The sequence below is a fragment of the Armigeres subalbatus genome, unplaced genomic scaffold (genome assembly GCF_024139115.2).
Source record: "Armigeres subalbatus isolate Guangzhou_Male unplaced genomic scaffold, GZ_Asu_2 Contig700, whole genome shotgun sequence".
NCBI classification, from domain to species: Eukaryota; Metazoa; Arthropoda; class Insecta; order Diptera; family Culicidae; genus Armigeres; species Armigeres subalbatus.
In genome coordinates this window covers 31,219-102,479 of record NW_026943480.1, presented here as the reverse complement: position 1 = coordinate 102,479, position 71,261 = coordinate 31,219, and the positions used below count along the sequence as shown (strand labels likewise).

The window sequence follows — 71,261 nt, the reverse complement described above, 5'->3', positions numbered from 1 at the left end:
TTGTTTTTTTTTCGGCAAACATTTTTGTTTTGTTTATTAAAGATTGTTTACCATTGTTTACTTGCGTACGGGAAGCCATTGTGATAGTATTCGTTGACAGAAATCTAATTTGATTTATAAAGTAATAAATAATGATAAAAAAGGCAGGAATTGAAATATGTTTAATTTAGTTTTAACATTCACACGGTCCTCTTCATTAATATTTTACAACACGGGAATAAGAAACTTAATCTCATGCTCATAATCATGCTGTATGTATCTCGATGTTGATGATATTTGAGGTTTTGCTGACGGCTGTATGTCTAGTATCTGCATTTTAGTTTAGACATTTGCACCATATTCGAAACCTCGTGTTTCGATTTCGACTTAAAGTGAACTATCATTTACAAAAGAGCAATACTGGCGTAATCTGCCAAAGTAACATTTTAAAAATCATGAATTGCTATCAGACAAATTGTTAATCTAATAAATTATTACAACTAATGAAACAGTGATCATCAACTACTTCATCTTTCATATTCCTAATAGCAATGCTTGCTCCTTCACTAACCACCCGATTCTGAATCCCGCGCCACGATGATCATAATTACGACACATCAAGCTTTCCGATAACAGCCAACAACAGCAACGACGGCCTGGCCCGCCAGTCACGATGGGCGCGTGGTTGCTGTCCAGCTCGTTGCATAATCCGCATGTGTATGCCGGTGTAAACACGCTGCCAGACCATACCGAAGACAGCGACTGTTTATCGGCCAGTAACGTGATGGCGTCTCGCTCAACAAGATAAACTATTTTCACCTACTTTTTCTTTGAACGGCGGTGATGACGGAGCCCGTCAGTCACAACTGGACACGGGTGGATAGCTATGGTCGTCGTTGTCAGTGGATCACTGGAACATTGCCCTCGCGTGACTCCTCTGTAGGGGATAGGGGGTGAGAAGCCCGAGCGAGGCAAACGGGTAGAACACGTAAAAATGCCCATGTTCAATTGTTCTGACTGCATACTTTTCAAAGATCACCTAGAAATAGTTGAAATTGATTTTACTATTTTGTATTGTCTACTCTTGGACAAAAATAATTTCTGTGTTTATCAAATTCAAATTGAATACGTAAAGCTTAAACTGACAAGGTGTCTTGAGTAAACTGGTAATTCCCATGCAACTGATTTAATGATAATTTTCAAACTTATATAAACTTATATATATAGATATTCTTTTCAAGATGAGCGCCTCTACCTGATTCCCCTCTACATGTTATGTTTTTGTTTATTTTAGTTAATTTTTTTTGGGCTTGGTCAAAGATTGGAGCAGTTCATTATCTCATGTACCGCTTAAGCGAAAAGATTAACGTGCTCATGATTTCGAGACTTGGGCTTCAAGTGTGGTTCGAGCGTTCGCGGTCGCCGGTGGAATCGTGCAATCGAACATCGTGACGTACTATAATTATCAAACCACATTTGTCTGGGCTGTGCTCGAACGATGCTTTTAACATGGTATTTAATGGATGTGGATCACACATTGGTTATCCAGGTGGTTTAGTGGCCGTGTAAAGACAAAGACCTTTTCGAGGGTCTTGGTTATGTAACTTCTGGTGTTTGAGCAGGACTTCTTAAATTGTTGGTACCTGGAGGTTAGGGTTACCTAAAAGCCTCCACACGCAGCACTTTCGTGTACATATTCGCTCGAACTGCACTTACCAGTCGGGTAAGGCCTGGTTGGTTTCTGTTTTGGCGATGATGCTGAGAGAAGTGTGAGTGGAGTGCCTACTACCCGCAGTTATACCTTCCTATAAATTCCAACGTGATTGCTTAAAGAGAAAAACACTACTCTGAGGTTACGTAGTTAATCGTTACGCAAATATTGGCACCAATTTACGCGCAGGAACGAAAAGCAATCACTTGCGGTTGTCCTTCATGGTCACAAATGCTAAATGAAAACATGGTTAGTTTTACTTGAATCGAATATCGTTGCAAATAGCAGTGGAGGATGTCAAAATCCATCCCACGGGAATCGAACAAACAAAATTTTGACGTGGGATAACGTCTTTCAGGAAGATAGGGGCAGATTCAAATTTGAGACCGTCACGAAAAAAAGTCAGGAAGTATGGACTAATAAGTATCTAAGCTAATTTTCCAAGCGATTTTGAAAATTTTAGTGTGAATCTATTGAAAAATCGATTTTCGCAAGTCACTGTTAAAAATCGGTAAACCAACTAATCTCGTATGTGCATCGCAAACACATCAAAATCGTGCATCTTACCGGCTGGGTTATAATTCTCAGTACAATTAAGACTTCACAAGAGAGATGACACGAGAGCCGCACAGTACTGTCACAACGATGTCGCCGGTATTAGCAGTCCCAGCAGAAAATGAATCATCTTGAGGCCGTCGGCAACAGAAGCAGCACGTTATGTTCAGACCATCGTTTGGTTGTTGTTGTTAGTGATTACAAAAGCGCATTGTGAAAAGAAAATCGGTTCTATTGGGACCAACATTTTATGAGAATAAAGGGCTGAATAAAAAAAAATGGTGTCGGTTTCGGTTCCGGGATATCAGTGGTGGTACCAAAATGTATTCTAAATGGTCTAAGCGGAAAATCATCGAGTGACTGTTGAACAGCAGCAGCAGTCAAGTGAAACTTTTACGCAAGGTCCGGACTAACGTTTGGTTGCTGTAAGCGATTAGAAAAGCGCATTCTGGATTGAAAATCGGTTCTTTTCAGACCCTCAATTTTACACAAGAGAAGGTTGACCCGAGACAAAGCGCGAATCATAATAGACGGCAGAAATTCTCCATCGGTAGCAGCGTAGCACTCGTCAGAGACGTCAGACGCTGCAAAATCGTGTTTCAGCAGTAAATAATCGAGTGGCTGACGTTGGTGTCAGCAGATTGGATCATTTTGAAACAGGACAACGAATCACCCCTTCATTTGTTTTTCATCGACTACGAAAAAAGCTTTCGATTGTCTCAATAACGAGAAAATGTTAGGCGCTCTGAGACGCAAGGGGTTCTGAGGGAAATCATCGGCCTTAGCGATGCACAGTACGAGGCTTTCTCGTGTAGAGTGCTGCATAACGGAGGTCTTGTTCGACACCATACGGGTCGTGAACGGTGTGAAGGCAAATATGTATTCTATTACCGCTACTGTTCCTCATCAGAGTCGACAAGACTGGTAGGTGTGACGTTGCACTCCTAGCTGAACGGTTCTCTGATATGCAGAGTTAGCTCAACGATCTTGCCGAACGCGCTCCTTTTCGGCAGGTTTAGTCATCATCGTCAACAAAACCAAATCGTTGGATGTGAACACGGTGAACCCTTCCAGCTTCACAGTAGCTGATCAATCCGCGAATAATGATGAAAGCTTGCAATATTTTGACCAAATGGCGTCAAACGGCTGTACTAAGATCGACATAGGCGCACGAATCAAGAATCCAAGGGCTGCTTTTGCGAGTTTAAGGCATATCTGGAAAAACAGGTAGATAAGCGAACGCACCAAACTCCGAATCTTCAACTCTAGCGTGAAATCTGTGCTGTTATACCCTAGCGAAACATATACCATGTATCAGTGAAGAACACTCATCAGCTGCATGTGTTCATTAAAAGATGCCTGTAGAATAAAGTTCGTTCCTGGTGGCCTTACAACTGGGTCTCAAACAACGAGCTTCATCGTAGTTGTCACCAGGCAGGAACGGAAGTGGGTCTGGCTCGGTCTCTCCTTACGTGGGAAGGAAACGAAATTTGCAAACAAGCATTAGACTGGAATCCAGCTAAACATCGCAGCAGAGACAGCCCCAGAGGCTCATGGCGACGCGGTCTCAATAATCCATGAGTAAGTAGGCGGTACAAAATCCCTTCTCTTCTGTGAGCGCAGCTGGAGCCTTGAAAAGGGCCGATTTGGGTGGAGCTACGTTCTCATTCTCGTTCACTTGGTGCTGGTGTTGCTGGTGACGGCTTTGGTTTAGCCGAGTCGGCGTGCTTGGCCAGCTCGACCGACAAGCAGGAGACGGACAGCCTGACTGAATCTTGCGGCTGGAGATCATTGAGCGTTTGCTATAGTAGGCCAAACTGGAAGCCTCAGCCACGATACGCTCGAATTTGTCGTTTACAAAGCAGTTCATGATGCTGGACGCCATCAACGATGTACCTAAATGTGGATGTCATAGCATTAATTCCTCCTGGCTTTCGCTTTAGTTGCTTTTCGATCATGACGATGCTGCTTGAGCCTTTCTGCAGCTGTCTTATGCAACCATCGTCGCTGCCGCCGACTTTCGATGCCATGATCAAGGTTTGCAGAAATCACTCTCAATAAATTAAAACAAATTAAAACAAATTCATCAAATTTGTAGGATACAAGTGCAGAATCAGAATCGGATGAAAGTGATGATTCTCGTTTTGTTGCCACTCATTCGTTTTTACATTCGTTCTGGTCGTTTTACCGATTGGTCGCGAAAACCGGACCTCAGCTAGTTGCGTGGAGGCTCTCCTATCCAATGTCTGGGCGAAAGAACTCTTCCCTTCCGACATGTGCATTTGCGGTACCGATTGTGAATTTCACGTCGTGTTTTGGGCATTCTCCGTAGGTCTTATCTGGATGCTCATAGAACTCGCCGTTGGTTGGTGCGTAAGCATTGATCAAGCTGTATTTGAAGAACTTGCCCTTAATTCTCAACACGCAGATGCGAATACTTACCGGCCTGAATGATTCGACGCTGCTATTTACCAAGTACTACAGAAACCAACTCCAAGCTCCGCCTTCTCGCCGCCACTGTAGTAGATGTGATACTTGAATGAAGTGCCAGCAATTCGGTCAACTGTGCGGAATTCTAATTCTCCTATTCCTCGAAATCAGACCTTTTTCACCGTTTGCTTTGGATTTTCTGCGTTCGTTTATTTGCCTGTTTTTGTAAAGAAATATCTGGAAAACAGGCAGATAAGTGAACAATTTTCAATACAATTCGAATTTTCAACTCTAACGTGAAATCTGTGCTGTTCTACACCAAGCGAAACATGGTGTGTATCAGTGGAGAACATTCAAGGGTTGCAGGTATTCATCGACAGATGCCTGGGATATATAATTCGGGCCTTGTGGCCTTAGCTGGATCTCAATCAACGAACTTCATCGTCGTTGTCACCAGAGGCCGATAGAAACAGAAATTCGGAATGCCGGAGTGGCCTGTGCAATACATAAAAGTCTTCTCCATTCAGCTCGGTCCATGGCTACACTTCGCCAACCACGCAGTCTACGAGGGTCCGAAAATCATCCTCCACCTGATCGATCCACCTTGCCCGCTGTGCAATTTGCCTTCTTGTTCCCGTCGGATCGTTGTCCAGAACCATTTTCACCGGATTACTGTCCGACATTCTGGCTACGTGCCCGGCCCTGCAGTCTTCCGATTTTCGCGGTGTGGACGATGGATGGTTCTCCCAACAGCTGATGCAACTCCTCCGTACCGTCCGCCATCTGTACCCCACCATAGATGGTACGCAACACGAAAACTCCCAGTGCGCGTTGATCCTCCACGAGCATCGTCCAGGTCTCGTGCCCGTAGAGAACTACCGGCCTAATAAACGTTTTGTAGATTGTCAGTTTGCTACTGCGGCGAACTCTATTCGATCGGAGTGTTTTGCGGAGTCCAAAGTACGTATAATTTCCAGCCATGATAAATCTCCGAATTTATCTGCTGGTATCGTCATCGGCGGTCACGAGTGAGCCCAAGTACACGAATTCTTCAATCCCCTCGATTTCGTCACCAACGATAGAAACTCGTGGTGGGTGTCTTCCCTAGTAACATTTTGGTTTTATACCGGCTTTATAACACTCTTGCAGAGTGAATTATGGTCTTCAAAAGCGTTATAAAACTTAAAATGTTACTTGGGTTACGTTGTCCTCTCTTGAGCCTCTTCCTATCATGTACTTCGTCTTCGACGTATTGATGACTAGTCCAATCCGTTTAGCTTCGCTTTTCAGTCTGATGTAGGCTTCCTCCATCCTCACAAAGTTATGTGCCATGATATCAATGTCGTCGGCGAAACCAAATAACTGGACGGACTTCGTGAAAATCGTACCACTCGTGTCAATCCCTGTCCTTCGTATTACTCCCTCCAAAGCGATGTTGAATAGCAGACACGAAAGACCATCACCTTGCCGTAACCCTCTGCGTGTTTCGAAGGGACTCGAGAATGCCTCTGAACCTCGACCTACGCGCATCACCCGATCCATCGTCGCCTTGATCAACTGTATCTGTCTATCCGGAAATTCGTTTTCGTGCATTAGCTGCCATAGCTGGTCTCGATCGATTGTATCATATGCGGCTTTGAAGTCAATAAATAAATGATGTGTGGGCACGTTGTATTCGCGGCATTTCTGCAATACATGACCGTACGGTGAACACCTGGTCTGTGGTAGAGCGTTCACCCATAAATCCCGCCTGGTACTGCCCCACGAACTCTCTTGCAATTGGTGTTAGTCGGCGGCATAAAATTTGGGAGAGTACCTTGTAGACGGTTTTCAGCTATGTTATTGCGCTGTAGTTGCTACAATCCAGCTTATCGCCCTTTTTGTAGATGGGACACACGACACCTTCCATCCACTCCTGCAACAGAACCTCATCCTCCCAAACCTTCGTAATCACCCAGTGCAGCGCTGTAGCCAGTGCCCCACCACCGTGTTTAAACAGCTCTCCTGGTAGTTGGTCAACTCCAGGGGCTTTGTTGTTTTTCAGCCGGCCGATCTCCTCCTGGATTTCCTGGAGATTCGGAGCCGGATGTCGCATGTCCTACGCGCGTGCTTCTAGGTTCATTACCATACCGCCACCGTTGTCTGTCATATCGTCATTCAGGTGCTCTTCGTAGTGCTGCCGCCACCTTTGGATCACCTCACTCTCGTTTGTAAGAAGGTCCCCGTTAATTTCCTTACACATATCTGACCGTGGCACGTGGCCCTTACGTGAACGGTTTAACTTAGAACTCATAGAACTTTCGTGCGTTATTAGCGTGGTACAGTTCTTCCGTCTCTTCGCGGTCTCGATCTTCCTGTTTGCGCTTTTTCTTCCGAAAAATCGAATTTTGTCTGTTCCGCACCCGTTTGTATCGTGCTTCGTTCGCCCTCATGCGGTGTTGCAGCAATCTCACCCATGCTGCATTCTTCTCCTCAACTGACTGCTCACATTCGCCGTCATATCAGTCGTTTCTCTGATCCGGGGACACCGTGCCTAATGCAGCGATTGCGGTGCTTCCAATGGCGGATCAAATATCTCTCCAGTCATTTTCAAGAGATGCGAGTATGTATGGTTCTTATTTTCAATGTATGCATTTATGTATTCAGTTTAAGGAGGGAGAAGATAAAATTTCTCCTTTCTATGGGTGCATTTGCTCGGCAGAAGTCAAGAGAGGATATGATTAATTTGTTCAATAAAGGTAATTTCTCGGTTTGAGGCAAAAGAAGATATGATCCCGTTTTTCAAAGTATGCATTTGACCATCAGAAGTAAAAATGCGATATGGTTTTCTTATTCAATTCAGGCATTTACTCAATTTAAGGCAAGGGAAGATATTATTCCTTCTTTCGAAGCATGCATTTTCCCGTCAGAAGACAAAAAAAGATATGGTTCCTGCTTTGAATTCAGGCATTTTGTCGGTTAAAGGCAATGTAGAATATGATCACTTCTTTCAAAGGATGTATCTTCCCGACAGACGGCATAGTAAATATGATTGCTTCTTTCAAAGGACGCATTTGCCCGGCAAAAAAAAATGTTCAAACTCTATAGAATTAAAATAATAAAACCTGTGTAAGAACTGGGCTTTTGTGAAAATGCCAGATTCTTATACAAATATTGTGTGAAACCATGAAACCATCTTAAAATTCTTGTTTGTGTGAATCTAACAATTTCGCATATGCTTAGTTCTTATACAGGTTTTGGTAGGTTTTTATACAGAACTAGTTGACCCGGCAGACGTTGTCCTGCATAGTAGGCGAGAATGTGCATTCCGAACTGCCCATGCAAAGTTCGCATAGGAATCATAATTTTAATTTTTCATGGTTTGCTCAACTTTACTCGTAATTTTCACATCAGGAAATAATTTATAAACCCGTCGGAAACTATAACGAATGATTCTGCTGAAGAAATGAAAAAAATCCATCCAGCCGTTTTCGAGTTATGCGGATACGAACACAGACCATTTCATTTTTATATATAAGATTGTTAGAACATCTAACAGAGTCTCGTTTTGACCGTCGTCCAGTGCGTTTGGTTCTTGCGCTCTACTTTTGTGCGGTGATTCGCACGAAAAGTAGAACAATAGAACCAGAGCAATGACCGCGGTTGAAACAAAAGTGTAGTTAGTGTTATGAAAAAGTGTTGGATACACGAACATGTTCGTACAAGCAAAAGATGATCGATTCTTATCAATGCAATGACCTTGCTAATAATCCTATCAATCTAATGTTATTGCACAAACATGTTTATTGAAGGATTATTGAGGAAAAGAGGTAAGATTTTGGTAAAATATTAATAAATTAAAACAATAATACTCGCACCCACATGAAGGCACACATACAAATACAAATACACATACACATACACATACACAGGCACACATTCCCATTAACACATACATGCACATATACACGTACATAAACATATACACCCTCATACACATACACAAGAACACACAAACACATTTTATATTATCTATATTAGGTATCTATGTTATTCATGGAAGCGTTTGGTACGGGAGGTCCACGCTTTCTTCCTTCCCCCTTGATTCCAAACTATTGAGCGGCTTTAGGTATTCCTGGAGTCATTTGGTATCTAGGAGTCATCTCCGCGGTACATACTGCGTAGTTGGCCTGGCCGTATGAAAAGAAAAATGGCGGAATATAAAAACCGTCGTTTTCCAGGATGCTTTCAAGTATTGGCTACGCAAGTATGAGATTAGGTTAGATTAGATTAGAATTGTTAGAACATCTAACAGTCGCTTTCTAGAGTCAGTTCCAGTGTTCCCAAAACAGGCTATTATGCTTCCAAATGCTCAAAGGCATCGCCATAAGTTTTCTTTTTAAGACGGTAATGGAAAGAGTTTGTTTTGACGAAAAACAAGCAGAAATATCAAAAATGTCCAATGCATTCCACTGAGGCTCAAAATAATTTTCTATCCAACTGCAGTTATATGCAATTGAAGGTCTCGATCAAGACTCATTTTGTTATTCGACTGAAATCACGAACCAAGTTGTCCAACGAACTGACAAGTTCACCAGCACACTGTCCAATCGGTATGAATTTCACGCCAAAGTACTACACGCGCATGAACATTGCTTTGACGATTGACAAAACTCGAATATGGTAATTGGAAACATTGGGATGCAATGTGATTAGCACCGCACATAATTCAATTTAACAACATTGGTTGTATTTCTTCAACCTTGAGATCAAGGGACTCGTCACTCACTGAACGATGCTAATGTTTTAGCATTTAAATTTTGCATTCGTTCGTAAAGTGTGCAATGAAATAGAAGTGTGTTCAAATAACCTTTCAAACCCACCGGAGGGGTGCCGTGTTTGTTCCGAAAGATTTTTATCGGTGCGCAAAAAAAAAAACGATTCCTCGATAAATCAATGCAAATGCTTATGAAATTATTTGAACGCTTTAACCTCAGTTTAATGCAACGCGTCGTGGGAGTTAACTAATTTGTAGCAATTGAACGCCTCTAACTTGCTAAATAACAAAAAACGCCGTCAAATGAAACATTTTGATCAGTTCGTGTTCTTTACGAAGCATAATTGCTTCAGCTGTGGATAAGGGTTTTCAGGTTGGTCGACTGATGTGGCAGTATAAAGAGATTATGATTACCATTCGAATAATTTAATCGTATTAATGCAATGAAAGATCGTTTGAGAATTAAAATATTTTTAAGTTGGTCAATTAAGATGTCCATAATGAACAATTGGAAAAATAATAATTTTAGATTTTATTACATTCTGTGTAACAATCTACCAAAATCTGTACTGGCGTACAGGATTATACTGTTAAAGCGTACACACCTAAATTATTTCACAGATTTTGATGAATTTTGCTTCAATTCACCGAAATCTCAACAGCAGATTTGTTCGCTAATTACTTCACCAAAATTTCGGCGATTTTCCCTTTGTTCAACTGTCAAAACCACCGAAAATCTGTAAAAATGTTCACCGAACAGTTCTGATGTTGTGATTTCGGTGAAATTTCACAGAAATCTGCGATTTATTTTAAGTGTGTAGGATTGCGGTAGATAACGAGTTCGATTTTTGGTCCGGTCTAGAATTGTTTTTGGGTAGGAAACATTCTTGATACACTGGGCAGTGTACTTGCCCCATAAGATACATACTCACGCAATGAAGGGCATAGAAAAGTTTTCAATTAATAACTAAGGAAAAGCTAAAAAAAATACTAAGTTGAAAGGTAATATTGCATACAGGTATTATGAGAAAAATATTTATATAATGATAGCAGAAGAGTCTAACAATTTTGCATATACCGATATCTTATACAGAATTGTAAAAAGATCTAACAAACGGTTGGTTGAGCGTAGAAACAATCTATTTAGTACTCGCGTTACAACTGGTACTAAACTTCATAAAGGTATTTGAATTAATTGGCCGCGACTTTCGGATAGTAGCTCGACGTTCATTTTTTCACTCCTAGTATTTGAAATACCCAGTTAGTTTCATTTTCAAATATCCTTCTCAAAATTCTCGGATTGTAGTCGAACAGATCGATAATTTTACTAATTTACCAATGACTAAAAAACAAAAATCAAGCCTGATCTGAAAACCCCTGCTCCTAGCAGCAGTTGAAGTTGCTCCTACCAGCATAGATGCAGCGTCGGCGCTGCCTAGGATAAGTAGTGGACGGACGGCGAGCTACCCAGCTTGAAAAGTGCATCGAAAATTTCAACTTATTACTTCATCGGCAGTCCATGGGTTTGGACGCGTAAACCAGCCGTCGTGCGGTACCAAGTTGAAACGGTTCGATACTGCTGAACGCGCTGAACGCCAACTTCATCACGGCAGATAACTATCTGACAACTCTTCGCGTAATCATCGTTTCTTGTGCAATGCCATCGCACACGGCAACTTAGATCCGGTGCTTAGCCAAAACATATCTCTTCTGGTCATGCGGCGGTGGAGATTCGATTTGCGACCCCCAGTGCATTCACCTTTTAGCGTCTGGAAGTTTCCGTTGCAACTTAAAAGTGCAGTACCTATGCAACATGAGTGAGTCGCTTCTAACAAGAAACCAAATTGCGCAAACTATCTCGGTAAAGAACCAACTGTGACAAGTGCCAGAACTTAAGAATTGGCGGTTAGTTGTTGAGAGCAGTAAGAAGAAAAACTGGAAGCTGAGATCCGATGTTGATTTATATGCAAGTGCCGAACGGATATTCTGTGCAGTGTGCAGCCAGACGTTAAAGGCAAAACTTGATTGTGCAACAAACTTGGAGGTTTTTTTCATGGATATTGCCGGAAACCGGGTCAATGCGAGTGGGGTAAAATGAAAAAAAATCTAGAAGTGTGTTCATAAAGTTCTAACTGTTTCTGTTAAAAAAAAACGAATTCTCGTTACAATCGGGTTGATGATAGTTTCAACAACAAAGTGTTGATAATCATGAACGTGCTTTCTGCGATTAGCTGCACACAATCAATGGAAGTAATAATGAGGGTACAGACTACAGCAGTACTGCTGCTGCTCTTTGCAGCTGCCACCCAGGCCAAGGAGATTGCAATTAGGAATAAGGACTTCCCTCAGCTAAAAGAAAAACGTAAGTTACATATTGTTACTATTATAAAAGGCTTAGAATTCTATATTCACATGATAATAACTTACCTGAACGACCAAGTAAGAAACTCAACGAAATTATCAGATTATACATATACATGTTTCTATTATACAATGTTGAGTTCAAATTAGATAACAACAGTTTTATCATCCAATGATTAGAAAGTCAAAATAAAGTTACGCAAATTTCTCAGTAGCCCAAATGAACCAGAAAAATTTAGTAACAGCACGTGGCCCTCCTTCGCCGTGCGGTAAGATGCGCAGCTACAAAGCAAGACCATGCGAAGGGTGGCTGGGTTCGATTCCCGGTGCCGGTCTATGCCGGTTTTCGGATTGGAAATTGTCTCGACTTCCCTGGGCATAAAGTATCATCGTGTTAGCCTCATGATATACGAATGCAGAAATGGTAACTTAGCATAGAAACCTCGCAGTTAATAACTGTGGAAGTGCTTAATGAGGCTGCGAGGCGGCAATGTCCCAGTGGGGGATGTAATGCCAACGAAGAAAAAGAAGCGTGATAAAATATGTAAGATATCTTTTTGTTTTAACATTTCAGAAATACGCTCAGGGTTGAACTTGCAATTAAATGGTTGTTTAGTTTACTACGCAGGCAGCTTAGATCCGGATTAGATTCTTGGATTCTTAGATTCTTCCAATTATTTCAGGGAATTTGTTAAAAAAATCTTTTCCTACCCTAAACTAAATCAAGTTGCTTTTCTCAATGAACACATATTCAACTGATTTCATTTTTCCTTTAATATTTTTATAATCTATATATAGTCGGCATTTGTACAACGGCCATCAATCAAGAATAGACAGTCCAACTTTTGCTAATTCACATTCGTTTTCTTCTTCTATTTACGATGAAACTAGAAAAATTTCAAAATCAAAATCCAATCTCTTCGATGAAATGGTTTTTTAGTTCTTCTGAATCGTAGTTTTATAGTAGTTTTATTTCCTTTAAAGTTCCAAAAACTTTGAAACCAAATCCACAACCAACAGTAGAGGCTGGATCACAATAGCGCTTCGCGCTGCGCTGGGCATTGAATTCAGAGTTATGTATTAAAACGCAACGCCAATGAACGTGACGCATTCACTTCACGCTCAACAATGCAACGTACGCGTTGTGCGTTTATTCAACATCAATAATGATTAAAGTGATAATGGATTTGAAAATGCAAGATATATCACTCATCAGATATTTTTAAACAGAGTGAGAAAATTATTAACGAACTTAGTATTCAGAAAGAATATAAAGTCGCCTATAACAATTATAATAAAAATCCTGCATTCTTCCATAAGTTTTAGAAAACTAGAACCACACATCTGAATTTCTTAACAAATCCGCAATTCTGATTTCACTTTTTCGAAGTCGAATAACTGTTTTGCGACGAAAAGAGTTACAATAACAGAAGAGGCAATCTGTGATAAATCGCCACATTCTCGCCGCATATACCATTGGCGATAAGGCAATACCCCAGCAGTTGTGCCGTTTTCAAAGGAATTCATCGTGGAGCGTGTGTTCCCGTATCTGATCAATATTTTATTTTTCATTTGATATTCCTTGGTTTTGGATTAGTGGGAGGAAAGGAAGGGTTGCGGCCTTACAAGGTTGGTCGACATTGTCAAGCTCAGGTGTTTTGACATACCTGGGTACTCAACGGTACCTGCAACGGGGTTTGAAGGAGCTCCTCCTCGGCTCCGCTAGTGGATTGCGGACCGGGCTGACAGTGGTTGGTAGTTTGAAGCAACTATGCTTCTTCAGGTCCTCTGGATAGGTTGCCGACAAGGCTGTAGTCTTGGACACGTGGAAGGGGAGGGCTCGATGACTCGTTATGTCGTCTTTCCGGCTCCGCGAGGTAGGCAGCCGACACGGTCCTAGCCTTGGACACGTCCACGGTCCTAGCCTTAGACAGCCGGCGAGACGGTAACGTTTAGCACGTGGATGCAGCTTGAGAAATAGTCGAGGTTTTTTCCGGCTTCGCGGGACTCACGACGCACTACGGGCTTTTCTATCGGAAACAATGATCCTGCCGACGGGTAGCAGCCGTTCACCGCGCACACTCTTCAATATTCGGGACCAGGCTTGTAAAATGTCATCTGCATGTCATTTGACTAATTTGTTAATAACTTTCTTCAGAAGTAAAATTCACATCATAATTTAAGATGTACTCATAACGCTTGAGTAGGGCTATATTTTTGTTCCAGGGTACATTGCTCTAAATATAACATCTAAGGCTGGAGAGTGAAAACTCTCCAAAATGTCACGTGTCATTTGACATAATGTCATTTGAATGACATTTTGCCTCCCACGCCCCAGATTACATATTTACAGCAATGTCTTGTTGAACAAAGTTGTAGGCACATTTAAGAGCTATAAGTTCGTCATACATCAATAATCAATAGACAACTTCTGAAAAACGTTCTGGAAAAATTATACAAACGAATGCAAATGACATTTTACAACACTTTTCGGGCTCCCTTCACCAGCACACTAAGTCCTCGCTAAATCAACGCTTCACAAGGATCTTCTTTACAGCTTTTCTCCGGTCAATCGAGAGGTCTGTACCCGATCACAGTCAAAACACGACTCCTCGACTACACGCTAACTTTCACCTACTCAGTGACTGAGTAAAATTGTATTGCTCTCTCTTTCTATCCCACGGAAATTTTACTCAATTTCCGTCAAAATCAGGACAACTCAATACAAAATTTTCAAAACGACTTATCTGCTTTTGTAAACAAAGATTGAAACATCGATTTGTCGAATCTGAGAGCACTCCCACGCAAACCAACACTATCAACAGGTAGCCGATGACTTCACCTATGTGTTTATGGTGTTGGTTTGCGTGGGAGTGCTTTCAGATTCGACAAATCGACGTTTGAATCTTTGTTCACAAAAGCAGGTACCGTAATCCGGGGTATCATTGATCAATTTTTTTAATGTTTTGTAAATATTTCCTCCGTAAATTAAATGATTGCTTTTTTCATATTTTAAAACGAGGACTGCTAAGAGTAGAAGGTTTGAGGCGATTGGCCTTGATTATTTGATAATTATTAAATTGTTTTGAAAATCGGTTTGGGCTAAGTTTTCGAATTTCCAATTTGGGGTAACTTTGATCATCCATCATTTCCCTTTGTTACGTCTATAAAGCAAGCGTTTGTCCACGCCTTAAGGTAGGCAATTACTTTTGAAATCCTTATACTGAGGCGAAGCGTATTGATTGTTTCGAGTAAGGCATCATGACCGCTAGGTGAATTATCTGGTTTTCAACAATAAAAATCAAAATTTTGAAACAAAAATATGGATAAACAAAGAAAATAAGATTACTTATCACCCAATTGTAGGTACGATCTGTTATTATGCTTGTTTTGAGTGCTTTTTTGGCAGCTTACTGTGAGTTAACAAAATGATGTTGATTTTATTTTTCAAACTATGGCAAAAATTAAATGCAAATTCTAGTGGAGATTATATTATTCGGTAGCAAATTTAGTCAAGATTAAAATAACTAACTCATAATAAGTAATCGTAATAACAGAAAGTAATACTTTATTCATCTTTTGAAAATGGTTCAACTGATCAATGTTACCCCGCTGATCAATGTTCCCCCGGATTACGGTAAGTCGTTTTGAAAATTTTGTATTGAACTCAAAACTATGAGTAATCCTGCTTTTGACAGAAACTGAGTAAAATTTCCGTGGGAAGAAAAGAGATGGCAATACAATTTTACTCGTTCACTGAGTAGGTGAAAGTTAGAGTGTAGTCCACGACCACGATCTTTCGCTCGGCTCCCTCGATTTTCTCTGTCTCTGCACCCCTCCTTCGACGTTCGACTTCGGTATAGCGGAAATGGTGTTTCCGTCTTTCTTTCAATTTTGCTCCAAGGGCCGAAATAGGGAGAGGGGATAGGACAGTGGGTACACTTTAACTATGAAATAGGTGAAAAGCCTCAATATTGTTTCCTATGTATATACATGTTATGCAAGTATGCCGATGGTTCGTCCATTGTTAATATATTCGGTAACAGTAGATAGAGAACTGATATTACTAGACCAACATTTGAAAAGGGCGTTTCAGCCAAAATTTATTCCTTCTTATTCTTCGTCTACATATTTAGCATACCTTTATGTAGTTCAGATTGAATTTCACAGGCCCATAATTATATACAATCAGCTCGACAAACCGAGCTTTTTTCTGTGTGTCCTTGGCATATGAGAACAGCTGTTATGGTCAGTATAAGCTGAAAGCAATCATAAGTACTTTAATAAGTACTAGTAACTTTCAGCAATTTTAATGATCTTTCTACCCGTTCTGGATTTTTTTTGCAAATTCTATGCGAAGATCTAGAAATGCCCCCAAATCTGCAATGTTCCTTACATATTGAGCAAATAGTCAAAAAAAGCTTGTCAGCTTGATGAACTGTACACATCGTAATTGCTAATAATTATTGGCCGATAAACAGCAAATATGCACAGCTCACCAATTAAATAATATTCTTGATACAAAAAAAGTTATTCTTATTGTATGCTTGCTTGCTTAGTTTCACACTCATTGTTATAAGAGATCGAGGAATGCTCTGCATCTCCGTGAGCGCTACGGGAAAGGAATCGTTGGTTAGTTGAGAAGGTAATTCACGTGAAACCCCATGGTAAGCGACAAAATGTTTATTGTGAACAAACTTATTTTGAAAACAAGAAGATGAAAAATGTGTTTCGAATCAATCCAACGCAAGACCAATGTGCTTCGTTTAATAATCTTCTACAACACGATCGATTCGCAAATAATTTTGTGCTCTTCGATGCTGACATTAGTTTTATCACTTCGCGTCCTCCCACACTAGCTGGCGTGATCAGCATCAACACTATCGATTGCACACTAGTTGAACAAATTTCTGCTACGCGAGGTAGATTTTTATCACTTCGCGTTTTCCTGGACTAGCTGCCGTCCCATGACCTGCAGCAACACGATCGATTCCGCATTCATATTGTGCAAATAGTAAAAAAAATATCACAACATTTGATTTTTAATCATGGAAACACTAAAGACGTTTTATAGAAGAAAACTACATGCATATTTGACGACTAAGAATGAGGTTATGTAGTAAGCATTAATAGAAAAAAATGTATAACATAAAGTTTTGGAAACAACTTTACGATTTTGTTCAGCGGCGCAGCCAAAATTTTCGATAATATAAAGTATGGTTCAAATTTTAATTTGTTTCGAAATTCCGCGGAATTCCGTTAAATTTCGTTAGAAGCTAGTTTTTTCTAGCGAATTTTTTGTAATTTTACGAAACGAAACGAAATCAAGAAATCAGATTTCGCCATGCTCAAATTCCGCGAAATTCCGCGGAATTTCGTATCGAACCACCTGAAACGAAATTTTTCGAAATACCGCATATGCTTATAAAATAGGCAGAAAAAAATATGCAAGCTTTCCCCAGGAATTCCTTCGACAATTGCTCTAGTCATGCTATCCGGAATTCTATCAGGGATTCTTTGGGAATGCCTCCAGCAACCTCTTCGGCAATGTCTTCAGGGATTCCGAAAATTCCACCATTATTTACTCCAAAAATCCTCCATGAACTTTTTCATAAGTTCTAAAAGGAATTCTTCAGATAATTCTTACGTGCTGTTTCTCATAAAAATTTCTGAAAAATTGCACCGTGGAATTCCTAAGAATATTTCGTCGAAACTCCGCAGAATTGCCAATAAACATTGTAGAGTATTTCGCAAAAAATCTACGAGTTTCTTGTGTAAATTCAATAAAATTTTCCGTGAAAGTTTCTAATAATTTCTTGTGAAAATTTCAAAGAATTTCTCCATGAATTCCACCGAAAATTTATACAGAAATTATACAGAATATAAAATCAACAATGGAATTTTCCGAGGAATTCCTGGATTAATTCCCAAAGAAATCCTGAAAGAATTCCTTCAAGATTTCCAGTGAGAGATCCTCCAGGAGTTTTTCCGAAAATTCCACCTGGAGTTTCTCCGAGAATACGGCGTGGTTCAAAATCCCAATCACGACATAAACTTATTGTGTATACAGTCTAAAATTTTTAACGAGCACGTCAGTTCCTCCAAGAATTCCTCCAGGATTTCCTCCGAGAATTATTCCGGTAGTTCTATCGGCAGTTTCTACGGGGGTTCCTCTGAAAATTCTTCCGGGGATTTCTCCAGAATATCCTCCGGGTACTCATTCAGGCTTCCTTTCTGGAATTCATATAGGCTTCTTCATGAGTTTATATAGAAATTCCTCCAGAAGCTCCTCCGAGAATTTCTCTAGGAGCTCCTCAGCAAATTCTCCGGGAGGTCCTCTGATGATGATGTTGCTCCAGCTGCATACCCCTACAAAGGTTTAAGGAGAATTGTCTATAAGATGAGCCATCCAAGATTTTTTTCGATAATTCTAGTAGTTTCGTTGCCAGTTCCTCCGGGGGTCCCTTTGAAAATTCTCCCGGGAGTTTCTTAAGAAATTCCTCCAGGAGTTCCTTCGGGAATTCCTCTGGGAGTTCCTCCGGGAATTCCACCGGGAATTCATAAGGAAGTTTCTCCGAGAATTGCTCCGGGAGTTCCACCAGTAGCTCTTCCAGGAAATCATTCAGGCTTTTTTCAGGAAATCATTTAGGCTTTCTTCAGAAATTTAACTGGAATTTCCTCCCGAAGTTCTTCCGGTAGTTTCTCTGGGTGTTCCTCCGCGAGGTCCTTTAGGAATTATTCTAGAAGTTCCTTCTAAAATTTCTCCGGGAGTTCTTACGGGAGCTCCTCCGGCAGTTTCTACGAGAATTGCTCCGGGAGTTTCCTCTGAGGAGGAACTCCCGAAGGAAATCGCAGAGTAATTTCCGGATGAACTCCCGGAGAAATTTCTGGAGGAATTCCCGGAGAAATTATCAGAGGAATTATCGGAGGAACCATTGCTGGAACTTCTGGAGGAATTTCTGGAAGAACTACAGGAAAAATTTCCGGAGGATATACTGGAGAAACTCCTGGAGGAACTCTCGTAAGAACTCCTAGTAAGAAATTCCTGAAGGAATTCCTGGAGAAGTACCTGAAGGAATTCCCGGCAAAATACCTGGAAGAATTTCCGGGGAAATACTTGAACGAAATCTTGGAGAAATTCTTATAGAAATTTTTAAAAGAATTCTTGAAGGATATTCTGAAGTAATTGCGAAAAGAATTCCAAAATAAAATCCTAGAAGATTTCGCTATTGAATGTATGGAGGTATTTCCGGAAACATTCCTGGAAGTTATCCCGGAGGAATTAAAGAAAGAGTTTCTGGAGGAATGCCCGGAGAAGTTCCTAGAAGAATTTCCGAAGAAATTTCTTATAGATTAACAAGTGAAATTATGCAGCGAAAACGGAGGATTTCCGTCATAAAATTTTTAAGGAAACTTCTGGTGGAATTGTGGGAGGAAATTCCGTATGTATTCTTGAGGAAACTCTCGAATGCATTCCTGAAAGCAATGCCCGAAATTTCTTGAAGTGAAACTTGGAGAGAAGAAAATAAATCTTTAAGGAATTTCCTCATGAATTTCAAAATAAAAAAATTAGTGACGGTTGTCTAGAAAAGGAGGAATTACAATTTCATGAGAACGATTTTCAGAGCAATTTGTGGATAACATAACATTTTCAAAGGAAATCCATCGCATTGTTGGTGGTGCTCGATGTGTTGCTGCAGATCATTCAACCTCAACGAACCAGCATTTCATATGAAGAAAGGGTTGACCATAAAAATAGCACTGTGGCGATCCCGCACCAGCAGTGCCGATGCTGAAAATTTATTACAAATTGTGGTGTCAGCTAATTGGAAAGGAGCATTGGGAAAAGAAAAATTGGTTCTTCTCAGGACCAACATTTTATGAAAAGAAAGAGTTAATTGCGAAAATGGACTGTTTCGGTGGCATCGGGTTTGGCGTGGTAGGTTGGTTGCTGTTAGTGATTCCATCCATTAAAATTTACTGCATCATCTCCCTCCGACGCGCTATCAAATTCGCTATTTACGATTGAGTTTTGCACTTTGAAGAAAGTTTATTTCGGATAGTCGGATCAACCTTCTTTTGTATAAAATGGTGGCTTTTGTATAAAATCAATGAAGACGCCACCTCAGTGGAAATTATCTACAGCAACTATGGTGAACGTCGCTCGGACAGACAGATGCCAAGAGATAATGTTTTGTAATATGAAGAAACTTCGCCTTGAGTCAAATTTCTGTTATCATTCCTCGCAACAATACGCATCTTAGATAAACAACATCTCATAACTAAATTCAGAATCTTGCGAGAAAATTTTATAGGATTCTTAGAGTTTGTGAGTTTGTCATCCTCCGAATGGTCCGTTGTCTGCGGAATCCCGATCGAAATGGCTCGCGCGCGCCGTAAAGCAGCTTTCTTATATCTAATGAAGTAATTCCATTAGCCCCGCCCCTTCGTTAATCGTTATGAGTGCACATTATATTTACACCTATATCAGATCACAAAGGGGCGGAGCTAAAGGGCTTAATTTATTGAATACAAGAAAGCTGCTTCCAGCGCGTGCGAGCCATTTTGATCGGGATTTTGCAGAGAACGGTTGAACAAGATTTTACGCAGAGCGGACGCAGCGGAGCGAACACAGCAGCACAAAAGCGCGCTGGTAGCATTTTCAAAGGAAATCATCGAATTGGTGGTGGAAGTCTGCGTTGGTGGTCGTCATTCAACCTCAACAACAAATCAAAATCTTGTGAGGAAATTCCATTTGACTGCTACTGACGCCATCCATTTGAACAAACTCATTGCATCATCTCCCTCCGACGCGCGCTTGTGGCTTGTGGCAAAGGGCAACTTTCTGTCGTCGCCAAACGATGGTAACCCGGAAAAAAATCGATATCATTTCTAATGACTAACGAAACAAAACCAAAGAATCTTGCCAGAAAATTTCACTTTCCGTCGACGACGGCCAAATCGATGAAGACGCCACCTTAGTGAAAAATGTCGTTTAGCTGCCTTAGTTTTTCAAATGGCGCATTATTAAAAACAATAAATCTTTCCAAAATCGTCATTGTCGTTTAAACAGCCGAACAGTCTGTTTGTCTGGGTAAACAATTTTCCCAACGGTCAAAACCTCTTCTTGGATAAATAGTTTAAGTCCTGAAAAGGACTGTTTGTAATTTATTCTTGAAGTCCCGCTCACTTTGCCACCAGCGCTATAGAAAACGATGCATGTACGCTTCCATCGCGGGCGGAAGTCAAACAAATTAATATATTTGTGTTTGGTTTCGGGCCACCTCCGGTTCTGCTTATTTTTCCTTTATTCCGGACATTTTTGAGCATAATGTCTTCTAGGATGCTGATGATATCCACTGAAAGATAGACGAGCGGCTTCATGTGTGGTACATACCTGTCAAATCGTATGGATTTTCCTTCTTTGACATTTAGCTCCCCTATCCTCGCCAGCAAAAGATGTTCCGGACAGCGACGACAGCGACGATCTTTATCTAGTAACTAAAATATCTTTTGGCTGCACCTTTGAGTGTTTTTGTATTAAATACCAACTTAATTCACCGAGTAGTGATACTGCCTTTCTCGCATTTAGCAAAGACACCAACCTTATATGGTGAATATGGTTCGATGTACCATTTTCTTTATAACTTTCAAACGCAACGGTCGATCGTTTTAAAATTCAATAGTGATCAACTAGCCTTTGCCCCCTGTCGAATGAAACTTGTTGCGAGGAAATCGGTAAAGGATTACTATATGAAAAGTTGTCTAATGTTTTTCTTAGCTTTTGTGCACATACATACACACACACATACCCACACACATACACACATGCATACACACGGACAGACGGACATTTGTTCAGCTCGTCGAGCTGAGTCGAATGGTATATAACACTATGGGTCTCCAAAGCTTCTATAAAAAGTTCGTTTTTGGAGTGAAATGATAGCCTTTCGGTACAACTTTGTTGTACGAGAAAGGCAAAAACATTGTTTGGCCATAACTTGTTTAGGTTGTTGTTCATGTGGCTCGCAGTAAGTTACAGTAGAGTAAGGACGCATTTTTTCCTAATTAAAAAAGTCCAAAAGAATAAAAATATGCAGTTGCTTCTCCACATCTCGATATTGAAGGGATGATCGAGATTGGGAGAGATCGGTAGAGATCGAGGATTGGAAGGAAAATTGAAATGGGTACTAGATCCAAGTAAAGCTCGTTGTTATGAAAAACGACAACAAAACAAATTTCGTTTCCTTTTGTTTTTATGTTTGTTATTATCCAAAAATGGTCTAGTACAGAGTGTATGTAGTTAAGAGTGGCGACATGTGCCGCATTTGACAGGTCTCCTGCTCGTTTGGAACACGATTTTGTATGGGAATGACAGATGAATTTTGTTCCAATCCTGACAGTGTCACCACTCTTAATTACATACACTCTGGTCTAGTAGAGTATCCTACAAATTTGAACATATCGACATAAGGAGAATGAATCTTGAACAAAATATGATCAGAACACATTAAGCTAGAGAGATATCAATATAGGAAGGTTATCAAGATGTAGAAAGCCCAAATGTATGTATATTGAATGGACTGAGGAAACCATTTACATAGGGGGAAATATCGAGATATAGAAGATCGAGAGGTAGAGAGTCGACTGTATAGTTTATATTCAATCGATCAAATACTAATCCATGCTTCTCCAAAGCTGTTGAAGCCGCCCAGTCAGAGCAGAGACGCGAAGCTTTCTTGTTAATACCTGTGTTGAGGATTCTTGGGACATCAAGAAAGTTTCAGATTTCGATGTTAATACTCCGAGGGCTTGATTAACTAAACTTCCAGGGCTCTTCCCATTTAGTATAAAGTCCATTACAATCGGACACCCCGACATTTCAAATATCCTCATCGAAATAATATCTTCTCTTCGCCTCAAATTCATTTAAACAATTCAATACAGTTGAACTTAGTTTTCAATTTAAGTTTTGTTATTGGATAGGCTGAGTTCGTCTAGATCTACCAATTACCACTATCTCTTCATGCGGTCTGCATATACAGTTGAGAATATTCTACCACCAATGCTTGGAACAGTAGCCACTCTAAAACGATCATGTGGTAGTACTTCAGTGACCACGAATGGTTCTTTGTACCATGGCTCTAACTAACGACTGCCACCAGCAATGTATTGGTCCTTCACCGCCAACACCAAATCGTCTACCTTGTAGTTGGCCACTGTCCACCGCCGTTCATCGAAGTATTGTTTCTGCTTCGCTAGGCTCTCTCGGGTGGCTCGATCCACGTGACTTCGTATCTCTTCTATCGGCTCCGATACAGGTGCATTTTCGATGCATACGACAGATATGATCTCGATCTGAACTACATCCTTCGATTTATACGTCAACACTAGCTTACTTGGCGCTACCTTTGTGGTGGAGCTTGGTGCCTTATTGATAGCACTCTGCATAAATTTTACCTTCTCATCCCGCAGTCTATCTGCCTCATCTATCATTGCCCGTAGAACAGTGAAAATAGGTCGATTACTTCTCTCGACCTATTTGTTGCCACGAGATGTGTTCACAGCTACCAGTACGTGATCCACTCTGTAGCCTTAACAGAATTGTTTGAACACTCTCGAAGCAAATGCTGTTCCACGATCTGTTAATCCGGTAATAAAACCTATTGTCCTATTCGGCCAAATAACCTTTGCGGCCAAATGACCCTTTCGACTTAATAACCCTTTCGCCCAAATGACCCTTTCGGCCCCCAAATTACCTTTTTGGTCAAATTACTCTTTCGGCCAAATAACATTTTCGGTCAAATGGCCTTTACGGTCAAATGACCCTTTTGATCAAATGGCCCTTTCGGCCAAATGACCCTTTCAGCTCCCAAATGCCCTTTTTGGTCAAATGACTCATTAGGCCAAATCACCTTTTCGGTCAAATGGCCTTTTCGACCAAATAACCTTTTCGGCGAAATGGCCCTTTCGACCAAATGTTCCTTTCGGCCAAATGACCCTTTCGGTCGAATAACCCCCTCGGCTAAATAACCATTTCGGCCAAATAACCCTTTTGGTTAGAGGTGTGCGCCGGTCCGATATTCGTCGGCGGCGGCGTTTGTCAAAATTTTGGTCGGCGGTGGCGGCGGCGTGAATCGGCGTGGCGATTTTTTCATAACCATTTCCTAAAAAAAAATGTTTTGCTTTTTTTCGGGATATTTTAAGACATTAAAAGAAAAAGTTTTTCCATAATTTGGAAAATATTTTCGAGCAATCTTTAGAATTACCAAGATAGGGTCTTTGTAATTCCCAAATAAAATTGTTTGAAATTTCAGCAGAAAAATCGTCGCAATTTGCATGAGAAACTTCAGAATTTTTACAAAAAAAAGTTCTACAGGAAAAACTTCAGAAATTTACGAAAAGTTGCTGTTGAATTTCTGTTGAGTATCCTTCGAAATTTTCACAGAAAATTCTTGATAATTGTAGGAGAGTGTGGTTGGTAGAATGGCTGTTTAACCGTTGGCTTTCTCAGTCTAGAATAATAAAGACGGCTAGCCTGGCATGGCCAACAATAAAACAGTAAATTCTTAAGAATTTCCGCGGGAGACTAAAGAGTTTTCAAGAAAAAATCTTTGGAATGTTCACGAGGAAGTCTCCGTAAGTTTAACGGAAACTTCTTTAGAATTTCCGAGGAGAATTGTTCAAAATGTCTCCACGAAAAATTGTTCGAAATTATTGGGTTTCTACGGGAAATTCTATGTACATTAGACGTACGATAACTGAAAGTAATTTAACTGCAATGCTTTTAACAGCATTTCGATAGTTACATCAGTTTTGCAGTTATCGGACAGCTGAACTTCAAAACGATGTCAATGTCGATGATAGCTGCATAGCGCTGAACAATCAGGTGCACTTCTATTCTGACGCCATCAGGCAATTGTTTTCCTTCTTGAATGCGTCGCAGTTATCGAACGCCATTGGCCATTGCAACGAAAACATGTTGCAGTTATCGTACGACTAATGTATTGTCCATAAGAAATTGTTGGAAAATCTCATTGGCCTTAAGCGACACACGGCCGAACTGGTAATTTGGCCCAAATAGTCGTTTGCCCTAACAGATCGTTTGGCCAAATAGGTCATCAGCCCAAAAATGCTGTTTAGCCGAAATGGTCGTTTGGCAGAATGGAATATTTGTCCGAAAATATAGTTTAGGCCAACAGGTTATACGGCCAAATGTCCTTAATTGAACGGGTAATTTAATTCAAAATATCCATTCATTTGACCAAATAACATTTACGTTGAAAAGGCTAATTGTCAAACGATCCTTGAACAACATTTCGTAATCTCTCTACTTTTTAAGTTGAATCTGGCCTTTAAGTCAAAAGCCATCTACCCAATCCCATTAAGCCGAATTTATATTCGGATAAACGTCTTTTTGGCAAAATGATCAATTCAGCCGAACAACACTTTTCAAAGAAGGTTGCAGAAAGTACATTTTTGGGCCAAATGGCTCTTTCTACAGAATGACATTTTTTTACCAAACGGCATTTTTGGTCAAATGATCTATATTCGGTCAAACGACTTTTTCATCCAAACGGCAAATTCAGCCAAATAGTTAGGGTAAACAACTTTTTACAAGTCTGCCAAAATTTCCTTTTGCCATTGCCACAGCCATTGCTTTCGGCCAAACTACATTTTCGGTTAAACCAGTTTTGACCTGATAACAGTTTCCGTGAAACGTTCAGTTTTGATAAATGGTACCTGGTTAGATGTCTTTTGGCCTAAAGGCCAGTATCGACTTAAAAATAGAGAGGCCACGGAATTTTGTTCAATGGTCAATAGACAAAAAGACCATTTCGCCAAACAAATGGCCATTTCTGACCATATTACCCGTTCAGTACGAGGATCAGTCATTGAAATTTGGCCGTATTACCCGTTGGACCAAATGACTTTTTCGGCCAAATGGCCCATTCTGTCAAAAAACTATTTCTGCAAAATGGCATTTTTGGCCAATGATCGTTTCGGCCGGACAACCTGGTAGAGCAAACGGCTTTTTCGGCCAAATTGCCAGTTCGGCCGTCTGTCGCTTTCGGTCAATGGAACTTACCAAGAATTTCTAATCGAAAATAGAAAGAATTTTCTGAAGAAATCCAAAAAAATCCTCAAAAATTCCGAGCATTTTTTCGATCTTTCTCCCTTCTCCCTGCGAAAAAATCACTCTAATAATGGATACAAAAAACTAACCGTCTTATATAACCTAGATTGGGGAAGTCAACTTAAAGCATTTCTTATACAAGTTTTACCATTTTCATATAGAAATTTGGAAGAACTTCTCGTGAAAAATCTGAAGAGATTCTCATGTAAATCCCAAAAAACTTTCATTGACAAATCCAAAGAGCTCCTCTTGGTAATTCCAAAGAGTTCTCGATACTTGAAAGTAGTTTCTGTGGTAAATCTGAAAATAATTTTCGAATAACTATTCTGGAAAAACTGGAAATCTTTCGTTAAAGTTTTGAGGCGAAAATCAAAAGATTCTCCCCTTATTGTCTTGAAAATATCTAAAATGACCAATTCAGCCGAACGACACTTTCGATCGATAGTCCTTTTCGACCAAACGACTATTTCGGCCGATGGACATGTTCACGATTTTTCAGCCAAAGGGACTGTTCGACCAAACGACATTCTGGGCCAAATAACTTTAGGCTAAATATCCTTGCGAAGTCTGAAAACATAATGAGATCATATAGAAAACGTATTTTGATTTTGACATCAAATTGAGTCATAATTCGTTTTCAAATATCATAATGTTGATTGATTACATATTTTGATCTCATTTTGCTGTAGATTACTAAATTGAATGATATGACATCAAACTGTGTACATACTTATTTTGTTATCGGAAACCAATATCAAAATTAGTTTTCGATTTGCTCTCATCGACAGCAGGAATAGTTAATGATTGAATGTCACAGTAAGATATTTCTGCTATTACGTTTTGTTATTTTAACCGTTAAAACGACCAAAAAGATATCAAATTAAGTAAACATAATCGATGATTTCACAACATTAAAAAAAAGTTATCGGTTTGCTCGGGAAGGCTTCTACCAAATAGTCTTTTCGGTTAAACGACATATTCGGCCTAACAACTTTCAGCCTTGTGGCTTTCTGCCGAACGACTCTTTTCTGTTCAAAAATTCAATTTCAATTAGATTTTTTTGAATTTCAACGCAATTTTTACGCTTAGTTTTTACGGAGAGCTTTTCAAAATTTCAACAAGATATTGTATGGAATTTTCATGGAAATAATTGGTATCTTCACGAAAAATTCTCTGGAGTGATGTTGTAGAGATCTATCAGGAAATTATATGGAAATTACACTGAATCTTTAAAGTTTCCACTGAAAATTTGAATCGGCTCGGAAAATTATAGATCAGCGGCGTGACAAATTTGAAACGATGCAAAAATGTCGGCGGCGGCGGCGGCGCACACCTCTACTTTTAGCCGAATAACCGTTTTGACAAAATAACCCTTTCGACCAAATGACCCTTTCGGCCAAATGAACCTTTCGGCCAAATGACCCTTTCGGCTAAACGACCCTTCCCCCCATTAGGCCGAAGGTCATTAGGCCAAAATGGTAGTTTGGCTGAAAGGGTCATTTGACCGAAAGGGTTATTTGGCCGAAATGGTCATTTCGCCGAATGGGGCATTTGGCCGAATACGATAATTGGCAGAATAGATCATCTGCAAAGTGAGACGTCTCACTTCTCACTCCTCTTTTATTACTTCTCAGATGGTCTATTCGGCCAATTGTCGTATTCGGCCAAATGACCCTTTCGGCCAAATGATCCTTTCAGACAAACTACCATTTTGGCCAAATGACCAATTCGGCCAAATAATCTATTAGGCCAACAACTATCGGCCAAATGACCATTTAGACAAATGACCCTTTCGGTCAAATAAGCCTTTCGGCCAAATGACCCTTTCGGCAAATTAACCATTTCGGCCAAATAACCCTTTCGGCCAAATGACTATCGACCTAATGATCTGTTCGGCCAAACAACTTTCGGCCAAGTAGCCTTCGGCCAAATGGCATTAGGCTGAAAGTCATTTGGCCGAAAGGGTCGTTTGGCCGAAAGGGTTACTTGGCCAAAAGTTGTTTGGCCGAAAGGGTTACTTGGCCAAAAGTTGTTTGGCCTAACATGTCATTTGGCCAAAAAGGTTATTCGGCCGATTTGGTCATTTGGCCGAGAGGGTAGTTTGACTGAAAGGGTCATTTGGCTGAAAGTGTCATTTGGCCGAAAGCGTCATTTGGCCGAATAGGTAGTAGATACTTCAACGCTTCTACTTGGGCTTTCATTTATTCCTTCTTCCCGCCGTATTTGTCCTTTTTCTTTCGATCGGTAACAAATCGTGAGAGCTCTGAATGCTCAACAGAGTCTTCGAAACTATCGCCTTCGGCTTCAGATGCACTCATACCATTTATTCACATTCACGATTCCAACCGTATGTGGTTGTGGTGGTCTTGTCTATTGTTGCCGTAACAGATCACATTCATGTGCTCACCACATGGCTCTAAGAGTCTACAGTACATAATCTGCTTATAGCACTTGTCAAAGTCTCTGACAACTTAACAATCACTTCCTTCATAAAATCAACACGATTTCTGATCACGTGAGTATCTTTCTCAACTAATAAAATAATATACCGAAAAAACTTATAGAATTAGCACGATTCCTAGCTTTTCCACACCGACGCAAAACTTGAGGCCCAATCCTGTGTACAGACTGTTGAGGATTCTTGGGACATCAAGAGAGTTTCGGACTTCGACGTTAATACTCCGGAGGCTTGATATAGACTAAAGATATATTAAATATAACCCAGGTTCGTAATGCTCATTCAATCTCAGAAGCACAGGATGCTCCCTCTCGAAAACCTGGAGAGTGGTTACCATTTTCGCTCACTACGATTGCCGCCAATCGTTAGTTTTCTCTTTTTCTTTCATGTTCAAGTCTTTTTGTGGCAAATGGTAGTAGCTTATGTGGAACAAATAAGCGTGGTGTTGCAGCTAGAGTAAGCGCATCTCTACGGCTATTATTGTTACTATTCTGGGTTCGTATCCCGGAGCGGCCATACAATTTTGCGATTGTTCTGCGGTAATTCTCGCAAAAAGTGAGTGAGAGGTAAAAATGATGAAACGAAAATGGATTTTCATCTAATAGGCAAGATTTTCGTTTAGTTTCTTAGGCTAATTCTAGAGAAAATATTGATAGGTGAAAGAAGATCCTCAACACAAACAACGAAAAAAAAAATCTCATTTGACCCAAAAAACGCTTGTTTTGGTCTAATTGAAACGAAAAGCCGAAACCCGGTATATGACAAAATGAAAAGTGTAATCTATTGTGTTTGTAAGTGTGTAGGTGATTTACAATTTCCTGGGTTCTTCCCATTTAGTATAAAGTCCATCACACCTGTGAGTGACACTCCTTTATAAGGCCTTGTATACGGTATACGGACCATCCTAACCGCAAGATCCATCAAGTTTATCCTAAAAACTAGCGGTGTTGGTGCCTATCTCGTGCAAAAAATACTAAAAAATATAAATGAGTATTTTTTAGCGTGTTTTAGGCAGAAAAAATAGTATTTTGGCAATAACTTCTGATCCCATAGTCCGATCTGGCCAATTTTTAAGTAATTCGGACCATGCTAAGTTCCAAAACTTGTGTTTAAAAAATTGGTTCACATACACACATACACACATAAACATACACGCATACAGACATCACCTCACTTCGTCGAGCTGAATCGATTGGTATATAACACTATGGGTCTCCTATGGCCCCTATCAAAAGTTCGTTTTTGGAGTGATCATATAGCTTTTCGGTTCAACTTTGTTGTACGAGAAAGGCAAAACGAATAGTAGCTGGACAGCATTTTGTCACACACACGCTAGAAAACATATTATAGAAACAAAATTTTTCCGGTTTGAATTCAATAATAAATATTGTTAAGGCTCATGATATTTTATTTTTGAAAGTTGAAACAATCCAGAATATTGTTGTTTCTGCAGCCATAATTTGTGCAACGCTAAAGTTGTTCAACAATATTATTGTTGAAATGAATGTCAATGTATTTTTGCAACACGTTTGATTCAACAATAAACATTGTTGAAATAAAACCGTATTGATGTATGTTACTTTTATTCTTTTTTAATTAAATTGAAAAAATATTCAAACAACATCGTAAATAACGGTACAATATTCATCATATATATATTTAATCTTCAAATAAATCCACAGAATTAGAACAATGCCATAAACTGAGGAAAATGGACGTATGATTTTTAATCAAATGCCTTATGAAAATTTGCCGAAAAGAATCAGTATGAATTTTAATATATTGGCTTACTTACTTGGACGCCATGGACGTCGGGGTCGGGAGGCCGGTATGTAGACCACATGCCCATCGACGCTTAAATACTCGGGGAATTAACTGCGTATAAGAAGCACTGTTGGTGGAATAATCAGTCGAAGATTCATAAGGCACCAGTTATGATTTTCACTAGTCCTGTTCGCTGAGTGTACTCTGCAACTTGTTTTGTTTGTCGTCCTTCAGCACCCGGTGAGCCGGTAATGAATTGTTCGGCAACACCACCGACGGTCGATGGTCAGTGTTGCTGGTAACACCATTATTTTAATGTCCATTTACTTGTCGTTCAATAGATCATAGCTTATGCAGTTTTTAGGTGCAGAAATGTCGGTCACACGATGCTATTTGTTTTGTTCAATCGGCATTTTCAATTCTATAGAATGATTCTTCATACAAATTTAAAAATACACACTGATTTGAATTAAATCAATTTGAGAACAACAAGACATATTTTTAAAATAACTATAATTCTGTTGTTTAAATAATTTTAGTTTGTTTGTAGAAATTTTGTGTGAAATGTTTGTATGAAACTTTTGAGCCTATGATGGGATCCGGCCAATTTTCAATAGGATACAATGGAACAGGAATTCAAATTGTTGCAAGCAAATCGATTACAGATAAGTGCCAAAACACACATTACTTAGTATACAAGAAAGACTAAAATAACGAAATAAATTCAAAAGTAATCAAAAGTTATGGTACACTTACACTTAAAATTATGGACTCATAGCTTTTCATGATTTCAAAGACATTATCTAAATAATCTAAAACGACATCGAGAACATCCATACAATCGAAAAAGAGACCAAATCATCAATCAATTATTAAATCTGTTGTTTTATTTACCATTGCGGATTGCGTAACAGTTTTGTTTACATAAGACACGAAAAAGAAGGCTGAACTGTTGTCATCATTACACTCAGCTAACCAAGTAAAGCCAAACTAGGCAATTTGGTTTACCGGCCAGTTAGCCAATAGTCCACTGGCTTGAAGTTGCATTATTGGACGGCCACTCGACCAAAACCCACAACTAAGGAGAAATGATAATTATATTTTTTTGTTATTGATCAATGTCTATTGCTACGCAAAAACCAAGAGTTATTAATGAAATCACCTTCGTTTCTTTCTGTACATTGCAGCCGATTGGCTACGTGTTTGCCGCCGAGACAACCCAAATGAAGATCACTGCTTCAAAAAGATGTTCGAGGAGACGTTTCCATACATTGCAAAAGGTAATCGAGCGTTTATAAGTTGTAATGAACGTCAATCACAATCATAACCCATAACGATATCTGTTTTCTAACATTTTCTGTCAACCCCGTAGGTATATCCGAAATTGGAGTCCAAACCTTTGATCCGCTGCGAATAGAGTCTGTTCAAGTTTCACGTGGCTCCGGTGCGCTTATGCTCAGTGGAGGTTTCAAAAAACTAACTATCAAGGGCCCATCAAATACAACCGTGCAAAAGGCCAATCTGGATTTTAGAACTCACGCGCTGAATTTTGATCTGGAAATTCCAAAGCTGAAGATCGATGCAATTTACAATCTGAAAGGAAATGTCCTTCTTTTGCCACTGGTGGGCGATGGCGACGTAACTATGGTACTGAAAGACGTTAAGACATCCGTCGTTACCAAGTTCAGTGTGCGCCCTTTGCCTGAGGTAAGTGGGTGGTAAAAAATACAGCACGATGGCAATCGCAGCAAAAAGGATTGTAGCTCTCCTTGAAAAATTCCTGTAGTTCCGTTGGATTCATTATCATTTCATTTTGTGATTGTTTCAGGATGCAATTTTCATCGAGGAAATGAAAGTCACCTTTCTGGTTGGTGGCATGCGCATTCATCTGGACAACCTCTTCCAAGGTAACCAGGTGCTCGGGGCGTCGTTGAATCTGTTTTTGAATCAGAATGCCAACGAAGTGATTGCAGAGTTAAGAACGGACCTCGAGCATGGATTGGCGGATATCTTTACCGGGCTGTGGAACGAACTATTTAACAAATTGCCTCTGAAACTTTGGCTGGTGTGATAATATCCGTGTTCGATGGGTAAGATATTTATAAGGACAATGAAAGCAATGCAATGCAACTGCTTACAACAACTACGAGAAACTACGTACAATTCTGTGTAAATATGAACTTAAATCTATTGAAATCTTGAACTCCTCTATGAAAATATTTTTACTAGATTAATAAGCGTGATTAGAGCAGCATGTTTGGAAGGACTGACCAAAATCTCCAAGATATTATCATTAAATTAAAAATAGCAAAATTATCTTGTAAATAGTGTTAGAATGTTAAAACAAATTATCAAGGTTAGCAGTATCAATGCTAGTGATTGATATCACCGCCACCCAGTTACAGGAAAAAAATTTGCATTCCTCAAATCCATTCAAGGGCGATCATGGACAAAAATAAAGAGTACCAATAATCGTAACATCGTAGCAATAATGTGAATTCTCAATCGTTTCATTAAGAATTTTAAATTTGAATCAGAATTTGAAAACAAGAAAAATAAAAGTAACCAGACTTCTGTTTTATTACTGAAATTGAATTAATAGTACACTTTTTTACTCACGAATTTCGTAGAAGTAATCTTAATTGATAAGAATGACGAAGTTAATTCTTATCATCTTATCATTCTTATTTCCGATTGTTAAAATCCCAGATAAAAGACTAAAATATGGGGTGATCGTCCCTTGCTACCACACTCATAGTGGAGGTAGTGAGTTTTCGATAGATTTTCAGCAATTATGCTTGTTACGATGATTTTAGCTGAAAATTCAAACCATCCCATAGGAAATAAAATTACAGACACTCAAACTATTCAAGAGAGTACAATGTTAAGCCCCCACACCCGCTATGTCACATTTTTTGTATGAAACATCTGAAAATTTTGAATGGATCGTCACACTTCGCTGAACCCCCTCCCCTCTAAGCGTTACATAATTTGTGGACGCTCCCTTATTAGAAGCTCATTTTTAAAACACTTATCTTAGCTGATATGCTCGCAAAAACTTGCAGTCGGCGTGGGATCCTGTCGCATTGTTCCCTATAGTAAATTGGCCGAATCGGACCATGGGCTCAAAAGTTATGGCCAAAATACATTTTCTTTGAACGAAGACGAGTGAAAAAATCTAGCTCACTTTTTTACACTTATCCTTAACTGATTGGCTCGCAAAAAGTAGCGTTCGACAGGGAATCCAGTCCCATTGCTTTCTATTGAGAACTGGGCTGACGGGATCTGAAGCTATGATCGAAATACGTTTTGGAAAATCTGGTCAACTTTTTCAATCAGTTTCCATCAACAGATTTACCCGCAACAAATTGTGTTCGGGCTGATCAGGCTCTGGGCTCGGAAGTTTTGGCCAATTTACTTTTTTTTACAAAAAAAAGAAACTTTTTAAAATAGGCCCGGAGACTAATATATTCGTAAAATGCATTTGAAATCACTTATTTTTGGGGCACTTAGTCTCGACTTGTTTACTCACAACAAGTTATATAGGACGACGAATCTTTTTTCATTATTTCCTATTAGAAATCAGGCTATGGGCTCAGTAGTTGAAAACTCACTCATTTTACGGACATTTATCCATAACCGAAATACGTATCTGTTGATACAAAGTGAATTTAGTGGAAGTAAATGAAATAGTGAAGTCTTTTTAACTTTGTAGCATTTCCCCTAAGATGCTTAATATTTATTTATCATTAAAAACTAACTGATTTTTCGAGCACGTTCTAAGAGAGATCTGAGTAGGCAAAGCCGCGTAGTCGATAGCAGTTCTATTCTGCTGTCAGGTTTTTTTACATGAATATTAAAAAAATGTGAATTCGTAACGAGTGAAGTCTCAATCGAATATCAAGTGTCATCAACAAATACAGATTGAACATTTCCTTAAGTCACGCTCCTTTGACCCAGAAGTATTCCTTGAAACAGAGGCGAAGAAACTTCAATGTTCTTCGGAAGAGGCGTTTTACAATTGCGTTTATTTATCTTAAGGCTCTATAAACCGTAATCAATCCGATGATTTTATTCGAATCCGCACTAATACTAATAAAGTTTTGAACTAAATTCAATATTTTGGGGCTATTTGCCGACTTACCTCAATCATAGCATATTCATTACATTTTCATATTAATTTTTCACTTATCCAAACTAACAATTACTGAGGAATTACTGGAAAAACGCTGAAAACTGCTTTTTTCCTAGACCGACATTCGCATTTTTATCGAACGCATACTATCTCCGAACGTTCGGAGCAAACACATACACACGCACTTGATTTTTCACTTAATCTTTTCCCACTGTTTCTTTGATTTAATCACTCCTAAAACATATTCACTAACTGAGTTTCACCTTTTTATTCAATCTTCACTACCGATTAATTCACTTCACGTCCAAAAACTGTCGAAAACTGCTTTCCAAAAATCGAAGTGAGAGACAAATTTGACGACCGTATTGCAAATGCAATAAAATGCGGAAGGCTCAAATTGACTAGCGCAATAAGTGAAATGGTGAGAACAAAATCTACGCGATGCAACTTTATTCAATCCGAACAATACAACGTATACGCCAGCCACGTCCACGCCACCACGCAAAAAAAGGTGTGCATACACAAGAAAATAATCATCTCTTCACCGTTGCCAGATTTATATGTAATGTAAGCTTCTGTTACATTCCAAAAGGTGTATACAAAAATTTTAACCAGTAAAAACCCATATATTTGATACACCGTAAACATGTGTTATGATATAAAATAAAAATTTCGTCAAGTCTGGCAACATTATGCATCAGCTGGCTTATTTTTAACACCCCATTTCCACCCACCCCAGTTGTAAACAAAATTTATTTATCGCTGCTGCACTTTTTCGTACCAATTGCCTCACTATTACAAACAAGCGATACAGTCATTAATTTTCAAAACATTGTGATGGAGTCTTGAGCCTTAAATCTTTCGATTAATATTTTTTCATAACTCAATGTTAAATTTGAATGGACCAATCAATGAGCAAAAACCGCCGCTATGAAATGAACACTAGATCAACATTTGAAAAGGGCGTAACAGCCAAAAGTTATTCTTTCTGATTCTTCGTCTACTTATAAAGCTATACATGTAGACGAAGAATCAGAAGGAATAAATTTTGGCTGTTACGCCCTTTTCAAATGTTGGTCTAGAACAGATCGCGCCACCGTAGAAATGTTCTGTCAAAAGCACACGAATAGAAGTATGCATATACAGTGCTGCCGTTGTTTTCATGTGGTGAGTGCTAAATGAGTTACCTTGATTGATCCATTCCGTGGATATAATTCAAACCTTGAAATCCAAAAATCGCTAGCTTGGATGATGGAATTTTGAAACCTTATGTAGAACTCTGTAAGTAATTGAGTAAGCGACTCAATTGGTGTGTGAGTTATGAGATGACGAGTTCTGCTTTAATCAGAGCAAGTCAAAATATCAAGTCGCCCTGGATGGTCATTGGTACGATTCCCAACCCCTCCCAAATCCTTGCCAGTCGCCGGATCCGTAGCCCATACGGTGACGTTTTGGGGTACGCGTCTTACCGTTATGGCTGCCTGATGACGACTGAAAACTTGTTCTTCTTCGAGGCATTCTTCCAACCTTCAACGTTACCCGGATTAATGGCAACCGAGCAATGCAACGATCATTGGATACACGGCATGGACAAACGGACTTAATGGACTCACGAGTCACGACGAGATAGACTGGCAACGGCAACAATAATGAGTAATAGAAATTTAAATATAAATTCTGTGTGGATTCCGTACAGCAGAATATCACAGTAGATCTCGGTACAGTAGCGGTTAAGTAACTCAAATATCGTTGAACGAATAAATTATATCAATAATGAGCATTTCAAGACAACATTTTCAAAACGACTTATCTGCTTTTGTAAACAAAGATTCGAACGTCGATTTGACGAATCTGATAGCGCTCTCACGCAAACAAACACTACCAATAGATAGGTGAAAGCTTCAGCTACCTGATGATGACGTTGGTTTGTGTCGAAGTGCTATCAGATTCGTGGAATAGACGTTTGAATCTTTGTTTACAAAAACAGATAAGTCGTTTTGAAAATTTTGTCTTGATTTGTAGTTTTGAGAGAAAGTTATCAGGTAATCGCACTTTCTTTTACTATCATCCGATGAAGAACGCCCAAATAATAATTCAAATAGGTTGTAGTTTGTCAAAAATGCTTCCTACACCGAGAAAATTCTTTATATTGAATATATTTGTCGCACACATAAATTTTTGCAATTTGGCGAACCAAATATATGCAATTTGTACCCACACATAAATTCAATAACTGCATATTAGAGACCACACATACATTTTATTTGATTATAGATTATATTTGTACTTCGCGTGGAGAGTGGTTATGTGTGCACTAATTAGAATCATGAATGAAATTAATGGATTTTTGCCAATAAAAATGTATGGAATTTTTGCAGTGTACATAAGTTTGAACATTTTTGGTTTTCCAAAAGTTGACGTTTATAGTCTGTTTGGATTACGAGATGTTATACGACAACTTTCAAGAACCTTCTTATTATAGTTTCATCCTGATAAAGCGTGAAGACGGAATAGGTTCTTAAAATAGTTTTAGCTACTTTCTGAATATTTCGAAGACACCGTGATTTTTTTTTCAGATTTTGTAACATGTGTAATTTTGAACATGGCGTCAAATTGTTGATTCAGTGTCTGTTCAGATGTAGACTAAATAAATGAAAATGAACATGTGTAATAAATACACCCAGGTTTTTTTTACACGGTTTGGTTTTAGTCGTTTAAGACCTTCAGCATCAATGAAGCAATGAGTTAACCACCGACGTGTCACTTAATGGAAAATAATTCAAATTTGCTGCCCACGACGCCATGATGAAAAATCATCGAACACTACCGCCACCCCCATAATGGCTCGCGAAGTTTTCATAGCTCAGCCTCCATCCAACGTGTATTAAAATTGCAGCGGAGTTGTGTCTTAGCTTATTTGACAGAAGCGATCGCCCGCAAAAGTAAATGACCGTTAAAAAGCGAGAGACAATCAGAGAGCGCCAGTGACACGTCGGTTCGTCGGTGAGTTAACCCCACGTTAACCTCACAAAAAATCAAAGAAAATTCAGAGTGTATATGAAAAGTTGTGAAAATTCAGGTTTCCCGAGAAATTAATGAATTACAACCGTGTAAAAAAAAAACCTGGGTGTAATTCACTTTTTTTAGTCATGTATTTATTTGGTAGGCACCCCGCTACTGTGCCGGGAGATCTACTGTGGTATTCTGTTGTACATAATCCACAAAGAATCTATTTTTAGATATCCATAATTCGTTATTGTTGTCGTTGCCAGTCCATCTAATCGTGAGTCCATTGTTTTCGTTTGTCCATGTCGTGTATCCAATTATCATTGCATTGCTCGGTTGCCATTTATCCGGGTAACGTTGGAGGAATGCCTCCGAGAAGAACAAGTTGTCAGTCGTCATCAGGCAGCCGTAACCCAAAACGCCACCGTATGAGCTGCGAGTCCGGCGACTGACGAGGGTTTGGTGGAGGGGCTGGGAATCGTACCCATGACCATTCGCTTATAAGGCGAACGTGTAACCAACAACGCTACGAGACCTCCCTAAATAGTTAACACTGGAGTCGGTTTTTACGCGGGGGATACGTTCCACGTAAATCAAAACCACGTGAAAAAAACCGCGTGAATCCCAAACACCGTGTAACAAACGACTTAAATAAAAATCGTTTTTTTGTGGTTTTCACGTGTTTCCGAACGTTTTTTAAAAGCCGCGTAAAAAAAAACTTTGAAAAAAATCCGCGTAAATCCCGTAAATCGCGTAAAAAAACGCGGGAATCCCGAAAACCGCGTAAAAAACGACTTTTAATAGAAAAAACGGTTCTTTGCTATTGCCAAATAGAAGACCTTTGTACCGCGTTCGTGACCTCGTCCAGTTACTTGCACTGGAAGGTCACTTCCGTCCCCAACGACCTCACCTCGGCGCCGTCACCCAATATCTCTTTCCGAGCAGCACAAGTCAGACAAAAATAGTTGCAGCAACTTGATTGTGACTAAATCTGGTCACATATGGGTTGCAGCAACCTATGTGAAGTATGTGTGCTGCTAGGGTTGGGCCAGTCGTCCCGCTAGCTCCACGTTTCAGCACCAAAATCATTTCACCAGTCTTGGTGCGTCTGACGCTTCGTGCGTCCTGTTCCAGCGCCGAAAGCTTTTCGGTCGCCTGCATCGACGTCGGCGTACTTATGATTATCGGTTTTGAGCAACAAGGCCTCTACTCTGTCCTTAACTTTCTTTACGGGTCGAGATGCGCTCGACTTCCGCTTTGAGCTACCCGAGCAGAACACATGTTGTACATATATCACAGTTACTTATGTGTGACCAGATTTAGTCACAATTAGGTTACTGTAACCAGTTTCATTAGATTTGTGCTGCTTGGGTACTGACCAGCTGCCAGGGTCCCTTGTGCCGATGACACTGGCCGACAGGTACCCTCTTGCGGCCCGGCAACTTGCGTTTGGTTGGTGCTTTTCGCTTTTTTGGGCCGAGAAGTTGCCTTCTCGGGTCAACGCCCTTCGGGCATCACTACATCCTGATCTGCTCCGTCAAGACGACGCTTGGCCTACTGTCACCTACTGCTTGGCTTTGCTCTGAGCACCTTCGCCGGTTTGCTGCCTGAGCCGTTTTTCGTTGAGCGCAATATTTTCTTAGTTGGCCGTCAGGGCGAAATCAATAGCCTCTTCAGCCATAGTCGATGTTCCAAGAAAGGAGAAGGTCTCAGTTGTGGCACCTTTGTCGGCCTTCTCGCTTCTCCCGGGTGGCTGATAAAAGTGTTCTGTTCTTGTCTGACGACTCGAACACCAGCAGGTTCTGTTTCAATTCATTAATGATGTCCTGCCTTTCGCTTGCGAACTCAATAATATTATCGAGTTATTATACGACCATCCACATCCCAAGTAGTGGCCTAAATATTGTACCTAAATCGGAAAGTAGTCTAGATTAAAGACACTGTAGGTTCTATAGACGAGCTGAGGCGAAGACGAGGGTAGCCAAACGAACTCTCAACTAGTGTAGCTAAACGAGAATAACGCCACGATTACAATCCAAGCAATGAAACGTGTGACGTCAAATTCGCGTGGTACACTCCTCCCTTCTAACTTCTCACATCTCCCATCTTTATCTCATTTTTCACATTTTACATCCCACTTCTCACTTTTCATTTTTTTCGCACTTACATTTTTTACATTTTTTTGCCTCTCACTTCTCACTTCTCGATTCTCACTTCGAACTTCTCAACTTTTTGCTTCTCACCTCTCACATCACTCGACTTGAGTCGAGTCAAGTACGAGACACTGAAGACGACCACTAAATAATTGGTGGAATTAAATGGAGAATACTTAACTCGTCTTAGACGGTTGAATACATTCCACTAAAAGAGCTTAAAATATTTTTAATGATATTACTTCTCACTTCTCCTTTCTCACTTTTGATTTCCTACATCTCACTTCTTACTATTTACTTCTCACTTTTCACTTTTCAAAAATCACTTTCCACTGCTCACCTTTTACTTCTCACTACTCGCATATCATTCCTTACTTCACACTTCCCAAATCTCACATTTCACTTCTCGCTACCGTTTTCTTACTTATCCTTCTTCCTTCCTATTTCTCACTTCTCACTTCGCATATCTCACTTCTCGTCCACTTTTTACTTCTTCCTTCTCGCTTCTCATTTTTTGCTCCTCGGGTCCCACCACTCGTTTCTCACTTCTCAGTTCTTACTTCTCACTATTCACTTCTTACTCCTCACTTCTCACTTTACACTACTTACTTCACACTTCTCATTTTTCACCACGTACTTCCTACTTCTCTCTTCTCGCTTCTCACTTTTTCTATCCTAAATCTCACTTATCGTATCTTATCTCTCATTTGTCACTTCTCACTCATCACTTCTAACTTTCCTCTTTTTACTTACCGCTTCTCGCTTCTCAGTTTTCCCTTCTCACATCTCACATGTTTATCTCATTACTAACTTCTCACTATTCACTTCTCGGTTCTCAATGGTCACTTCTCATTTCTTCCTTCTTATTCCTCACTTCTCGCTCTCTCACTTTACTTTCCTCACTTCTCCCTTCTTGCTTCTCACTTCTCATAAATTATTTCTCATTTCTCACTTCTCACATCTCACAAATTATTTCTCACTTCTAATTTCTCATATATCACTTCTCAATTCTCACTTGTCACCTCTCACATCTCACTTCTCACTATTCACCTCTCGCTTCTCACTTATTACTTTTTTTATGAAATGGTGTTTTGAACAATTTGCATGGAATTTTTAAATTTTGACCGGTATCTTCTTCTATATATAATTGGGAAAGTTTTGATCACCAAGCATTGGTTTACTGGCATCTTTAACATTGCTGTTCCTAAGATTGACTCTCTGTTAAATAATAATATTAAATAAATTCTAATTCTGTTCGCTTCACACTTGTCGCTTGCTTGCAATAAATGCCACGAATTCGATAATAGAAAGGTCGATTTATGCAAATTTTTATTTGTTTTTTTATTTAATGGAAAAAAAATATGATAAAATAATGAAAATCGTTGTCTAGAACCGATTTGTTTGCTAAATAAATTATGGAAAAAAATTAAATTAAAAAACCAATAAATCTCGAATGCAAAAATGGAATGTTTCTGTAAATTAATCAATTTAAGGTGAGGTGAAGCTCGCCGGGTCAGCAAGCTTAGAATGAATCTGTACTGCCTTGGAACCCAATAAATTTAACGGAAGAATATCTGGTGGCCACTGAGTACCTAACTCTTCACTAATTTTTCGCGAAAATTTCGAAGGGGAATCACATAACAGTTACATTACAATTACGTTACAGTTGTATAACTGTATCAAATTGTATCAGGATGCCATAAATTTGGCTGCATAAGTGGCATTGGCGATCGTTCGTTAGGTTCGAAAATACTGAAAGAAGCAAATCTACTCTTCTTCGCGGCACTGGAAGTAGGCGAAAAATTATAAATTTAGAGGGTTAGAAGCAGGTGGGTGTATATAACATTTTCGTCCAATTCTAGTTGACTCCAGCAAAAATGCTTTAGTCTAAGAGCTTAACGGCAATATGTTGATATCGTTTGTACCTTGTTTGTAATAAATGTGAAAATTCCCAGAAAATATGATTTTTTTTAACTCTTAGACAAATTATATGGAGCGAAGAAATATTGAAAAAATTTGCACCCATTTTTCGCGAAACTGATTTCTAGTCAGTTACACCCCTTTGCGTATGACTCCCTCAATTATTAGCAAAAATTTGCGTGGATAAGGAAGAGTGGGACTTAGGTAGGGTTTAGTAAGAATTGCAAACTTTGGCTATAACATTGGTTTTGCCTTCAAATTATTTTTGATGAGCTTAAAGCATTTACTATCCATTTGAGCGTCATTTGAATGGCATCAAGAGTCATTTAATTATTAGCTATAGACATAAAACTCTCTAAGAATACCTACAAAATATATTTGCGAATACCACGATGCGATAAGACCAACTAATAAAACAATATCACCTACAAAATGTATTCTTAAGCGAAACACGTCCGCAAAAATACAAATATTTGACATCACTTTACAATAAAACCTCCCAATTTGCAAACAGGTTGCGATTCCAAAACAGTCCAGCTGTTTAAAATCGGTTAAAAATTGCCAAAGTTATGATCATTTCAGCGTAAGGGTATCCGATCCGAGTGCTCTTATTGGCGTTTCGCAGATGATTTTCTGACAGCCATGTAAGGGTTAAAGCAAAATAGACGTAATCAACATGCTGTAGTGGTTGCATAAACGAAGGCGCTTCACTAATGTAACAGTGAAGTACGTAGCGAATGATACCAGTAAAGGATTCAATTTGTCATCGGTTGTTAGTATAGTACGCAGTTAAGCTAGTGATAGTTAAGTTATGCAAAGAGGATTTGCTTACCCCGATTCTGGATGATGCTCATGATGTTAGGAAATGAAATTGAAACTGTAAAAATGCCATCTTCAACAGGCGTAATAGTTTTAAAAATTCGAACAGTTTCGTCGGGAAATTTATAACTGGAATACTGCTCAGTTGTATTTTTGCACGAATTTGCAACAGAATTTACTCGAGTTTCATTTCGTTCAAGACAAAAGAAGATGACGTCATCAGCTATAAAAAATACTATTTCATCGACATCATAACAGTTTGACATTTGAATTGGCCTCGGAAGATTATTTTTTCGTTTTCCAGTATAAAACATGTGCATCTTATAACTGCTACTGAAAATGCATTTCTTGTTCTATATCTTTGACAGTTATAAAATCACTTGTCATAAGACGAGTTTATATACAATCCCATGGAATTCAATGTGATTGTATAAATTCGTCTTATGACAAGTGAAGACATTCGATTAAAAAGCTCAAAATAATTTTCTTATCAGTTATAAAATGTAAAACTCGGGAAATAAATATAACTATAACTATAACATTACTAAAGATGCCCTAAGATGTCCATAATATTGATTGTTATAGCAAACAATAGTTTGATTAAATACTAGTTGCTTGGAAACGCGCGGCACTTTTCAAAATGTATGCCGATATCTATTGTTAAGGTTGAATACCCGAGCAAAGCTTGAGAACAAATCGATAATTTGTTTTGATGTTGTGAAATCGCCGATTATGACCGCGATGATACATTTATGCCCAGGGAAGTCGAGACAATTTCCAAACCGAAAATTTCCTAGACCGGACCGAGAATCGGACCCAACCACCTTTAGTATGGTCTTCCTCTGTATCAGCGCATCTTACCGCAAAGGCAAAACATACTTTTGCATATAAACAATAAAGACGGATCCATAAAAAAATGAAAAACGATCCATAAATAACATCCGAATGTTCCTTAAAATGCTACCATAAATTCATAAAATAGTTCAGGAGATTCCATAAAGAATAATTTTTTGATCCATAACTAAGCTAAAATTTAGCAATTAAAAGGGAAATATGTTCCATTATTATTATTTCATGGAAATTATTCCATTGAACGGTGCAAAGTAAGGGCTGCCTACCGCAAAGCCCCTACAACATTTTAGACTCCGAAACGATTTAGCAATGCTGTTACTTTTGTTTGCAAACGTTTCCTGCACTTGCCGCAATGCAAAAAGTGGAAGTTTGTATGTGACTATGCATTTGATGTCAATTTGGAATATGTTTGTCTACTATGCATACGATGCATAAACTAGCTTACTTCTACTAGTGGAAGTAAAAGAAATTGTTTATTGTATGAAACTTTTCATAAAATATATTTCATTACAATCGCAATACCTCTCAATCTGTGTATATAAAATAAGAATGTTCATTTGGCTCGCATTTTGACTACTGATAGTGAAGTTGGGATGGGTTCGTTCTTTTGACCGTGTACCAGGTGCATATGATATTGTACACTGAGATCAAATCAACAATATTTTTTATGTGCACAAACTATATAGAAGCAAGCCGGCTTCCCTCAACTCGGTTTTATGTGCAGCATTTGAAATATATTTATTGGTAATAGAATTTAAATGCCAAACATTTATGATTTACTTAAATCGCAAGTAAATTTTCAATGCAATGACCAATAATAAATCAAATATCAATACACGCACATGAAATACATTAGCGTTGAAATTAATATTTATTGTTTAAAAACCACCAACATGGCGGAGAAGCAAACCAGAATTTGCCTCCAAAATACGACGGACCCACTCAGCGTATAACCAAGTTGGAGCAGAAAAAAGATCTCCAACATCGGAATTTTGGCCCACGTTAAGGTGAAGGTGGGTTGAGTACCAAAACAAAGCTTTGAAAGTATTGGTACAATAAAAACTGTCATGTACTGTAGTAGTATTGGTGTCGTATTTATAAAATAACAAAGAATATTAGTAGGGTGGTTCAAATAACGTCCCATCTCCACCACGCTCGCTCGATTCCGTCCCATGCTCCGAGTGTCCTCAAAAAACCGATTTGAACAAAAACTGGTTGAGCGCAAGCCGGTTCAAGTTTGTATGAAAACTAGTATGAGAAACTAAACCTTTTATTACACTGGCTACGGCGCCTCCCACCAAAAGAGAACACACATAGCTGAAAGCATCATTCCAGAGACTTCACTGAATGAAAACCGCACTGCAGGAAAGATCCACTGATTACGTAACGCAAATATAGCATTTTATACCCCACTCACCCTTATGTCACACTTTTTGTATGAAGCATCTGCCCCTGGTGCGATTGTGTAGACTAGACTAGACTAGAAGTATCTGCCCCTGGTGCGATAGATATCACAGACAAATTCTGGGTATTTTGTTGAATTGCACGTTTCACTGATGCCTTATGAGAAGCCTAATTATCATGCGAAAGATTCGCAACCTCGATTAAAATCAACTCCCAACTATTGGAACGACCATCCAATATGGATTGTCTATGGAGTTGAAGCTCTTGAATATTTCATCCACTCATATGATCTCCCCCCTCGCTAGCGCCCAATGACGGAGTGCCAGAATCAGAATAATGTTAAATTTAACCTCGCCATATCAACTGTCATACAAACCTGAAACGACTTGTGCACGGTAAGCCTTTATTCAAACCAGCCCAAACCATTGGATGACACTCAAATTATAAATCATAATCGACTGAGCGTGGCGGAGCAAAATTATTTTTTGAACCACCCTACTTATTAGTTTGCTGCTGCCGGTGCCGGTGCACCGCGGTGTTTACATTCGCTCCGCGATCAGTTTTTAATCGTTTTTTTCGGGCAAAAATAGCAGTTTATATTAAGTTTTCGGTTTAAACAAGTGACAGATTTCGAAAAGTGATGTTTAATTTGCATTCCATCAACATTTCGGGCTGCTCATGTGCGGAGAAGTGAGTAAAAACTTGATTTTTTCCGTGCCCTTTGAGAAGAAGTGAAGTGCAGTGATAAACCCACCAAATCGCGAACGGCTAATAAATTGGCACGAAACTGCTAATTTATGATATTATTCGAGCCGAAATACATAGGACTCTTTGGATAAACATGTTCGCTATCACGGGAAGTGAATAAATATGCTGTGAACAGGTTAGTAATTTCAATATTAGACTTTTGCTCGATGCTGTTCAATGCATCCGAATGTTGGTGGGAGAGGAGTGCGGGAGGTGTGGGGTTGACCCGTGGAAGGTCCGGTGCCATATTGACTGCCATCGTGGTACTCTACCAACTATGTCCTTAATGGAGGTAAGTGGAGAGAACAAAAAAATGGACCTTATTCTATAAACAAACTGCAGACCTTTACAGGAAAAACCACCATCGAGATTATGTTGTTTTATTTCGGCAAATTACACGAAAAGTGCTACACGATTATGGGATTTCTGATGCAGGAACGACACGAACTCTTGCGCGGCATTACGATTTGCAGTGTGGCATCGGATAACTCTGTTGGGTGAAATAGGCAGTGCGAAACATGGCTCCACCAGAAAAAATCATGGATGTTGCGGTTATGCCACCGCTACCAAAATACGGTGAACCCACGCAGCATTCGAGTGGAGAAATGAAGAAAAACAACATTCCCAACATCCAAAATCTTGGTTCACATTAATGGAGGTAAGTGAATAGGACAAAGAAAAGGACATTTATATTAATAATCTTTACATCGTTTACAGAAAAAACACCACCGAGCGGATGCTATTCTATTCCGGCAAAACACACGCAAAGTGTTACGCAGTGATGGATTTACTGGTGCAGTAGCGCGAATGCGGAATCACAATTTGCAGCACGGCGAAGAGCTTTGATTTGCGAGACCATCGGATAAATCTTTTGGAATACTCCAGGGCAAATCACATTCACGATGGAAGTGTCGCTGGTAGCTGTCCGGTGGTCGTTTTGAACGGTTTGGCGCAAATCGGTGTGGATGTGGGCCGATATATACCGACTGCCGCGGGTGGTTTTCGTTAATTAAGAAGATCCATTTTGGCAGCACCTTCGTTTCCGTCCCCAACGTTCACCACGGAGCGGCACTCCAAATTTGCGTCTAAGTAGGGTAAAAGCTCCCATATTAATAACAGCCCGTATATTAATCACAATCGTCAATAAACCCAATTGAAAATCGATTTAAATACAATGTCTCACATCGAACGTACATAATAATGAATGGACAACATTCTTCAATGTTAATAATATTATTTAAAATTCCGTTTAAGCTATATTTCAGTTCACAAGACTCAAATTATGAGAAACAAAACTATAAAACACATTTTCCTACCTCTGAACTGCTGGTTTGATGCACTGCACGATTGCTACTAACAGATACACCTGTATTCACAACGTTGTTTTCCACTCAATTTCAAGCTAAAACAAATGTTTACATATGAAATTCACTTCACAGCACATAAAGCACATCACATTTTCACTATTAATACAATTATATTTGAAAAAAGAACGCGATTTCCTATAGTTTGATATAGGTTTATTTCGAACTATGTCTGAATTATCCGTGTCCGTATTCCAAACTGTTTACATCTTGCTTGTATCCTCAAGGGTTGCCAACTTAGATTTTTATTTCAAAAAGGCTTGTATGAACTTTTAATGTGAAACTCAACTGACATTTTTGCAAAATAAGGTATATCGAAAAGATAAATTATGACAAACATAAAATTGAACTGATAAGATGGAAAATTGCAACAAAAACTGAAATATTGTAATTATATTTCTAATAACATTTCAGTTGTTCCTACATAAATAAAAGACATTGGAGAATTCGGCATCACTGCAATCATATCGTTACGTATACACATGAGTAATAGTGTGCGTAGTTTATGTTGGAAGTAGTATTATTGAAATAGGTACAGGCATAGGATTAACTATTTTAGAATGTTATTGAAATGGGTGCATGGTGGTGATGATGTTTTTCAGTTAAATACTTCATAAATCTGATATTTATTTCATTTTTGAAGTCACCAAATTGTTCTCAATTAAAAATTATGTGAATTGAGCATAATTATTCTCATGGTACTTGATAATTGGGTGAGAAATCAATGTATTTTATGTGCACTGTGCCTTATTGTTATTGATATAGGAACAGATACCCTACATGATTAGATCGTAATATTTTATTTACTACGCAGAAGTTCTTGTAAATGTCCGAAGTATAAATAAATATTTCTTTGTATTTCTTGTTTTTTCACAAATTATTTACAATAACCCATAATTAGATCGGATTGGCTTTGAAAACAACTCACATGATTATTATTATGACTGCACATAAAACATATTAATCTAATGCTATAATAAATATTCTAATTGCATTTGAATTCTGTTAGTGCGTGCACATAAAATATACGAGTAGCAGAGTTTCTCATTCTATGTGCAAGACTAATATAATACATGTGCAAAGCTTGATTGCAAAAATATATGTGCAGTGCACATAAATTCTAGATGGAGAATTATCTCAGTGTAGAGTCTCGCCAACAAAAACTTTCGGTTCACTTTCGGAGCGGTAATAAAAAGCGATTTATTCACTGGGAACTATTATATTCACGACTAGCCTCAACAGCAGTTGAAACGATTATCCTCGAACCACGCCAGCGAATTCCTCATACTCCCCTCATTCTCTCCACATTCACTCTATCTCCCTCTTGTCAATCCTTCCCATCCAGGGGCTATACAATGTCATTTTAATAATAGGGTTGGTCATTATATTTCACCAACTCTACAGAAATTACACCCCTCAATATTTTCATTGATATCGTGACGTGAAAATACTCGTTCGACAGTTTCTTTGGCGACAGAGGATTTATCCTCGGGCATCTGTGTATTCCTTTATCTATAATTCTGACAGCCTGACAATTGACTCAAAATTGCCGCTTCCGCATATCTCACAATAAAGGATACTTAAGCCCCAAACGCAATACAACGGAACGGCGACGGAAACGGAAAATTTGACAGAAAATATATGGGCTAACTGTCAAATTTTCCGTTTCCGTCGCCGTTCCGTTGTATTGCGTTTGGGGCTTTAATATTAACCATAGAGTACTGTATGATAGAGGTCGTACACATATTACGTAAGCATTTTTCCTGGGTTTTTTGACCCCCCTTCCCCCTTATAAGATTTTTTTTCATACAAATGATTTTTTGTTTATATGGTGCGTAAGAAAATGAACCCGCCCTCCCCCGATAAGTGCTTACGTAATATGTGTGCGGCCCCATACCAGCCGATTCGTACACTGAAAAAAACTTTGTAGTAGAAATTACAATTTTGTGGTAAAATTAAGAACAGTACCGACGTTTTTCAACTGAAGGGACAAATCGCTTAATTTTACCATAAATGTAGTAAATCTGATTGATATTATTTTCAATTTCACCACAAAAATTGTTATTTAGCATAGACTCAAACAAACATTTTCAGTAAAAATAACCATGTAAGCGGTTGAATATACTATTTTTATAGTAAGATAGACCATATTTTAGTTATTTTAAGACGATTGGCACTTCGGTTGAAAAACGTCGGTACTGTTCTCAATATTACCCCTGAAATGGTAGTTTCTACTATAAAATTTTTCTCAGTGTAAGTAAATAAACTCATCAATAATTAACAAATTTAGGAATCCAATTGGTTTAGAGTACACAGAGTACATGAGTACAAACTATTCAAACAAAACCATAGCTACAATGAAACTTTAATAATTTTCACTTTATCGTTGCCTGAACTTCAAAAAATGACACAATCGTTTAAATATACAACAGATTTCATTGAAATTTAAATGAAACTACATTTCAATTTGCATGATGGTTGTGATTGGTATGATTTATTTTTGCATTACACACTATTTTTTATCAACTATCTAAGACGAGTTTAGTACAACTCAACTGCGAGGTCGAAATACGTATCTGAAAAGATAACAAAACGTAGTGGAATTAAATGTAAAGTACTAAACTCGGCTTAGACAATTGAAGACATTCATCTAAAAGAGCTTAACTAATTTTTCTTCTATTTTTATTTTGCAAAAACTGTATAAAAATGTATATTTATTTTATTTGGATTTGTACACGCACAAACATATACACATACATTCACACGGAAAGACGTATCACAGACAAACAGACGTAACACTAGAAAAATGACCATCAACCATGACTTCAAAGATCAATTTGAATTTAGTGATTGCGCGTTTTACAAGTAGAGGCGCTAGCGTCGTAATCTTTCAAGTTCGACATTTCACTCAGTGCCTTCTGGTGACTATGTTATACGAAACATTGTTTCTTGTAAAATACTCGCAAAATGGTGGTAGAGGATTTGGGAAGGGATTTTTCAGAAAAATGTTCAAAGCTGTTACGTCTATTTGTCTGTGGACGTATATTTGCTAAGTTCGTCGAGCTGAGTCGATTAATAACTATACAACAACTATTTGGGTCTACGAACTTCTTACAAGTTCGCTTTTGGGGTGAAATTAAGTTTTTTTTTTGTACGAGTAAATCAAAAAAATACTAAGCAATCTGTTTCTTTGCTCTAAAGTTTACCAAAATTCAGAATGACTGAGATTGATGAAGTATACTTCCACAATCATTCAACCGACGGACACCGATGAAGTATTTGTAAATACGTCTATCAAACCCGTGTCTGTTTGTCACCACGAATGTTTTACAGAAAAGACCATTAGCCAACTTCAAGGACTGTTTACGGTGTGAATTCTTTTCTTTCATAACAGTTCGCCAAAATTATGCAACCCCGCCATGAACCATCGAAACGGTATTGTGCCTTCTGAATCACACAATCACTTTCTGGGCGATTGGTGATTTTCAGATAGTCGAAGTTCGAGCTAAATACCTATATGTCTTATGTTTCTTTTCGGTGGATTGCAGTGAGATCAAATAAAATCATTACTGATCAGTCGATCCGTCTCGATAGGTCTTGTCGTTTGAACTTGACGACAACGGTGACGTGAGCAACCACAACATCAGCTAGACATCACACAGAGATAAAGTGCAAGGTGGAGCTAGTCAGCGTTTTATGACCACTACTGGCAAGCTAAACCAAGAGTAGGCACGCACATGAGATGTTATTGTTTGTATGTAAGCACGTGGAACAGTCGCCAACATGTGGACACTTTTTTTAAAATCAGGTGGAAAGCGACTTCTCACACCTGAAATGTTGCAAAACGCGAGCTCCCGATTCAAGGCCATTGCCATGGTTTAGTCGGTCTAAAAGTTCCCCTCACGTCGTCGAGGCGCGGCGCGATCAAGTCTAGCCAACTTTGAAGCGCTAACGAGATGAATCGAATCGTTTCGCAAACCGTCACTGGGTGGTATTGTTTGAATTCGAGTGGCCGTTGCTCGCTGATAAGCACACAGAGGGTTTGTGTATACTCCAGGGACAAGCGATGCGGGAGCTGAACCATCAACCATTTACGAATAATTTTAAAGTTTTTTCACACTTCTTCTTACAGATTGATTGCGCACACAATTTGAGTTGTTTATTCACGTTTATCTTTAGGTAATTGACATTGAATTGGCAGAGCCAGTATTAAATCCGGATAAATATTGGTAGTGTGATTTAAGCCGTTTTCAATATCTTAGAATTTTAGGGATCTCAGCAATTTGTTGAACTTTTCCTGAGATTCGCACAGCCGAGTCCCAGCAAACATGTTTTTTTGCAGCGATTTATGTTAAGCTTAAATTAAATTTTTACCATCTTTTCTACATGTGGCGCAGTTCTTAAAGATGCATTCTGAACAAAAATGTTTTCTCCGAACTGTTAACTGTTATATATATTTTTCAAATATTTGTCAAGTTTTCAAAAATAAATGCATTTTATCAATAGTCGCAAAAAAATGGGATATAGTAAAGATGGTCGGATGTCCAAAATGAAGCTCTCACCCAGAATGATAACAGAGATGAACCATAACAATTTATGACATACCCTACTTCTTCTTCTTATTGGCCACCCACACACCCAAAAAATGTTGGTTGAGTTTCAATTTTATACAAAATCTTGGCAACGACAAAATTGAAAGTTTCCAATACAGAAAATGTTCATTGTTTGATTTCGAAATCAAGATAGGTGCTTATAACCTTAGCTAATGAATCAATTTCTTCACCAACCCTGAAGCTATAGATTATGCTAATGGCAAATTTTTGCTTCATTTTTCAATTAGTTCTTTTTTCAAAAATCCATAGGAAAGGAAATCTCTCATAGGACTCATAGGAAATAATATTCATTTAATTTAAATCGTAAAAGGTATATTCGGTTAACAAAAACTTTTTTGAGTCGAGTAATCAGTGGTTTCGATTTGCCTAAATTATCATTATAATCACTTATAAACACAATATTCTCCAAAATAGATTGCTCAAAATGACACATAAATTAAAATTTCTACTAGAATGATTATCATTTTCAAAATAATTGATTAATAGCTAGCTAATTTATTTAGGGTTAAATTTCCGATAGTTGTCGGTGTTCCTATACTGCCCATGATTTCTTAGTTGACGTATCAACCATTACACTTTTGCACGTACATATTTGGGTTAATACAGGGACAAATATCACAAATGAATGAGGCTTGAAAGTATCGATATTACAGTGGTTGAATTACCGTAGTACACGCGTGATAAGTCAAATTCGGTGAAATTTGGAATCGTTGTTACGTCAAACTATGAGATTATGAACAGTATGATTGCGGTAGTGTTGTTTTCAAACAATCTACGTATTAACGCAGCAACCCATATGTTCTATCGGTTTGTAGACCCGTCCTTACAGGAAATAACAGAAAACAAGTCAATAATTGCATCATCTCTACCAACAGTTGCAGTAGTGTTCCTATAGTTGCGAGTTTTATATGAAAACAATGGAATTCGCAACTATAGGAATACGAATTAAAAAATAGCGCAACTATTGGAACACTGCACCAATAACCTAATGTATAATTTTAAATAACAATTACAGATTCTTCTGTCATAGGATCACTTTTAGTTTAAAATATGATTGATGAGCCTTTGGATGCATACTTGAGGTAAGCGAAAGGAAGTACAGACTTGGTATAGTAAACAAATAGTGGTTGGACTTGCTTAGTTCCTCCACTTTGGGTATTTTGCCCTAGACGAAATATTATGCAAACTACAAACAAACATAAGATCAATAAGGAAGATGTTATGATTAATAGAGGTAATGAACCACAGAGGAACATTGTCGCTGCGGTTCCCTTTATTCTCGTTCCAAACATGTTGGGTGCACAATAGACTGGCCCAGATTACTATGGGGAGAAAAAAATTTTGTCGAATTCCACGGGGCACCCCCCAGAATTGTGTCTTTGGGTGAGAAAATCAATCTCTGAAAATTTCAGCTCAATCGCTTGTTGCATAAGCTGGCGCATTTGATTTGAAGTTTGTATAGGGATTCCAGCCAAAATGTATAGGAAAATACACCTCCGTCACTCATTCGATCTGGAAATTGGTTCTGATTGCTCGATTGGCCTCAGAATTGCAAAAACGGCAGTTGGTATGCTACAGAACAATTTCACAGAACATTGCATGATGATTAAATGAACTTTTATATAATTTTCGGTTGATTTATTAGGAGCTGATTTGTGTATTTTTGAGTTTTTTGATCGAATCGCATCAGCCGAAACCTATTTAAAGGTCCATTTAATCATCATACAATGTTCTGTGAAATTGTTCTATAGCATACCAACTGCCGTTTTTGCAATTCTGAGGTCAATCGAGCAATCAGAACCAATTTCCAGATCGAATGAGTGACGGAGGTGTATTTTCCTATACATTTTGGCTGAAATCTCCATACAAACTTCAAATCAAATGCGCCAGCTTATGCAACAAGCGATTGAGTTGAAATTTTCAGAGATTGATTTTCTCACCCGAAGACACAATCCTGGGGAGTGCCCCGTGGAATTAGACAACTTTTTGTTTCCTGGGCCAGTCTAGTGCACAACTGTCACAACGTACTGATGTAGCGCCCTATCCTCGCCAGCAAAAGATGTTTCACCTGTGACGACAGCGACAATCTTCCTCTATAGTTTATTACCTCTATTTTATGATGTTATGAACTTAGCCTTTTTCTAGTGCTAACACCTCGAAAAAGGAAATCTCCAGTCTCTATATATCCATCAGCGATTGTAATGTTCTTCAATTTTCTTCTTGAATGGCTGCTTCTTCTAATCACTTGAAACTTGAAATATGGCGGATGTCAATTTTTATACGAAAATAATTTTGCTCTATATAGCTTTGTGAACATTTATAGAAATTACAATAAGAATCAATGTGAAAAAAAGATGTGTAATGGACATTGAGTTTGGATTTGGATTGGATTTGGATTGGATTTGGATTGGATTTGGATTGGATTGGTTGGTTTGGATTGGTTGGATTGGTTTGGATTGGATTTGGATTGGTTTGGATTGGTTTGGATTGGTTTGGATTGGTTGGATTGGTTTGGATTGGTTTGGATTGGATTTGGATTGGTTTGGATTGGTTTGGATTGGTTTGGTTGGTTTGGATTGGTTTGGATTGGTTTGGATTGGTTTGGATTGGATTGGTTTGGATTGGTTTGGATTGGTTTGGATTGGTTTGGATTGGTTTGGATTGGTTTGGATTGGATTGGTTGGATTGGTTTGGATTGGTTGGATTGGTTTGGATTGGTTTGGATTGGTTGGATTGGTTTGGATTGGTTTGGATTGGTTTGGTTGGTTTGGTTGCGTTTGGATTGGTTGGATTGGTTTGGTTGGTTTGGATTGGTTTGGATTGGTTTGGTTGGTTTGGATTGGTTTGGATTGGTTTGGTTGGTTTGGTTGGATGTGGATTGGTTTGGATTGGTTGGATTGGTTTGGATTGGTTTGGATTGGTTTGGATTGGTTTGGTTGGTTTGGATTGGTTTGGATTGGTTTGGATTGGTTTGGATTGGTTTGGATTGGTTTGGTTGGTTTGGATTGGTTTGGATTGGTTTGGATTGGTTTGGATTGGTTTGGTTGGTTGGATTGGTTTGGATTGGTTTGGATTTGGTTTGGTTGGTTTGGATTGGTTTGGATTGGTTTGGTTGGTTTGGATTGGTTTGGATTGGTTTGGATTGGTTTGGTTGGTTGGTTGGTTTGGTTGGTTTGGATTGGTTTGGATTGGTTTGGATTGGTTTGGTTGGTTTGGATTGGTTTGGTTGGTTTGGATTGGTTTGGATTGGTTTGGTTGGTTTGGATTGGTTTGGATTGGTTTGGTTGGTTTGGATTGGTTTGGATTGGTTTGGATTGGTTTGGTTGGTTTGGTTGGTTTGGATTGGTTGGATTGGTTTGGATTGGTTTGGATTGGTTTGGATTGGTTTGGTTGGTTTGGTTGGTTTGGTTGGTTTGGTTGGTTTGGTTGGTTGGATTGGTTTGGTTGGTTGGTTTGGTTGGTTTGGATTGGTTTGGATTGGTTTGGATTGGTTTGGATTGGTTTGGATTGGTTTGGATTGGTTTGGATTGGTTTGGATTGGTTTGGTTGGTTGGATTGGTTTGGATTGGTTTGGTTGGTTTGGATTGGTTTGGATTGGTTTGGTTGGTTTGGATTGGTTTGGATTGGTTTGGATTGGTTTGGATTGGTTTGGATTGGTTTGGATTGGTTTGGATTGGTTTGGATTGGTTTGGTTGGTTTGGATTGGTTTGGATTGGTTTGGATTGGTTTGGATTGGTTTGGATTGGTTTGGTTGGTTTGGATTGGTTTGGATTGGTTTGGATTGGTTTGGATTGGTTTGGATTGGTTTGGATTGGTTTGGATTGGTTTGGATTGGTTTGGATTGGTTTGGATTGGTTTGGTTGGTTTGGATTGGTTTGGATTGGTTTGGATTGGTTGGATTGGTTTGGATTGGTTTGGATTGGTTTGGATTGGTTTGGATTGGTTTGGTTGGTTTGGATTGGTTTGGATTGGTTTGGTTGGTTTGGATTGGTTGGATTGGTTTGGTTGGTTTGGATTGGTTTGGATTGGTTTGGTTGGTTTGGATTGGTTTGGTTGGTTTGGATTGGTTTGGTTGGTTTGGATTGGTTTGGATTGGTTTGGATTGGTTTGGTTGGTTTGGATTGGTTTGGTTGGTTTGGATTGGTTTGGATTGGTTTGGATTGGTTTGGATTGGTTTGGATTGGTTTGGATTGGTTTGGATTGGTTTGGATTGGTTTGGATTGGTTTGGATTGGTTTGGTTGGTTTGGATTGGTTTGGTTGGTTTGGTTGGTTTGGATTGGTTTGGATTGGTTTGGTTGGTTTGGATTGGTTTGGATTGGTTTGGATTGGTTTGGATTGGTTTGGATTGGTTTGGTTGGTTTGGATTGGTTTGGTTGGATTGGTTTGGATTGGTTTGGATTGGTTTGGATTGGTTTGGATTGGTTTGGTTGGTTGGATTGGTTTGGATTGGTTTGGTTGGTTTGGTTGGTTTGGATTGGTTTGGATTGGTTTGGATTGGTTTGGATTGGTTTGGATTGGTTTGGATTGGTTTGGATTGGATTTGGGATTGGTTTGGATTGGTTTGGATTGGTTTGGATTGGTTGGATTGGTTTGGTTGGTTGGATTGGTTTGGATTGGTTTGGATTGGTTTGGATTGGTTTGGATTGGTTTGGATTGGTTTGGATTGGTTTGGATTGGTTTGGATTGGTTTGGTTGGTTGGATTGGTTTGGATTGGTTGGATTGGTTTGGATTGGTTTGGTTGGTTTGGATTGGTTTGGTTGGTTTGGTTGGTTTGGATTGGTTTGGTTGGTTTGGTTGGTTTGGATTGGTTTGGATTGGTTTGGTTGGTTTGGATTGGTTTGGGATTGGTTTGGTTGGTTGGTTGGGATTGGTTGGTGGTTTGGTTGGTTTGGATTGGTTTGGATTGGTTTGGATTGGTTTGGTTGGTTTGGATTGGTTTGGATTGGTTTGGTTGGTTTGGATTGGTTTGGATTGGTTTGGATTGGTTTGGATTGGTTTGGTTGGTTTGGATTGGTTTGGATTGGGTTTGGTTGGATTGGTTTGGATTGGTTGGTTGGTTTGGATTGGTTTGGTTGGTTTGGATTGGTTTGGATTGGTTTGGATTGGTTTGGATTGGTTTGGATTGGTTTGGATTGGTTTGGATTGGTTTGGATTGGTTTGGATTGGTTTGGATTGGTTTGGATTGGTTTGGATTGGTTTGGATTGGTTTGGTTGGTTTGGTTGGTTTGGATTGGTTTGGATTGGATTTGGATTGGTTTGGATTGGATTTGGATTGGTTTGGATTGGTTTGGATTGGTTGGATTGGTTTGGATTGGTTTGGATTGGTTTGGATTGGTTTGGATTGGTTTGGATTGGTTTGGATTGGTTTGGATTGGTTTGGATTGGTTTGGATTGGTTTGGATTGGTTTGGATTGGTTTGGATTGGTTTGGATTGGTTTGGATTGGTTTGGTTGGTTTGGATTGGTTTGGATTGGTTGGATTGGTTTGGATTGGTTTGGTTGGTTTGGTTGGTTTGGATTGGTTTGGATTGGTTTGGATTGGTTGGTTTGGATTGGTTTGGTTGGTTTGGATTGGTTTGGATTGGTTTGGATTGGTTTGGATTGGTTTGGATTGGTTTGGTTGGTTTGGATTGGTTTGGATTGGTTTGGATTGGTTTGGATTGGTTTGGTTGGTTTGGATTGGTTTGGATTGGTTTGGATTGGTTTGGATTGGTTTGGATTGGTTTGGATTGGTTTGGGATTGGTTTGGATTGGTTTGGTTGGTTTGGATTGGTTTGGATTGGTTTGGATTGGTTTGGATTGGTTTGGTTGGTTTGGATTGGTTTGGTTGGTTTGGATTGGTTTGGATTGGTTTGGATTGGTTTGGTTGGTTTGGATTGGTTGGATTGGATTTGGATTGGTTTGGATTGGTTTGGTTGGTTTGGATTGGTTGGATTGGTTTGGATTGGTTTGGATTGGTTTGGATTGGTTTGGTTGGTTTGGATTGGTTTGGATTGGTTTGGTTGGTTTGGATTGGTTTGGATTGGTTTGGATTGGTTTGGTTGGTTTGGATTGGTTTGGATTGGTTTGGATTGGTTTGGTTGGTTTGGATTGGTTTGGTTGGTTTGGATTGGTTTGGATTGGTTTGGATTGGTTTGGATTGGTTTGGATTGGTTTGGATTGGTTTGGATTGGTTTGGATTGGTTTGGTTGGTTTGGATTGGTTTGGATTGGTTTGGATTGGTTTGGATTGGTTTGGTTGGTTTGGATTGGTTTGGATTGGTTTGGATTGGTTTGGATTGGTTGGTTTGGATTGGTTTGGATTGGTTTGGATTGGTTTGGATTGGTTTGGATTGGTTTGGATTGGTTTGGATTGGTTTGGATTGGTTTGGTTGGTTGGATTGGTTTGGATTGGTTTGGATTGGTTTGGATTGGTTTGGATTGGTTTGGATTGGTTTGGATTGGTTTGGATTGGTTTGGATTGGTTTGGTTGGTTTGGATTGGTTTGGTTGGTTTGGATTGGTTTGGATTGGTTTGGATTGGTTTGGATTGGTTTGGATTGGTTTGGATTGGTTTGGTTGGATTTGGATTGGTTTGGATTGGTTTGGATTGGTTTGGATTGGTTTGGTTGGTTTGGATTGGTTTGGATTGGTTTGGATTGGTTTGGATTGGTTGGATTGGTTTGGATTGGTTTGGATTGGATTTGGTTGGTTTGGATTGGTTTGGATTGGTTTGGATTGGTTTGGTTGGTTGGATTGGTTTGGATTGGTTTGGATTGGTTTGGATTGGTTTGGATTGGTTTGGTTGGTTTGGATTGGTTTGGATTGGTTTGGATTGGTTTGGATTGGTTTGGTTGGTTTGGATTGGTTTGGATTGGTTGGATTGGTTTGGATTGGTTTGGATTGGTTTGGATTGGTTTGGATTGGTTTGGATTGGTTTGGATTGGTTTGGATTGGTTTGGATTGGTTTGGTTGGTTTGGATTGGTTTGGATTGGTTTGGATTGGTTTGGATTGGTTTGGATTGGTTTGGATTGGTTTGGATTGGTTTGGTTGGTTGGATTTGGATTGGTTTGGATTGGTTTGGATTGGTTTGGATTGGTTTGGTTGGTTTGGATTGGTTTGGATTGGTTTGGATTGGTTTGGATTGGTTTGGGATTGGTTTGGTTGGTTTGGATTGGTTTGGATTGGATTTGGATTGGTTTGGTTGGATTGGTTTGGTTGGTTTGGATTGGTTTGGATTGGTTTGGATTGGTTTGGTTGGTTTGGATTGGTTTGGATTGGATTTGGATTGGTTTGGATTGGTTTGGATTGGTTTGGATTGGTTTGGATTGGTTTGGATTGGTTTGGATTGGTTTGGATTGGTTTGGATTGGTTTGGATTGGTTTGGATTGGTTTGGATTGGTTTGGATTGGTTTGGATTGGTTTGGATTGGTTTGGATTGGTTGGATTGGTTGGATTGGTTTGGTTGGTTTGGTTGGTTTGGATTGGTTTGGATTGGTTTGGATTGGTTTGGATTGGTTTGGATTGGTTTGGATTGGTTTGGATTGGTTTGGATTGGTTTGGTTGGTTTGGATTGGTTTGGATTGGTTTGGATTGGTTTGGTTGGTTTGGATTGGTTTGGATTGGTTTGGATTGGATGTGGATTGGTTTGGATTGGTTTGGATTGGTTTGGATTGGTTTGGATTGGTTTGGTTGGTTTGGTTGGTTTGGATTGGTTTGGATTGGTTTGGATTGGTTTGGATTGGTTTGGATTGGTTTGGATTGGTTTGGATTGGTTTGGATTGGTTTGGATTGGTTTGGATTGGTTTGGTTGGTTTGGATTGGTTTGGTTGGTTTGGTTGGTTTGGATTGGTTGGTTGGTTTGGATTGGTTTGGATTGGTTTGGATTGGTTTGGATTGGTTTGGATTGGTTTGGATTGGTTTGGATTGGTTTGGATTGGTTTGGATTGGTTTGGTTGGTTTGGATTGGTTTGGATTGGTTGGATTGGTTTGGATTGGTTTGGATTGGTTTGGATTGGTTTGGTTGGTTTGGATTGGTTTGGATTGGTTTGGATTGGTTTGGTTGGATTTGGTTTGGATTGGTTTGGATTGGTTTGGATTGGTTTGGTTGGTTTGGATTGGTTTGGATTGGTTTGGTTGGTTTGGATTGGTTTGGATTGGTTTGGATTGGTTTGGTTGGTTTGGATTGGTTTGGATTGGTTTGGTTGGTTTGGATTGGTTTGGATTGGTTTGGGATTGGTTTGGATTGGTTTGGATTGGTTTGGATTGGTTTGGATTGGTTTGGATTGGTTTGGATTGGATGTGGATTGGTTTGGATTGGTTTGGTTGGTTTGGATTGGTTTGGATTGGATTTGGATTGGTTTGGATTGGTTGGATTGGTTTGGATTGGTTTGGATTGGTTTGGATTGGTTTGGATTGGTTTGGATTGGTTTGGTTGGTTTGGTTGGTTTGGTTTGGATTGGTTTGGATTGGTTTGGATTGGTTTGGATTGGTTTGGATTGGTTGGATTGGTTTGGTTGGTTTGGATTGGTTTGGATTGGTTTGGATTGGTTTGGTTGGTTTGGATTGGTTTGGATTGGTTTGGATTGGTTTGGATTGGTTTGGATTGGTTTGGTTGGTTTGGATTGGTTTGGATTGGTTTGGATTGGTTTGGATTGGTTTGGATTGGTTTGGATTGGTTTGGATTGGTTTGGTTGGTTTGGATTGGTTTGGATTGGATTTGGATTGGATTTGGATTGGTTTGGATGACAAAAAAGTCTTCATCTACTCGACGCCTCAGACCGTAGACCTTCTGATCTGCAGGCCCGGACTCAGCCACATAGCCCACTCTAGATCCATACCAGTGCTTTGCAGTGGGTTGAGCATACTGGATGACATTGGTCATAAATTTATAGTCAACTTTGTTTTAGAATGGGGGAATGGTCTTGCTTAGCTACCCTATTCAAATGTTTGACTATTTCATGAAAACTGCATTATTACATACCGAAGCTTATTTTTCAGAATTAAGTTAAGTATGGACGAAACATCCGCAGCACTCGAAGGAAATGAACGGAAGAATTGAATTGGGCAAATAATGAAAATTCCTACTACCCCAAAAACACATAAAATTATGTTTCTGGTTTTTAGGCATTTTTCTCAGCTAAATCTACTAAAAAGTCATATAATAACACTCCAAACATGCTAGTATCAGTAGTAGCGCTTTAACGGTTAATGCTGCTATTATGTGGAGTAAAATTGATGCATTCAGATGGCATTTCTAATTCTATGAAAAAGTCTGAAAAACCACAAATCTCGTTTAATGAATTACGCTGAAAATTTGTCAGCAGACTCACTTTAGATACTTATAGATATAGAGAGGTGGCACTTGGAATCTAGAATACTTTTGAAAATGGTGAACAGGCCTATTGTCCATACAGTGCTCAAAGCATTGTTCACAGAGTCTAATGCTTTATATTTCCCATTCGTATGCCCATTTCTTGCTACAATTACGCTCTTGGCGTTCGCACACTGTGACAAGCTACCAGCAAGTCAAGGGACACTAACCTTAGAATGTGATGGTCCGTTAGCTTCGGTTCACGAACCGCTCCGGAAGCAGTTTCATGTGATTTTGTTTCTTGAATGTTTTGTATCTGTACAAATGATCGGCACAGATTACACTGGTGGACAGTAAATTTGTATTCGCGATGCTTATGTATTGCATTTCTTATTGTCGACCTCCGAAATCAACTGGTGACTGGCATTAGTTGATCGATTGGTAGGAGCCGTTAAACCCCGTTAAAATTGTGCTCATGTTTGCATTATTGCATGTTCATAAAGTGAACATACTAAGTTAATACGATAATCTAAGTTATTGGTACATCTGTATGTCCCCACGAGTGTTTTTCAGGAAAAAATGGGCCTCCCAAGGGAAACGGTAGGTGGAGATATTGAAAAATATTCAGCAGTACTGTAAGCGTAACAGCATATGGCGACGCTTGGTACATTTATGCAATGATTCATCTTGTAACATAATTTCATCACATCCGTTCAATTAAATATTTGTTTAAGTGTAAGCTTCGCGGCCGTGCGGTTAGTGTCGACAGGCATTCAATCACATTGCGTTGCGCAGTGTGGGTTTGATTCCCACCTCAGCTCAGTAGCAAAACTTTTCGTATGTCAAATTAATATAATAGCGCATGAGAAAAAATGTCAAATCTCATCAATTTACAGTCCTTTTTGATCAAATGATCAAATGACAGTCTTTTAAATGACAAAAAAGTAGCCTCACACCTCGGGAATCTTGTCAATTGATTTTGTTCCCATGAACTCCCAAAAAAAGCGGGATCTATGCAATTTCGCACTAATGTGATGCTTCATTCAAAGAGCAAAATGGCTCACTGGAAGCATTAAACGTGTAGTGTCAGAAATCATGAGAAATAATTTTTAGGCAACTTTCACAATTCTTTCACAACTGTCTCATTTAGTTGCCTGTTGTTTGCTAGTTCGTTATGTTTCTAGGGATGCTCATTTTGTTTTTGTTTTTTTTTTTTTTGCGAGATCGGCTGGAGTACGGATGCTGTCATACAGATTGTATTAACTTCTTCCGGATGAAATCTCCATAAATTGAGAGATTTGCTACGGAGCTCATTTTGGTCATACTTTCCATATATAAAAATGTTTGTGCTAACAAATTAATATTGGACGAGACAAATTTCGACGGGTCAACTAGCTCAAAATTGTTTGATAAAGTTGTCTCTAAATTCACCTAAATAAAATTGGAAAGTATTGTGCCACGCATAATAAAATCGACTCATCCGCTTATTTTCGTCGCAACCAAAAATAAGCGCCAAATAATCGCTTAACATATCTGCAGCAAAAAAGCTACTTTGATAATTTTGAAAATTTCACCGCCACGTGGTGGTTTGTAGTGCTAAATGTTTGATAGCACGTGCTATTTGTACTGCGGATAAATTTTTCAGATCTGTGGAAGCCTTGGAAAATGATCACGAAAGTTGTCATTTTGTTGCAAGGCACAGGCACAATATACAAAAAACCCAGATTAATCCACCTAGCGTTGGTGATGCCTTTCTCGCATTTAGTTAAGACACCAACCTTATATGGGGTTTATATGGTCCGATGTACCATTTGCTTCATAACTTCGAAACGCAATGTACGATCGTTATAAAATTCAATAGTGATCAACAAGGCTTTGTCCCCTGTCGAATGAAACTTGTTGCGAGAAAATCGGTTAAGGATTACTATACGAAAAGTTGTCTAATGTTTTTTATAGCTTTTGTGCACACACATACACACACACATACATACACACGGACAGACAGACATGTGCTAAGCTCATCGAGCTGAGTAGATTGGTATATAATACTATGGGTCTCAGAAGCTTCTATAAAAAGTTCGTTTTCGTAGTGAAATGATAGCCTTTCGGTACAACTTAGTTGTACGAGAAAGGCAAAAAATATAATAGCAATTTTGAGCACTAAGAGAAACTGTTTCTGTCAACAAAGGAGATAAATTTGTCAACACTGTCAGGTCTCCTACTTTATCTCACCAAAGGCCAATCTTTCAGTTTCAGTCCAAATGCCTGAATGAATAATTGATAACATGAACCAAAGCGCTGCCAGGTACCGGTTTTCTGTGGAACACCCGTTTAACATGCAATTTCACAGAACATTCTCCCTCCGTTCTACACTGAGACATGTTTTCCATTCACTTCCTGCTCGCACCCGTCGACTGCATCGCATAGACTTGCTCAAACCTGTGCTGTAAAATCTTCACCCGTACCACTTGATGCGACGACAGTGAGGGAACCAAAATCGAACAGCAATTTGCTGCTCTCAGTGGTGAGTCTACCTTTTCCTTATCTGACCAGTCAGTCAGGCTATCAACCGAAAGTGAATGACATCGGTCCTTTTTTCGCAGACGTTACCATCGAACAATGAGAGAAATTCAGTCAAAGATGGTACAATCATCAGATTCTTTAAATATAACAAAAGTTACATATGCATTAGGTACATACATTAATTTGCGAAAGTATTGAACTTTCATAAGCTAATACAAATTATTCACCTTGCAATCTACTACAGATTTATTTTTTTGTGACTGAAAGATGGGTAAAAATATTTTCTTTAACATATGTAAAAACTTGAACATTTTTTTGCCACTACTGTTTTGATAGAGTTTTTTTATTATTAGTAAATTGGTTGGGAACGATTTTTCTTCTTCTTCTTCTTTTTATTGGCATTACATCCCCCACTGGGACACTCTCGCCTTGCTGCGTTGTGCTCATTAAGCTCTTCTATAGTTATTAACAGCGAGGTTTCTAAGGCAAGTCATCATTTTTGCCAAGGAAATCAAGAAAATTTCCAACCCGAAAATTTCCTAGAACGGACCTGAAATCGAACCCAGCCACATACAGCATGGTCTTGCGCCTCTTACCGGATGGCTAAGAAAGGCCAGAAATCTCAGTTGGGAAGGAGTATTGTATTTGAAAGTCTGATTCTGTTGAATGGCTAGGATTTAAAAAAATTGATCTGTTGGTTTTATATTGCTGATTTCTTTAGATTATGGATGAAAAAAAGAATGATGTGAAAAACTATAGTCATTTGGCTTACTTTAGTATGACTCTACAAAAACGAAAAATTACTTGACACTTTTTATAAGGAAGTATCCAAATGTGCATCGTCGAAGTATGCGAACCGTTTCATCAAGTGTTTTCCTCTACACTGGCTGGCACTGCAAGATCCTTAGCAGCATCTTCAACCCTATCGATCCGGTTAGCCTTGGTGCGGCAAACATTTCCGGGGCCATATGTAGCCGTGCTGTGGATCATGATTGTTCTTGTGCGAAACCGCATACATAATGAGGTGCTAGTCAATCTGTCGATATGGCAGTACGATGTGCTAAACAGCTGATTGATGGCATTACTAAGTATCCTATAATTGTTTCTGATTTAAAAAAAAAACAAACTATTTAAATACTTCCGTAATTTAACCATTGTTTCAGGGCTTAAAATGTTCTTTTCACTGATACTTAGATTTTTTTTCACGAGAAATAAAAAGCGCTCAAAAAACTAAATTCTATATAACTGTATCAAGTTCAGTTCAGGAGCAACGATTTGAAAATACACTCCAAGTCTCACATAAAACATGCTACATAAAACCTACTTGAGACCTGGTGGTTTTAAGAACCAATATATAACCATGATACGACCCTTTAAAGACGTCGATACAACCAACAAACGAATTAATGAACAGCTGTCAACGCTCGTGTTGTTTATTTGATTTTATTTTTTTTGAATACGCAAAAAATGCTCTTTTTCATGCAATGAATGGATTGCAATCAGAAACAAAAAGGATTACATCTATACATGCTCAAAGGTATGCCATGATTTTTTTCTGGTGAAACCATAAAAAATAATGATATGGAAATTCTAATATCATCTTCCAAACTTAGACGTAGGGGGAATGACGGCTTTGGCAGGTTTTGTTCTATTATTGTCAGGGGTTTTTTTTTATTTCTGATTATGCTCACATTTGGCTCAAACATTCTAGCATATCAAAGAATATTGTGGCCAAATTTCATAAAATTCGGTCGACAAAAACCCCCCTGCCAATAATAGAACAAAACCTGCCAAAGCCGTCTTTTCCCCTACATGTTCATGATAGAATTAGAGGCGAAAGTATAGAATTGATAGTTCCGTTAGGATACGACAGGCATGAAGAATGTTTTTATATGTAGATTTGAAAGCGAGCGGAGGCAATATTTGTGATGGCACATATCACACGACCTTCCCTTCTGCCAAGCTCCCGTATGAAGGGAGGGAAGAATATCAGTGTGGAAGCTGATATATCTCCACTTAGCATAAAAATAATTGTTTTAAATCATACACAGTAAAATATTATGAAAATTAGACATGACGGAACTCATAATTGAATGTAAAATTCGGTAACAGAATGTGTACCAGACCATAATTTTAGGTTCTGTGATGGAAACGATAAAATAATTGAAATTTCAATTCAGTTTATCTTAATTTTACATGATTCTACCAGAAACTTTGATGAGCCAGCACGTGGCTGTCAAAACAAATCAAAACAAACTTCATTGCGTTTCATTCAAACCGCAGCTGGCATCAATTTTATTCATATAAGCATCAACCAAAATGGATATCTGCACATATAAAAACAAAGCAATCTTTATTGTGCTGCATTTCATCACTGTAGCTCTTTGTTTGTTGCCTATTCCGTTGAGAAATCTGTGATGCTTTCAGCAAACTCAATCTCTAACAGTTCCGTTTAGGAAGAGATTCCATGTCGCTAAGCTATCGTTTAGTCTGCTAGAGAGAAGTTGAATCAACGGAACGCTTAACCTGTTCTATTTGGATCTGCTCCTTTTCAAGAGGTGGAAATACTCGAGTGGCTATTGAGATAGGCTCTCACTCTGCGGACCGAGGTTCGATTCTCCTTGTTGGCACTATTTTTTTTTTCAACGAAAATATGAACAAAGAAATTACAGCACGTGTAGATTTAAAAGAACCTATAACTGTAGTTTGTTTAACACGGTGGTTAATTTGTTACATCTTTTTGTACGGAAATTTACAGGTTTTGTGCGAATTGTGTAGACCAGAGACCAGAGCGTCAATGAATAAAACTTTCAATGAATGAATAAATTTGTTTTAATTAAATCATTCAACTCTATGATTAAATATCTAGGACCTTTTTTCAAATGTACGTAATTGGTTTATCACCAGACTGAGGCTAGAGTGGCCTTAGCAATACATAAAGTCTTCACCATGGCTGCACTTCGCCAACAACGCAGTCTGCGGAGGGTCCGCAAATCGTCCTCCACCTGATCTATCCACCTTGCCCGCTGTGCACCTCGCCTTCTTGTTCCCGTCGGATTGTTGTCGAGAATCATTTTCACCGACATTCTGGCTACGTACCCGGCCCACCGCAGTCTTCCTATTTTTGCGGTGTGTCCGTAGAGAACTACCAGTCTAATGAGCGTTTTGTAGATTGTCAGTTTGGTACGGCGGCGAACTCTATTCGATCGGAGCGTACATACGAGTTCCTGCCATGATGTGTCTCCGAATTTCTCTGCTGGTATTGTTATCGGAGGTCACCAGTGAGCCCAAGTACACGAATTCTTCAACCACCTCAATTTCGTCACCACCGATACAAACTCGTGGTGGGTGGCTTGATGACCTCTCTTGAGCCTCTTCCTATCAAGTACTTCGTCTTCGACGTGTTGATGACTAGTCCAAACCACTTAACTTCGCTTTTCAGTCTGATGTAGGCTTCCTCCATCCTCTCAAATTTACGTGCCATGATATCAACGTCGTCAGCGAAACCAAATAACTGGACGATCTTCGTGAAAACCTTGGTGATCACCCAGTGCAGCGCTCTAGCCAGTGTCTCACCACCGTGACCTTGATTTTTTGTATGATTATGATTATGGAATAATGATTAAATAATCAATAATTCATTAATCATGATCAAGGAGTGTAATTTTCGCTGAAAAATGCAAAAAAAGCAACAACAAAATTATTTTGAGCTTTTTAGTGGAATGTCTTCACCTGTCATAAGACTTGTACAATCCCATTTAATTTCACCACTTAATTGTACCTTGACAATTAGAACACTGAGTTAAGTGTTGGCCAGGGCTTGAATTCTAAAGAGAAAGAACAAGTCTCTCACTTATCATTTCTCTGTACATATACGATATGTAGCAAACCGCGAGAGACTTTTTTCGCAAGCTGTCATGATAGAAAACTGATTCGGGAGGCTATACCCCATGATAAATTTCTTTTAGATAGCTCCAAATGCGGGTAGCACTGACTCTGATGATGCATTTCAACTTGTTTTACAAAGCTGTTGATTTCAACCAAATTTGGTTGATTTCAACCAAATTTGGAACACACATTCTGTATATTAAGGGGACGACGATAGGGGGTTATGGATGCTATTTGGAAGGGGGAGGTGGTGTATTGCTAAGTTATCGATCAACTCAGTGTAACTTCTAAACCTTTTGGCCGATTTCAACCACACATTCTTTGTCTTAAAGAGACAACGATAGGTGGTTAAAGATGCTCTTCGTAAATGGGGGAGGGTGTGGGGTAGGGTGGCTCAAAAAACACTTTTTCCAATTTTTTGATGGGCCGCCTTCTTATTCGGTTCTATTTGATGCCCTGATGCTCTGGACAAAATTTCAGCCAAATCGGTCAACATTTGGGCGGTGCTAAACTCGTTAGACGTTTATATGGAAAAATGTATGCAGAAACAACCAAAAACAGTGATTTGCAGTTGGACGGCACAATTTACGATCAAAAACTATGATACTCATTCAGTTCTTGTAGAATTAAATACAGAATGTTATGCTGAAAACCACGAGAAGATTGGAGTTTATTAGGCAAAGATATTAGTATTTTACTGGAGTGTTGTAGGGGTGAATTTATTTCTTTTCAAAGGTAAAAGAAACGAAATTTGCTCAAACCCCACTTCAGATAAATGCTAATTACTTAGCAAACTCTAATTTTCTCGTGGTTTCTATAACATTCTGTATTTGAAACTGATATTGATCTAAATTGTTATACATTTATAAACATCCAACAGTTTAGCACCACTCTTGACCGATTTGGCTGAAATTTTGTCCATCAGGCATCAATAGAATCGAATAAAGAGGCAACCCATAAAGTTGAAAAAAGTTTTTCCCATACTAATTTGAGCCACCCTAGTGTGGGGTGAGGGGTATTGTTTAGTTATGGATAAACTCAGTGTAAATTCTGAATTAGTTGACCGATTTCCACCAAACTCGGAACACATAATCTTTGTCTTAAGGAGACGACGATAGGGGGCTAGGGATGCTTTTCGTAGAAGGGGAAGAATGTGAAAGGAGAAGTATTGTTCAGTTGTTGCTCAACTCAGTGTAACTTTTGAACTCCTTGGCCGATTTCAACCAAATTTGGAACACACATTCTTTTTCTTAGGAAGGCGACGATAGGGGGTTAGGGATGATATTTGGAAAACTGGAAAGGTTGTGGAGGGATTGGTATTTTTCAGCTATCAATCACCTCAGTGTAACTTCTTTATATTAAAGAGCCAACGATAGGGGGTTAGGGATGGAAAAGGGGAAGGCATGGAAGCGAGTTATTGTTTACTTATCGTTCAACTCAACCCTTCATCGAAATCTTGATTTGCCTAATGAAAAGCAACGATTAATGTGTTTTTTTCTGAATGGAGAATGTAATCCCTTCTTTTAAAATTGACGTTTTTCCGGAATAAGGTATTGGTGGATGTTTTCTTTCTTTAGAAATAGACGTGTGCCCGGGAAAAGGCGGTTAAGGGTTTGATCCCTTCTTCAAAATCAGTCAATGTTTTCAAATGAAATCTGTCTTCTTTTAATCAAATGATGAAGTATCAATTTAACACAGTAACACAATCATCATGTTGACCAATAGTGTAGAGTGGGGCAAGAGTGCGCGTGGAGTAAGAGTACACAGTAAAATATCATGAAAATTAGACACGACGGAACTCATAATTGAACGCAAATTCGGTAACAGAATGTGTACAAGACCATAATTAATAAGTTCTGTGATGGAAACGATAAAATAATTGAAATTTCAATTCAGTTTATCTTAATTTTACATGACTCTACCAGATACCTCACAGTTTGAACGAAACCTGTAAATTTCCGTTCAAGTATATGTAACAAATTGACCTCCGTGTTTAATAACATAAAGTTATAGGTTCTTTTAAATTTACACGTGCTGTAAATTTCGAACTGAAAATGTAAATGCTGTAAATGATCGAACTTCGATCCGCAGAGTGAGGGCCTATCTCGACAGCCACTCGAGTATTTCCACTTCTTGAAAACGAGCAGATCCAAATAGAACAGGTTAAGCGTCCTGATGATTCAACTACTCTCTAGCAGACTAAACGATAGCTTGAATTTACACGACATGAAATCTCTTCCAAAACGGAACTGTTGGAGATTTGTCGGAATAGGCAACAAACAAAGAGTTACAGTGATGAAATGCAGCGCAATAAAGGCTGCTTTGTTTTTATATGTGCAGATATCCATTTTGGTTGATGCTTATATGAATAAAATTGATGCCAGCTGCTATTTGATTGAAACACAATGAAGTTTGTTTTGATTTGTTTTGACAGCCACGTGCTGGCTCATCAAGGTTTCTGGTAGAGTCATGTAGAATTAAGATAAACTGAATTGAAATTTCAATTATTTTATCGTTTCCATCACAGAACTTAAAATTATGGTCTTGTACACATTCTGTTACCGAATTTTCGTTCAATTATGAGTTCCGTCGTGTCTAATTTTCATAATATTTTACTGTGCTTGATGAGCCAGCACGTTGCTGTCAAAGCAAATCAAAACAAACTTCATTGTGTTTCAATCAAATCGCAACTGGCATCAATTTTATTCATATAAGCATCAACCAAAATGGATATCTGCACACATAAAAACAAAGCAGCCTTTATTGCGCTGCATTTCATCACTGTAACTCTTCGTTTGTTGCCTATTCCGACGAGAAATCTGTGATGCTTCCAGCAAACTCAATCTCCAACAGTTCCGTTTTGGAAGACGGGGCCATCCAGAAACCACGTGGTCATATTTTTGAAGATTTTCAACCCCCCCCTCCCCCCATGTGGTCTATCGTGGTCATTTGGCAGCCCCCCCCTCCCCCCCCTTTGACCACGTGGTTTTTTTTTCAAGTACAAAAATGAAAAAAAACCTAACATATGGTTAGGTTAACATATGGTTAATCCGATCAATTTTGAAGATGGACAATTTCAACTGATTCAAAATCAAACTAAACCCAGCATGGAAATTATAAATTTTCATAAATTCGAAAATGTTGATGATGTTATCATGTTGTAATGTGTATCAGGTATTAGGATATCTAGAACTCGCATACCTTCGATGCATCAGGAGGATACAAAAAAAGCGGACTCGCGAATATGTTACAAAAATTTCGAGAAAAATTTGTAATGGTTTAGAAATTTTCCAAAATATCCCTATATTTTTTAATTTCTTTATTGGTGATTTTTTTAAATACATAATTGCAATTCTGCTATTTGCCTTTACAAGTGCTAATTTATTATTGTTTTGTGGAAATTTTTCACCTGTTTATGGAAATTTTACATTATTTGTAGTAATTCTATGTTTATTTAATACTTATACCCTGATTTATTTATTGGCAATTTCCTATTCTATTATGGAAAATTTCTATTTTTTCTCTAATAAATAGATTTTCAATCTAGAGCTGGCTCATCTCTTAAAATCTCTAATTCTTCATTGAAATTTTATTTTGATATTGACTCGTGGAATCCAATGATGCCATACTAAAAATATTTTCTCAGTCACTCTGTTGTCTCTTGAATAATTTCCCAAGGAACTTCTATTCCACATCTCGAATATGCTTCAGTCAATGGTCCTTTCATAAGCAACTCATAGTGGAATAAATGTATTATAGATCAATTATCATTTTGGAGTTCGGATCATTCGATTTATCAATTAACCAAATTATGAATGATGTATGATATAATATCCCATTAGGTCCATTGGGTTGATATGACGATTATTATTTATACAAGCTACTACAGGCTTTTTAGTTAAGAAAATTACTTTGAGCTTTTTAGTAAAATGTCTTTACTTGTCAAAAGACGATTTTTTACATTCCATTTAATTCCACCACTTAATTGTACCTTGACAGATACGTATTTCGACATCAACAGTATGGTCGTCTTCATTGTCTCGTACTTGACTCGACTTAGGTTATACAAAACTTTTAGGTTTTAAAAAACGTCGTGGAAGTCGTAATGTTTGAACTACTTAATCATTCAAGTCCGTAAACCCAGTGCTTCTAAGGCCCTACAAAATAAGTTTGCGAACAAATCTCATAGCCATTGTGCAACTTGATGTTGGCTCAAAGATAATTTTGGGTACCTTGTCTCTTGGATCTCATGTTAATGGAAATACGGATCATATGCTTATTGCATCGGATTGGGACATTATGATTAAATTTTAGATCAATTATCCTAATTATTCAATGTCATAAAAACAAGACTTCTTAATCCTAAATTATTGCCTACATTTATTGCTTGGATT

General features: G+C 38.8%; 1 protein-coding gene across 1 annotated transcript; it reads left to right on the top strand.

Moving 5' to 3' along the window:
* The first annotated feature begins 10,922 nt into the window (after window positions 1-10,922).
* Window positions 10,923-32,619, top strand: LOC134204563 (protein takeout-like). The gene is made up of 4 exons (XM_062679372.1): window positions 10,923-11,793; window positions 31,339-31,431; window positions 31,524-31,858; window positions 31,980-32,619. Exons 1-4 carry the CDS (start codon window positions 11,640-11,642, stop codon window positions 32,220-32,222), a joined length of 825 nt encoding a protein of 274 aa, XP_062535356.1. The 5' UTR covers window positions 10,923-11,639; the 3' UTR covers window positions 32,223-32,619.
* Window positions 32,620-71,261: the final 38,642 nt, after the last annotated feature.

Excerpts from the sequence above, each read along its gene's own strand:
- LOC134204563 (XM_062679372.1), top strand. The coding sequence starts at position 11,640 with ATGAACGTGCTTTCTGCGATTAGCTGCACACAATCAATGGAAGTAATA. Across the intron at positions 11,794-31,338 it reads CCCTCAGCTAAAAGAAAAAC|CCGATTGGCTACGTGTTTGC; the intron begins GTAAGTTACATA and ends TGTACATTGCAG. Across the intron at positions 31,432-31,523 it reads GTTTCCATACATTGCAAAAG|GTATATCCGAAATTGGAGTC; the intron begins GTAATCGAGCGT and ends TCAACCCCGTAG.